Raw genomic sequence first — 61546 nt, forward strand, 5'->3', positions numbered from 1 at the left:
CAGTTCTTAATGATTCAACTGTAATGTTTCCAAACATTATTATTTCCAAGCTATTATTATTTCTTCTGGAAGGAAAAATATAATTGCTGTAATATTCAAGTGTTTTTAAAATATCAATATTTTTGGGGGTGCCTGGATGACTTAGTCAGTTGAACGTTTAACTTCGGCTCAGGTCATGATCTCATGGCTCATGGGTTCAAGCCCTGAGTTAGGCTCTGTGCTGGCAGCTAAGAGCCTGGAGCCTGCTTTGGATTCTGTCTCCGTCTCTCTCTGCCCCTCCCCTGCTCACACTCTACTTCTCTCTCAAAAATAAACATTAAAAAAATTTTTAAATATCAGTATTTTTTGACTCCTCTAGTTTAAAAACTATCACTACTCTTCCTCATGATAACACCAACCCTTTACTAAATACTTACAAGGTGCCACATAGTATTAAGTGATTTTCATACATTACCTATATAACCTTTACAAACTGGTAAATACTATTATCACTATTCCATAAATGAGAGAACTGAGATTTGAAGGGAAACAGTGATTCACCCAAGGTCAAGAGACAGTAAGTGACAGAGCTTGGAAGCCTGTGCTCTATGTGGTAGCTAGTCTCCCAAGATGGCTCCCCAATGAACGCTCCTTTGTGCCCTCATGTAGTCCCATCCCACTGTTAATCTAAACTGGCCCTGTGAAGCCAACAGAACATGATGTAAGTGATGCCGTGTTCTAAGGCTTCTGAGGCTAACTCCTAAAATACCTTGTACTTTCCACCTGGATCTTTTGGAATGTTAACTTTGGGGAAGCAAGCCACCATGTAAACAGTCTACCCTAGGAATACTATGCTAAAAGGAAGCCCCAGTTAGCCATGGAAAGATACCTGACTAGCCCCCAAGCAGTTCCAACTATCCCAACTAAAGTGCCAGTCAATGAGTGAAAATGTCATCTTGGATGTCCAGCTCAGTGAAACCTTCAGAATGACTCCAGCCCCAGGCATCATGCAACTCCATGAGTTCCCCTCTCCCCAGTGAGAACTGCCTAACTGAGCCCAGCCAATCCACAAAATCACAAGATAATAATTTACTGTTTTAACTATGTTTGGGGATGATTTGTTATGCAATAAACCAAAAATACAAGCTAATCAAATACACATAAAGTAATACATATTCGGTGTTTATTCCTTTTCTTTCTTTTGGTAAGCTTGCTCATTAAGACTGTAACTCAGACATTTGGGGCAACAGATTTTATGATATTCCTAGAATGTGCTGCTGTGCAGTAAACTGGTACAATTAAAATTTTCATCTTTTTGTTTGTTTTTAATTTTTATTTATTTTGAGAGAAAGCCTGTGAGCAAGAGCAGAGAAGGGGCAGAGAGAGGGAGAGAGAGTCTCTCAAGCAGGCCCTGTGCTGTTAACTCAGGGCCCAACATGGGGCTCGATCTCAAGAACCTTGAGATCATGACCTGAGCCAAAATCAAGAGTCTAATGTTCAACTGATTGAGCCACCCAGGTGCCCTTATCATCTTTTTTCTTTGAAGTTTATTTATTTATTTACAGAGAGAGTGTATGTGGAGGAGGGACCGCGGGGGGGGGGGGGGGGCGCGGGCGGGGGGGTTGGGTGGGAGGGTGGAGGGAGTGGCAAAGAGAGGGAGAAAGAGAGAACCCCAAGCAGGCTCTGCACTGTCAGCACGGAGCCTGATGTGGGGCTCAAACCCACAAACCGTGAGATCATGACCTAAGCCAAAGTCAGTTGCTTAACTGACTGAGCCACCCAGGCGCCCCTAAAATTATCATCTTAATAAAAATATTCTGGGCAACTGACGATCTTTGTGTTTATACCAATTCTCCAATTACTACATTTACAGACAAAATTCAAGTCATTAGCATACTTTTTATGGCTTTCTCATTCCACTAAATTAAACTCATTCTGAGTCTTAGAAGTAAACTATGGAAACTGACAGAAAAAAATAGTTTTATTCTATATGCATTCAACCAACATTCCCTTGTAATAGTTTAGAATCAAACACCATCTGCAAATACTTAAAACACAAATGGTATTTCCTCACTGAGATGAACTAGGTGTAAATTGTTTACGATGTAGAATTCAAGCACCACTACTGTAAACACCCAAGAAACTTCAAGAATTAATTTAATTTAAGTATTTATTCAAGACTTTATTGTAGAAGATAATGCGACTGCTATTCTTACCTGGATATCTACCATGTTGTTTATGAAATCTATCAATAGCCCGTAACATTAAGTATAATACTATCTCATTATCGGGATTGTCCATGCTAGAAACTGAAAGGAAAAAGAAAATTTCAGTATAGTGTGGATAATTCATTACATAAAAACAATGCAGAACTGCATTTACTATATGCTCAAGTTTCAGGATACAAGGCAATTCTATTACAAAATTTAAATATTTTGTGACAATAAAATAGAAAATGATAAATAACAGTAAAACAAAGGCAGATATGTTAAAATGAAACCCAATGGTCTTATGGACGATCAATTATAGTCACATAATCTATTAATGTAGTAACGTTCTGACTTTAGCTCATCTTCGTATCACATGACTTATTCAGCAACCTAAACATGATTTTATGTACATATTAAGTTTCATAATTTGCAATTATAACTACTTAGAAGTAGGACTACTTCTTGGTTTATAGAATAAAATTTAGAGTATAATATTTATATTATCCTGTATATTATCACCATATACTCACTATTATATACAAAATATTTGTATCTCTAAAATTAATTAAAATTAATAACCTAGCATCGAAAGGTTATTACACTTACTTATTTCATCCTTGTTAATTGTATCCAAGCCATATTCTTCAGCTAAGGATCGACATCTTACCACTCGAAGAAATGCAGAATTGGTGCCTGAACACAAGGAAGACATTATGGAAGTAAACAGGTGAGACATTTGAATATTCCAAATCACAAGTCACTTTAAGAACAGGAAATTTTGTGCATACTCTTTACAGACATGGAAATGTGAAGAAATGTCTCTTCAGTTCTAATGGTTAGCAGACAAGTCATCTGAAATTCACATCCTTGGCACTACAACCAGCTCAGCACTGAGTAAGAAGGTGATGGCACCTCTCTGAGCTTGTTTTCATTTGTAAAACAGGGATAATATTACCTATGAAAGTTGTTCTGTGGATCAAATGTGCAAGTGTATGAAGTGCATACTTAGCACAATGCCTGATAGGACTCAGTGAACAGTAGTGTTTACCATATTATGGATAAGTAGTCATAAAGGAGAGCATTATATATGTTGTGTTCTTGGCATATGTAAGACTTTCTAAAACAACAACTTTGTATTAGGGAAATTTTCAAACATACCCCTAAGTAGAGAAAACAGAATAAACTCTCAAATACCCAACACCCAGCTTCTAATCTGGGATCATATAATCTAGTAGAACAAACACAAATGCAAAAACAAGATGCAAGATTGGTGGTAGCAGAAAACATTAAAACTTGGCCTAAACAAGCACTATGGTAGAGCCATTAAAGGGAGAACATGGATAAATGTATTTTAAGGATGGAGACATACAGAATATAGATTTTTGCAGAAGCTTATGGCAATAGCTACAGGGAAAAATCCTCAGCATGTAGAACAAATTTTATTATTCTTAAACAAATTCTTAAATAAAAGAAAATGCTTTGGGTCTCCTGAGGAGTTATCAAGAAGACCCCAGGAGCCGACCTACTCTGAAACTAGATGACAAAATTCTTAATTCCATCACAGTCATTTAACACAGATCAAAGTAAGTATTTAAACCAATACTATCAATGTACATGTGACTCAAGACTTCACATCCAAAGTCTTCAGATAAAACTTTTCCAAATTATTTAATAGTAGTAAGCTGAAAATAATTCTGTATCAATGACAATTTTCAATTAATTGACCTTCATGTCTTTTTAGCACTGCCATACATAGATATACTCTATCTCTGACCCAGTTGTTTTGTTTTTTTTTTAAGTTTATTTATTTTGAGAGAGAGAGAGTGTGCACAAGTTGGGGAGGGGCAGAGAGAGAAGAGGAGAGAGAATCCCAAGCAGGCTCCGTGCTGTCAGCACAGAGCGCAACACAGGGCTAGGTCTCATGAACCACGGTATCATGACCTGAGCCAAGATCAAGAGTTGGATGTTTAACCAACTGAGCCACCCAGACACACCTGACCCAGTCTTAAAATACCTTCTCTATTTATTACAAGAGAAAAAAAAAAAAAAGCAGCTTACTCAGTAATTATATATACCACTGAGACCATGGAAAATTTTAAATTTTAAACATTTAAAATTTCTGCAAACATTTTGTGGCACATTTTTATCAAGCAAAATGAGGAAATTAATTCAAGGGGACTTACAGAGTAATTTTAATTCTTTCTCTGAAATGGACTCTGGTGCCTGTAAAGAGATAAATGCAGGTTTCACTCCAGTGTAAAAAAGAAGATGAAGAGAGGTGCAGCACAAACCCAATCACTGTGAGATGGGGAGGCTTTCCCCAAGCTCTGGAAGAGGACTATAAAAACACCTTGTTTGCTTAGTGAAGGTCTTTCTCATTAGGCAGGTAAGTGAGTGATCCCTCCAAAGAAGCCCAGAACCAGTACCACACCCTCTATCTCTAAACTTTTTTAGCTCCCAACTTACACGATCAAGCTAAATGGAGCTGTACCATCCATTACAGGCACAGTGCACTCAGTTCAGCAGCTTACCTGGCCGATAGACTGCAACAATTTGGCAACATGATTACCCACAGCAGCAGCATCTTTCTTTGCTTTTTCACGGTAACTGGAAAAGAACAATAAAAGGCTATTTTTAACAAATTTTAAAATTAGCAAAATTAAAATTTTTTTAATGTTTATTTATTTTTGAGAGAGAGACAGAGCACGAGTGGAGGAAGGGCAGAGAGAGAGGGAGACACAAAATGTGAAGCAGGCTCCAGGCTCTGAGCTGTCAGCACAGAGCCTGATGTGGGGCTGAAACTCACAAACCGTGAGATCATGACCTGAGCTGAAGTCAGAAGCTTAACCGACTGAGCCACCCAGACGCCCTTAAAATTAGCAAAATTTAAATATCACCATGAAGTAAACAAAATCTCTTTCCTTTTCATGAAAAAATACTGGTCTGGTAACATACAGAATGTGAAAATGCCATGGAAACCCTACCAGCAAGAGCTGTTAGTGGCTGGAAATCTTCCCAGTGTTGGTGATGGACTCTTGCAATCTACTAATAACTGGGCTCCCTCTGTAATTAATAGCAACTTAAAAACTACCCTCCTAGAGGGATCCATGATCCATGCTTCTGAGAGGGCCTGACAAAATACATTACTGAAGAACATGACTTATCTCCTTAAAGTCCAAGGAAAGTTAAACACTTCAAAATTGTCCATCTACAAATTCATGTAAAAACTTTAAGTCTATTTATATTTTCACCCTCTTGTAGATGATCAGATGGTACTATCTCCAGTGTGAAGTCATAGTTCTGTCTATCTTCAGTTGTCTTTTCCCAAGTTTTAAGTAGTTCAACTTTTAGGCTAAGACAACAAAGATGTAGCAGACGTGAAGAGTGTAAGATGTCTAGAGAACAGAGATCTTCTGTGTGACATCATTTGGTTCTTGAGGAGCCCAAGTCAGCAGCCCTGGATTCATGAGCAACGTGCTAAACTACATAAGGGTAATATACAGTGAGACCCATACTTATGACAGTCTATCTGGGTTCAGGCTAGTGATACCTAGAGAGCTGGTGTCTATCTAGTCACAAACTCTTTAAATTATGAAACATTATGATTAAAAATTAATCAAACTAAAGACTTTAAAGTTTTAAGTTACAGATAAAAGATCCTATAGCACCATGGTTAAAAGTATGGAGCTGAGTTGCATGGGTTCAAATCCTGGTTCTGCCATTTACCAGCTATCTGGCTCTGAATAAATTACCTCTTCTATGTTTCAGTTTCCACATCTATAAAACTGGGACAGTAATAGTATCTCTCTCATGGGGTTGTTGTAAATATTACATTAGTTAATACACAGAACAGTTCATTGCAGAGTGAAGTGCTCAAATATTAGGTTTTTGTCACGAAATATGAAAGAAAAAGTCTGCCCCCTAGAGAGTATATATGGGAACCATCTGTACTTTCTGCTCAGTTTTGCTAAAAACCTAAAACTATTCTTTTTTTTTCCTTTTTTTTTTAATGTTTATTTTGGGGAGACAGAGAGACAGAGTGGGGGAGGGGCAGAGAGACAGGGAGACAGAGAATCCGAAGCAGGCTCCAGGCTCCAAACCATCAGCAAAGAGCCCGATGTGAGGCTCGAACTGAAGCCGGATGCTCAACCGACTGAGCCACCTAGGTGCCCCAACCTAAAACTATTCTAAAAATAGAATCTATTTTTAAAAATCTGCCCCTAAGTTTTTAAGCTTATTTTCAGACAAATTACAACAGACTTTCATTTGATTTCTGATAGAGTGGTAAAATATATTCATCTGTACTATAAACAGATTTTCTGTTACATAGTTTGAAAACAGTGACTTACACATTTTGCAGCTTTATATATTTGCTTGAATCTGCGATCATATCAGGAATTGTGCCTCGAACAGGTAAATTTCCTTGACCCTCTTTGGCCACAAATTCCTTTAAGGCGCGAGCTAAAATCCAAAATGATGGAGTCTAAAAGAAAAAAAATTAGCATTAAGCAGTATCTGAATTTGACTCAAAGGTTAAGACAGCACTATTTACTTTATGTTGTTACCTGTTTGGTGATATTTATGCAGCGATCATCATTAAATATATCTTCAATACTGCTTGGGATCTAACAAAGGAACATGATACATTTACTAAGAACATGTCCATCTGTATTTTCACTATTTCCCCAAACAAGTTCTTAGAATTTCCACATAGTAATCAAATACAAACTTCTGATGTGCTTATTAGACTTTTATTAAGAATCAGTACCAGACGGGAGATTTGATGAGGAAAAAGAACGGAAGAAAGTCCCCCTCTGCCCACTGGTGTCAGCATTAAAGACTGACCATTCTCTTCCATCATGATTAGAGTACAAAAGGAGCCAAAATAAACCTGTTTATTATAGTTACATTTGAAGATATAACAAAGATTTCAGACATCACTACCAAGCTAGGTTTGTAGTGATGTCCTTCATGTGTTTCCATCTTGTCAAAAATTTGAAACCCTTACACTCTAAGTTAGTTATTATTAGAAGAGACAACAACTCTGACAAAAACTACATAGTAAATTAAGTACTCGTAATGCTGGCAAGATCATCATACATTAATGAAAACTACCGAAATTGTAGGCTTGGACTCTTACAGCTGTGTGGAAAAAAGAAATCTCTTACCAAAACCCTCCTAACTGGTCTGCTTCTGTTCTCCTTACAAGAGCCGGAATTATTTTTCAGAAACATAAATCAGGTCACTCCACTCCCCACTTAAAACACTTCGATGCCCCCCACCTGATCCTAGAACTCCTCATCCTTTTGTTCTACTCGAATTTTGTTAATAGCACCTGGTGCATTATCTGTTTGCTTAGTTCACTGTCCCCCAACTATAAGAACCTTGTTCTTTTTTTTAACTGGAGTAAATTTTACATTCAGTGAAATGAATTTTAAATGTACAGTTTGATGCATGTCTTTTTAATCACCTCAATTAAGACACAACATTTTCATCACCCTAGAAAATTGATTGACAAAGCACATATTTTTAATTACTCAGCAACACGATCTCATTGTCTCCAAAAAGTTTGTAATGACAGCTAAGTGCTTTCCTAATATGAAAGGCAGCATTTTTTGCCGTTTTAAATTATAAGAAAATTCTATCTTAAAGTAACAGCTGTGTTATTCCAAATTTTCCAAGAACCTCACTGGCAAGACTTTAACAACAAAACAAAGGGCATATAAACCGAGTTATCTTACAAATAATGTTTTACAGTGTCATTAAGAACATCTTCCATTATATCCAAACAACTACTATCAAAAGCAAATGCAGGATAAGATTTAACTTTTGAGCAACCTATTTCGTACCAGCAAAATATCACCCTCGTTATAAAATTCCTACACCCAAACTGTTACTATTCACAAATCATGTACTTCAAATAATTTATATGAATCATTGTATCACTACTCTATGATGAAGCACTGATACCCATTTTAACAAGGATGATATAAAATCTTATTAAAGAAGATTCAATCGATATGATAGATATTAATTTCTAATTATGAAACAGTTGTCTATGAAACAACTATTTCATATGAGGACTTCCGAAAACACCTTTCTTGTATGAATGGCTCAGCAAAACTTTTTTTTTTTTAAGTAGGCTTCACGCCCAGTGCGGAACCCAACATGGAGCCCAAACTCACGACCCTGAGATCAAGACCTGAACTGAGATCAAGAGTCTGACGATCAACCAAATGAGCCACCCAGGCACCCCTCCTCAGCAACACATTTAATACCTGAGTTGTATTTAGTGCTGTGTTCACATTTTTAATAGCTTCTTCAAAATTCTCTTCATCTTCCGGAGTCCCATTTTCATTCTTTAGAATTCCTAGAAAAATAGAAATTGGCTAGCAAAATAGCCCTTTTCTTCTCACCCCTTTTCTCTACCTAACATTATGGAAATAACTTCATCAGATCTTTCTTTTGAGAGAGGAGTGCACTAGGGGAAGGGGCAGAGGGAGAGGCAATCTTTTTTGTTGTTGTTGTTTTTTAATGTTTTTAATTTGCATCCAAAGTAGTTAGCATATAGTGCAATAATGATTTCAGCAGATTCCTTAATGCCCCTTACCCATTTAGCTCATCCCCCCTCCCACAACCCCTCCAATAACCCTGTTTGTTCTCCATATTTAAGAGTCTCTTATGTTTTGTCCCCCTCCCTGTTTTTATATTATTTATGCTTCCCTTCCCCTATGTTCATCTGTTTTGTATCTTAAAGTCTTCATATGAGTTAAGTCATATGATATTTGTCTTTCTCTAATTTCGCTTGGCATAATACTCTCTAGTTCCATCCAGGTAGTTGCAAATGGCAAGATTTCATTCTTTTCGATTGCTCAGTAATACTCCATTGTATTATATACCCCACCTTTATTCATTCATCTGTCAATGGACATTTGGACTTTTTCCATACTTTGGCTATTGTGGATAGTGCTGCTACAAATGTTGCAGTGCATGTGCCCCTTCGAAACAGCACACCTGTATCCCTTGGATAAATACTAGTAGTGCAATTGCTGGGTCGTAGGGTAGTTCTATTTTTAAACAGGGAGAGGCAATCTTAAGCAGGCTCCACGCCCAGCACAGAGCCCAGCTGGGGGCTCTATCCCAGACCCGGGGATCGTGACCTGAACCAAAATCAAGAGTCGGATGCTCAGCCGACTGAGCTACCCAGGCACTCCAAACCTTATCAGATCTTAAAAGAAGGATTGGATATTGAAACTTAAGAACAAACAGGCTTATTGTTACTCAAATTATTTTTAGTAATATTAGTAGCTAACCTTTATTTTTTACTCTGTATCAGACATGGTTAAATGTACTTCAGATTTTACTGTATGAATGAATCCTCACAACAACTCTATGAGCAGCCCCCAATTCCTCCTCTACTGATGAGGAAACTATCATTAGTCATTTTAAAAACTATACAAGGAGTGGCTCCAAACCTCCTCTGAGGAAAAATAAAATAAAAACTCATGATGCCATCAGTCTGACAAAGCTGCTGACAGAAATCCAATAAACAACTTCAATCAATTTGTTTTTCAAACTTTATACAACATTCAGTTATATCCCATCATATTACCTTGTCTAATCAAATCTCTGAAGTCTTCTTTTTCCTTATACGTTTTAGGTATTCGTCCATTTGTCTAAATTGGTTAAAAATTTTAAATTCTAGTTATAAAAAACCAAAACATGGAAATTGAGAGTCCAAACTTCTCCCCATTCTCCCATCCACATGAGATTTCATCAGCAAATACATACCTCAGTGAAATCAGAGGCTGACTTGAAAAAAAACAAAAACTGCGAGCCATTTTTCTACATTCCCCACTGCCAGTTTCAGAATGACATTTATTGATATTTGATTTCGCTAGTAAAAGTATCAGTATCAAAAGAGGAACTGCCAGATTTAAACAGAAAAGCACCCACCTGCCCAATTACCACATAAGGAAAAAAGTTAATCTCCTACTCTCCTTCACTGAAATCCTTTATAATAAATTGAAAATACAGTCACATATGGAATTTGTTTTTAAAAAAAGACATACTTCACTATACCACTGTGCTAAATATTTAGCTACGATCACAATCCATGGAGTATGGCTGTGGTCCTAAAAATGAAAGAAATATCGAAGAAAATGTATTAGTTAACATTAATTAATTTACAGTTATTCTTCATTAAACCATCTCATTTTCAACAAATCCAATAATATATATGATCATCTTCCAGTATATGTAGTATAATGAATGAAGGAAAATGAATTGGGTTAATGAAATTGCTTTATAAGCTTTTTTATAAGCAGTGTCCAATTTAATCCTGAACTGGCAGGCTTGTACAATGATTAAGTTTTTCTAAGTTTATTTATTTTTGAGAAAGACAGAGTGTGAGTCGGGGAGAGGCAGAGAGAAAGGGAGACACAGAATCCAAAGCAGGCTCCGGGTTCCAGGCTGACAGCACAGACCCTGACACTGGGCTCTAACTCACAAACCGTGAGATCATGACCTGAAGCGAAGTTAGATGCTTAACCGATTGAGCCACCCAGGCGCCCCAGGTTTGTACTATGTGGGTCCCCATTTTCCCATCAAGAAAACAGTCTCAGCGACTGCCACCCAAAAAGAAAACTCAAATCTCTTGATTTCAGAAACCAATCCTAGACTGAGAAAACTGTCTCTTGTGATGAAACAAATAACCAAATACCCACATTTTAATTAATACATGGGTAGGAAAAAACACATACTCCTTTAATTATATAGTCTGTTATAAATATCATTATTTCTATAATGAAATATGAGTTGCCTTGGTAACTCTTCAAACATTAAAAATAAGTTTCAAAAGCAATCAATTTCAACAAACACCCACCTCAAATTCATACTATTTTAAAAAGTACATCTAATTGTTTAGAAACGGGCCATGAAGAGGTCTGCTGGGATATGTTAATGTCTAATTTCTTGACCTGGGTGTTGATTACACAGATATAGTCAGCTAATGAACTTCTCTTCAATAAAAAAGCTTTTTAAATTTTGGTCAAAAACAAATTTATTTCAAAACAATTAAGTACAATGTTGTTACTACATAATCTGGATGACATGAATATGGATGTTTATAGTATTTTCTCACTTTGGTGTAATTCAAAAACCTTAGGTTAAAAAAAATCTTTTAATCTATCTATAAATTGAAGGTTATATATACTACCAACCTTTTTTTCCATATGATCCAAATCATATGACTGAAAATGTTCTCTCAGTTCAGGAAATGGTTTATCCAGTCGTAGATCCTCTAATGCATTATCTGGATGAGATTCTATTACTGTGAAACAAATAATCCCAAAAGATAAACTTCTTTAGTGATACTTCTGGAATATACTACATTATAGAAATTTAAGAAATCTAGTTTCTAAATGGGCATAGGGCCTACAGGTTTTTTTCTGTTCATTTTTTTTTTTAACCAAGAAACTGATTTTATTTATTTATTTATTTTTATTTTATTTTATTTTTAATCTTTATTTATTTTTGAGAGAGAGAGAGACAGGGAGTGCAAGCGGAGGAGGAACAGAGAGAGGGAGACACAGAATCCGAAGCAGGCTGCACAGAGCCCGATGCGGGGCTCGAACCCACAAACTGTGAGATCATGACCTGAGCTGAAGTCAGATGCCCAACCGACTGAGACACCCAGGCGCCCCATGATTTTATTTATTTTTTTAAGTAAGTTCCACACCCAACGTGGGGCTCATAGTCACAACCCCGAGATCAAGAGTTGCATGCTCCACCAACTGAGCCAGCCAGGTGAGATAAATTTACATACAGATATATAATCATATTTTACTAAATGCACAAATCATAAGTTGACTATAGTTTTAATAAAAGTAAAATAGAACTGAATTATCTTGCCATTATAATCGAAAAAGATCAAAATTGATAAAATGTGTGTTCAGATAGCATTTAACAATCCACCCTTCCCTTCCTGTGGCCTTCAATAGACATCATCACCATCTTCCTAGACCTTTTCTCTAGAAAGCTGATGGTTATCCTTGACTTTTTTTTTTAAGACTTTAGTTTTAAGTAACCTCCACACCCAAAGTGGGGCTCAAACTTACAACCCCAAGATCAAGAGTCGCATGCTCTTCTGACTGAGCCAGCCAGGTGCCTCTATCCTTGACTTCTTTCTTCCTTGGCCCAGCATCAGTCACACCACATGTCCTGGTATCACTTCATACACAGTTCCCCACATGAGGGGAGTACAGGAACATGTAATTTCAGTGAGTGGTTAGGGCTAGGCCTAGTTCTGTTACTTGCTAGCTGTGTGACCTTGGGCAAATAACTTAATCTCTCTGTGCCTCAGCATCCTCATCTGCAAAAAGCAGATGTGTAATAGTATCTACCTTATAAGAATTTTAGAAAGATTATATGAAATAATCCACATTAAGACAGGCACACAGCTAGCAATATTAACCCTCATTACTATCTACCTCCTCTTCCCTATCCTTATAATATCTGCCTTAAGGCAGAGGCTCAGGGGGCCCCAGGGTGGCTCAGTTGGATAAGCTTCTGACTTCAGCTCAGATCATGATCTCACACTCCGTGGGTTCGAGCCCCGCATCGGGCTCTGTGCTGACAGCTCAGAGCCTGGAACCTGCTTCCGACTCTATGTCTCCCTCTCTCTCTGCCCCTCCCCCACTCACGCTCTGTCTGTTTCTCAAAAATGAACAAATGTTAAAAAAAAAAAAAAAAAGCCCCACAGGGGCTTAGTCTCTGTCTCTCTCAACTAGCTACACCACCAGAAATTTCCTAACAGCAGCACTTGCCTCTAATTTTCACCTCTTCAAATCCATTCATTTTCTACCCCACTTTAGGGTGACATATTTGAAATAAATTTTTCACCCTGTCACTCTCCCACTTACAACTCTTAAAGAGCCTACCACCACCTGCCAGAAGTTTATCCCACAAGCCACTCCCAAACTACCAAGCAGATACTACTCCCCAGTGATACTACCAACACCAGTGGCTATCAACTGCTCTAGCAGAGTACCTGCCTCAGAGCAATGCAGAATACTGAATGAAAACTGTCCAATAATTTAAGATCAAACAGTTGTAAGTAAAAGGCTAATATCATTCTTGAGCTCATGCCAACCTGCCTATGAATGACCTCAATCTCCTAGAACACTGTTTCCTTGGAACAATAAGGTAAATGCTTTGCTTATTATGTAGAACTGTTCCTGAACTGGGGGAGCCTATTGTCAATATGAGAATGGAATGAAAGATTGGAGAAAAAGTGGTATGACATCTATCTATGTGTCACTGTGGCCCACACACCATGGCTCTCACCTATAGCAGCCCTATGTGCCCTATGCGGGTTAGGAGGCAAAAAAAAAAAAAAAAAAAAGCAAAAGCTAGGGACTTGCATAGCTGGTGGGCCTCCTAATAAGATGAAAAAGCTGTATCTGTTGTATTTCCTGCTTTGCATCCTTCTATAGTGCTAAGTAAAGGAAATATTAGATTAACGTCTGTTGATTTTGATTGCCACTCTGAACCTGTAACCATAGTCGTGCTGTTACAAATTTACTTTGTAATTTAAAACGGACTTCCTAAATTGTCAAGTTTCTAAAACTGTAGCGAAAGCAACCAATGGCAAGCACCATATGTGCAACAGTTTTACCTGGATGTTCTTTTATAATGATCCTCATATAACCAACTAGTCCATATGTCCTACAGATCAAAAGAGGGATTTGGGAATTCCAGAGGACATCTGCTAAACGTAGTAATGTACTGTAAAAGGAAAGCACAATAAGTAAGACCATAAGCAAATGTATATATGCCAAACATGAAAGCACATTAAAATAAAGGAATTTTCTTACTAATTAATGCAAAGATAGATCTATTACATTTACATATGCAGGTCATGGATACACTGAAAAACAAGCAATTCCAGAAGGCTGCAGTCTCACAGAAAGTGTATTTTTTGGACTAGAGGGATATGAAAGCCTCTTTTTTGTATTAGGGACAATGTTCTTGAAAGACACTTCCTGACATTTCCATAACAAAGAGGAAAATATGTATTTAAAACTCTAGTATACATCAAGCACACTATAATTCTAACTAGGTTTTTTTCACTAAAAAAATAACCAAGGTTTAATTTAACTGCTCTAAATATGTATTAAGAAAAGTTTCACATCTCAGTACTTTTCTCTTTCCTATCTTTTCGATGTTGGAGATTTATAAGTACTTCCAATTAAAGGTTTCTGTGGAGTTTAAGAATTTTAAAAACTATAGACTCTGCAGAGAAAACAAAAACTATTCAAATCTAATAAGACACTAAGATAAAAACAAATTATCATAAAAATTTACCTTTCAGGAAGCTGAGTTGCAACCACAATGGTAAACCTACAGAAAAATGAAGGATCATTGTCTAGAAGGTTTTCTGGACTCTAAATAGGACACAGGAAAAGAATTCAACAATTTCACAATCACATTAAACATGTCAGAAACAGTTAAGGTATTTAAGAACAAATGAGGCAACATGCTAGACTCCAATTTTCAGTAATTCAACTCTCAATTAAACATAAATATACAAAAGGTTCAAAATTCTAAATTCTGTGGTGCCTGGCTGGCTCAGTCAGAAGAGCATGTGACTCTTGATCTCAGGGTCAGAAGTTCGAGGCCCATGCTGGTTGTAGAGATTATTAAAATAAATAAACTCAAAATTCTAAATTCTTAGGGCTTTGAATTATTAAAAAGTTACATTTCTACACAGAAATAATAATGTGTATACAAATATACCTCTTCCACAAAACTCCCAGAGACGTCGTTATTTAATTCTTGTAAGAATTCCATGGCAGCTTGAGCTCGGTTCTTTTTAAAAACAAAGCATTTGACTCGAATTAGAAAAAATTTGGTTAAAATGTAACCCCTCAATTTACAGATCAAGCAAACATACTATAAAACTACCCAAATTTCATGCATAGATATGACAGTTCTGCTTTTCATAGTATTTAAACTGAGGCCAAACCAGAGTATTATTTAAACGACTAAATTATTTGCACCCTACTTTTCTGATTAGGCAAATGACCAGAAAACCTTGGGTAGCAGGCAGAGATATTCTGGACCAAGTCTAGGTTCACTCTAAGCTCCTACATTTACAATCCTATATAAGAGAAAACAATCAAAGAAACAGTCATTTCCATTGAGAATATTGTACTAAGTTGACTATTATACCTTTTAAGATTTTTAATATGGAATACACAAAAATAAAAGATATGCTAACTTTTAGTTAAAAATTTTGTTAAATAGAATATTCCATCCTCTAAACATTAACATCACTCAAGGTTTAGCTTTAATACAAGTTACATCATAAAAACAGTACTTTTAAGTTCTTAAACTACCAAGCATATAAAGAGTTGCAAGATATTAAAAAAAAGAGCTAATTTAACTTTTTTCTCAGAGAAATAATAAGCTCTTTCAAAGTCAAAGCTCTTCAAGCAATCAAAACATAGTGGCATCATGAGATGCTTAACACAACTATAGTCTGTAATAAATTGATGTTTACCTTGCCGATGCTGCTTCTTTGAAGGAAAAAACTAAAATAGAATTAAAAAAAATTAAGGGCTTCTTTGACTCTAAAGGAAAGGTTATATTTCATTCATACTATGAAACAAACTATATTTTGATTACAGGTTATAACAACCTTGCTGGAGAAAGATAACGAGATGAAACTTCTAATCAAAGACCAGGCTAACATATCAATGTTTCCAAAGTGTGTACCACAGCATATGAATTTCATAAGATGCTATGAGAGAAAAAAAGTTCCCTGGTTTTACAAAGTTTAGGAAACACAATATGTTCTATTTCCCCCTTGGAAATTCATAATATGTATAATACACATGACATTAAAATCTTATAGAAATGCTTAACTTCATTTGGCCCATTTCCCAAACTTATTGGACCATGAAATACTTTTACCCATTTAGCACCTATTAACATCCCCCAGAGCCAGTGTTCCACAGACCACACGGGAAATGCTATATTGAACTGCTTGTTTTTGTAGGTAACTCTAATTGACTTATTCAAGCTTCTTCCCACACATACCCTTTTCACGTGTCAAGGTCCAGATCTGAGGCTGGGTACCATTTTGTAGCACAAAATTCGTGGCTCCATAAAAAAAGAAATCTTATTCTTATCACACACTGCTCTAACCAACCAAGTAAGCAAAGATAATGGGACTTTTTCTTTAGAGATACCAATAAAAGGACGCTGTTGTGGATATACTATAGCCCAATATCAAAGTTCAATATGAACTAAATTCTGACTTTCCTTGAGTGTACTCATTGTTGTCACATACTAACAAATATAATGAGAGATTCCAGCCTCCAAGTCCCTGAAAAGAGCTTGAAATCCAAATCTGGGAATGCGTTGGAAGCTAAATTACGATCATCTTTTAAAAAATGATACACAGGCCATCTTTAAAATAGCACTTTTACAGAGACAGTGGAGTGTACAGAGAGATATACCTGGACTAAGCTCACAAGAAATACAAATAAAAGGTAGTTTTTATTATTCTTATAATCCAAAAAATACAATTAATTATAAAAAAATTATATATATATATATACACACACACACACACATATATATATATATATATACACATGTGTGTGTGTATATATATACATAAATAATAAACACCTTCCCTAACAGGCATGTGTTTGAAAAGAATAGAACATACTTATTTCCAGCATCTTCTCCGCTGACCTGATTTCCATCAATAATTGTAAATGAACCAATACCTGGAAGACAAAACAGAGTCAGCCAAGAATACATATTTCTAGTTCAAAACCATAAGGGGTAAATTTACAACCGCAAAACTACATTACCTGGTAGTACCAAGTTTTTTAGAATTTCAGTTCCTGTGGCTGTTGCATTTATTAGGCAAACGTGAGCAGATTCTAAAGCCTCTTGCCCATGATCACCCCACAACCTATAAAACAAGACACAAATTCAACATTTTTAAAACTTTCATACAAATGCAACTTTCTTAATTGGATGCTGACCTGTGATCTTCAAAGTGTTCTTGCATAGAATGGCTGCTGTGATGACCACAGCACACATGTGAGACAGGAACAGCAGCAGGTGTTATGGGGATTATATAGCTAAGTAACCTGAAACTCAGGTTGATGCCTGGCATGCATGATTACAAGGAGGTCAAATCAGTACTAAAAACCTTGCCTTCCAGCTCCTTGTCCACTACCCTTTTCAAGTCAGATAACTTACAGAACAGAGTCTTTAGATATATTCATTAACATTATAGAAGTACCTTAAAACCTATTCTGTTCTCTATTTCATTTCTCCTTAAATTATATAGACTAGTATATTTAAGATCTTGACATAGAATTTACCACTGTGACATCTGCAAGAGTGAGAAAAGGTTTACCAAGAAAACTGAATTATTGTCATCTGAAAGGCCTCACATTGACTTCTACAGGAGTGCTTTAAAATATAATACCAGGGACACCTGGGTGGCTTAGTCAGTTGAGTGTCCGACTCTTGATTTCAGCTCAGCTCATGGGATCGAGCCTCGCATGGGGCTCCATGCTGGGTGTGGAGCCTGCTTGAGATCCTCAAGCCCCACCCCCACTCTCTCTCCTGCCCTTTTCCCCTGCTCGCTCTCTCTAAAAAAAATAAAATAAAAAAATATAATACCCAATGCTCACTTTAGTAGCATGATTAATAAATGCATAAAATGCATACATTAACAAACACAAAGATATAATAAGGATTAGACATATATTTTATAACCTGATTCACACTGGCATATCATTAACGGGGCAAGGTACATGATCACACACGCACCATGGCATCTGGGCCAACCTGGTTACCTTCACCCAGAAAGCCCATTATCTTTTCTTGTCAGTATGGAAAGTATAGGGGGAGCCCAAACCCTTAGAAAAATGCTACAGTGTGGAGGACTGATAGGCTTTAATGGGCTTTCCCTGTCACCTAATCTAAAGCAGATTCCCTGTTATTGTGTAGCCAGTATGTCCTCCAGAGCATATCACAACTGTTTTTTATTTGCTGAACATCCATCTTTCTATTCCACTCTAAGCTCCATGAGGGCCCAGATGACTCCCTATATGCACTGCTGGAGACCCAATGCCTGGCACACTGCCTTGCCCAGGGTAAGTGATCACTGAACAGCTGTCAAATGAAAGGAGGAATAGCACAGAAGAACCAGACAGACTGGAAACATCTGGGGTTTTTTTCTATGAAAGTAGGGCACACAGAAGACACCTGACATATTTGGTTGATGTCTACTTGGGTAGTCAGTGAGCCTAAGAGAACGCTGATGCATCTCTAGGTAACATGTTTCAAGAAAGAGGCCACACAAGAAATCAATCCTCTTTGCTCCCTTGCTGGCTTAGCTATGGAACACAAGGCCTTGTTGATTGTTGCCCAGCTGCACAACTTTGCTTCTAGCTGCCTCACTCTGACATTTTAAAACCAATAGCCAAGTCTCATCATGAAAAGTAAAATTTGGTCCTTAACTGGACTGGACTCAGCAAAAACTCTCTCTTGTTAAAGTTTCTTAGTAACGTAAAAATACCTTCTCAGCTCTGTCTTGTGTGGTTATAACTGAACATTCAAAACACAAGCAATGTTGGGGTGCGTGGGTGACTCAGTCAGTTAAGCATCCGACTTCAGCTCAGGTCATGATCTCACGGTTCATGGGTTCGAGCCCCATGTTGGGCTCTGTGCTGAGAGCTCAGAGCCTGGAGCCTGCTTTGGATTCTGTGTCTCCCTGTCTTTCTGCCCCTCTCCTGCTCACATTCTCACTCTGCCTCTTTCTCAAAAATAAACATTAAAAAATTAAACAAAACAAAACAAAACACAAGCAATGCTAAAAATTTATAAGAGAACACAAGCTGGTTATAAGGGCTCTGTCACCTTGCTACCTTTCCCAGAAGCTTGGGAGCAGAGTGATGTGAATGAGTAACAGGCTCTGAAAAAGCCAGAAGGGCCTGTTTGTTTGTTTGAATTTTTTATTTTTTTTTAATGTTTATTTGTTTTTGAGAGAGAAATAGAAAGAGAGAGCCAGGTAGGGGCAGATAGAGAGGGAGACAGAATCTGAAGCAGGTTCCAGGCTCTGTCTGAGCTGTCAGCACAGAGCCTGATGCAGGGCTCAAACCCACAAGCCGTGAGGTCATGACCTGAGCTGAAGTTGGATGCTTAACCGACTGAGCTACCCAGGTGCCCCTAAATTTTTTTTAATGTTTATTTATTTTTGAGAGAGAGAAAGAGAGAGACAGAATCTGAAGTAGGCTCCAGGCAGTGAGCTGTTAGCACAGAGCTGGACGCGGGGCTCAAACTCACATACCCAAGATCATGATCTGAGCCAAAGTCAAACACTTAACCAACTGAGCCACACAGGAGCTCCAGAAGGGCCTATGTTTAATTTACATCCTAGCTCAAATATATGGAAGACTTCAGACGAGTTATCTAACTTCTCCAAGACTGTTTCCCCATCTATAAAGCCAAGAGAATGTCTGCCTTCAAAGCTGCTCTCAGAATTAAGTGACTAAAGCCTCTTAATACAGCAGTAGACTGGAGGTACAAATGGGAGTTCAAGGGGACATAGGGACATACTGTAACTTCTCCCGGCCTGGGGTCTCCAAAAGAGGATGGGGACCAAGCATTTGTGTTACTTCCACTGCCTTAACATACAGAAAATGCTCAATAAATAAGGAATGGGGAATGTAAAGAGAAAAAGCAAGGCAGAAGAATTAGCCAAGGACCTGCCTGATGGCTTAGACCTTCAGTGTCTATTAAGGTAGCCTGTAGCCACGTTTGGCTACTGAGCACTAAAAATGAGGCTAGTCGGAACTAAGATGTGCTTACAGATATAAAATGCCAGGTTTCGAAGACAATATGGAAAAAAAAAAAAAGTAAAGTATCCCTAACAAATTTGTATATTGATTGTTAAAATGGTGTATTTTAGGCATAGTGGGTTTAAATAAACTGTATTTTCCACCTGTTTGTCTTTTTTAATGTGGCTGCTAGCAAATGTGTAATTACATATGCAGCTCACACAATACTGGCATTATATTCCTACTGGACAGCGCTGGCTGTCCCTAACACTCGGCGCCGCTCTCAGCAGACAGGACGGGGTACTCGCGATTCCCCAATTCTGCTAAATGAGGAGTGAGAGCGCAGCGAGGCGGGGCCGACTGCCGCCCTGGTGACCGGGCCGACGCTGGGACCGCGCACCTCGAACTGCACACCTCGTGGCGGACGGGCGCGCCCCCTGGAGAAGGGGAGTCCCGACCCTCAAAGGGTATCTCAGGGGCCCCCAGTCTGGGAAGCCCCCAGAGCCGGCTCCCCAACGCCAGGACTGCCCGCCCTGGCCTAGAGGGAGGCCTGTAAGAGGCCCGCCCGCGCCGCCCGCTGGCTTAGGCCCGGCCGGGACGTAGAGGAGCCCGCCGGCCGGCCCGCCCGACTCGGTGAGCCCTGGCTCACCTCAGCTGCCGGTCGTACTTCTGCTCCTTGAGCAGCTTCCCCGGTTGCGCCATGGCCGCACCCGCCGCGCGAACAGCCGAGCCCCTACCGAACACCGCCACCACTTCCACGAGTGCGCAGGCGCATTGAGCGCCCCTTCGTCGCCGCTGCCTCCCGCGCGCCGCCCGCAGGGGGCGCCACTACCTCACTGCGCACGCGTCGCCAGTACACCTGGGGCGTATGCGGGCACAGCCGGAACCCAGAGTAGTGTCTTTTCCCGAGGCTCCAGCCCAGCTAGGCTGCCAGTCCGTGACTTTGTACGTGCAGTAACTGTGGGGGATTCTGGCTTTGGAATCAGGCAGATTTGGTCTTTAACCACGTACTAGTTGTGAAATATGCTCTTTACCTCTCAAATCCTCTGTTTGCTCATCTGTGCATTGGGGATAAATGGGTCTCCATCACCGGGTCTTAAATGAGATTTTGAATACACAGAGCCAAACTCACAAAAAATCCTGAATGGATAATAACTTTCATTATTATGATCATTATTGTTCACTCATTTCTTCCATCCTCTCCATGCAACAAGCCCACACAAGGGCCTGTTTCAAACCACAAAGTTAGCTGCTCCCAACTGCAGATATAAAGACAAAGAAGTCCGAGATCCTGTTCTTGAGAAGTTCACGGTCTTGAGAAGGGAGAGAGACAATAAATAAGTACTTACTAGACAATGTGGCCCTCCTATAACTCGAGGGAAGCTGGGGTGCTGGAAGGTGCACAGAGGAACTCCACCCACTCCCCCCTCCTCTCTCCAGGAATGTTTCACGTGGTGTCGGCAAGGAAGAACTTTTAAAGCAGAAGGAATAGCAGGTGTCATTCTTGGGAGGCAGAGAAGGCATGGCAGGATGGAGGCTTTAAAGGAAATTTGGTGTAGTGGGGAGTTAGACAAAGAGTAGGAAGAGGTCAGGGGAGGCTTGATAGACAGCAGGGGCCAGGTTGTGAGGCCGTGAACATAAAAGCGAGAAGGAATTTAAAGCCCTCTACTTCCTGAAAAGAGCCATTTTTGGGGGGAAGAGGATGGCTGCCCTGTGAGGATGGGTGCCAAGGAAGAGGGTTGCTCCAAGAGGAAGAGGGAGAGGAGACTGGAAGCCAATCAAACAGCAGGGAGGAAGGTGAGGATTCTTTCCCCCTCTATCTTCCAGATCCTACAGGCACCTTCAGGTTAATAATTGCCTGAAACAAGGTGAAAATGAGCACAGATCCCCATCCCAACCCACCATGGGATGGCGACAAGGGAGGAGGCACAGTTTGACGGTAATAATGCAGTGATAATAGATGCAATTCCCCTGAGTGCTGTCTCCAGGATCAGTGTGGGGCACACCCTCCTATGACTTCCCAGGCACCCATGGAATACAACTGATGGGAAACAAAGGCATGAGGCTCTCCCAGCTCATCATGTACTTATGCTGTCACATTTCCTTCTCCAGTTGGACAGGTGAAATATAAGGGATAATAAAATACACCCAGGAATGTGAGAAGCTCAAAAGGCAACAGGTGAAAGTTCGCTGCTTAGCTTCTCATGTTCTGTGTAGTCATGGACTGCATGGACTACATCCCCAAATTTGGTAGTAGAAGTCATAATACCTATGAAGAAATGCATGGTTTTGACAAAGTTTCACGTTGGTGGTGTCTGTAAAAGGATACTTCACAGTATTAGTTTCCTACAACTGCTGTAACAAAGTACCACAAACTTAGTGGCTTAAAACTACAGAAATGTAGGGACTCCTGGCTGGTTCAGTCATTAGAGCATGTGACCCTTGATCTCGGGGTTGTAAGTTCGAGATCCAAGTTGGGTATATTACTTAAAAATAAAATCTTTGGGACGCCTGGGTGGCGCAGTCGGTTAAGCGTCCGACTTCAGCCAGGTCACGATCTCGCGGTCCGTGAGTTCGAGCCCCGCGTCAGGCTCCGGGCTGATGGCTCGGAGCCTGGAGCCTGTTTCCGATTCTGTGTCTCCCTCTCTCTCTGACCCTCCCCCGTTCATGCTCTGTCTCTCTCTGTCCCAAAAAAAATAAATAAAAAACGTTGAAAAAAAATTTTTAAAAAAATAAAATAAAATAAAATCTTTAAGAAAAAAAATCTTAAATTAAAAAAAACTACAGAAATGTATAGTCTCACAGTAAAGCTAGAAGTCTGAAATCAAAGTGTGGGCAGTTTGTTCCCTCTGAAGCCTGAAGGAGAAAATTCTTCTTGGCCTTCCTAACTTCTAGTGGTTGGCTGTCAATCCTCGGCTTACAGCCACAACACTTCAATCTCCACCTCCATCATCACATGGCATTCTCCTCTCATGTCTCTGTCTGGATCCCTTCTCATAAGGACATCAGTCACACTGGATCAGGGCTCTCCCTAAAATTACCTCATCTTAACTTGATTACATCTGCAAAACCACTATTTCCAAATAATATCACATTCATAGGTGCTGGCAACTTTTTGTGGGGAGGGAGGATGGCCAGCGGTGGGGTGGGGTGGGGAATGACCCAATTCAACCAGTAATAGCATATAAAGGTCCTTGTGCTGGATCCATGGAGGTTGACTTGATCAGACACAAACCTTGCCATCTGAGAACTCAGGGCCCACTGATGACTTTTTCCTATTGTGGAGGACAGAGAATCAAACTAGGTCTCAAACTAGGAAACCATGGCCTCATGCATTTAAGCCGTTGGTTTTCAAAGTGTGGTCCTGGACCACCAGAAACAGCAGCACTTTGGAACTCATTAGAAACGCAAATTCTCAGGCCCCATCCCAGACCAGCTGAATCAGAAACTCTGGGATAGGGTAAGGCCCAGGGAATCATTTTAACAAGCGCTCCGGGTGGTTCTGAGACACACTCAAGTTTGATAACCACTGACCTAGCCCAACTTCCCACTGAACAAACAAGTGGGAAAACTGAGCCCCATAACTACAATAGTACCCCCATTTATCAAGCACTGATACTATATGCCAGGCAGGCCCTTGCCATGCATCATTTTGTGCTCATCCAAAGCAACAGATATCACCCCATTTCATAGATGAGAGCAGAGGCTTGAAGAGGTGAGTAAAATTCCAAAGCCTCACAGATATTAAAAGGTGGTGCAAGAATTAGAAACAAACACCCCAACAGATCTGGCCAGACACCAGATCAGGTCGATTATTTTACCCATGTTGGTTGGCCTTAGCTGGGGGAGCCTGGATCCTTAGTTTCCCAAGCAGTCTGGGGCTAGCTCTGCCCTGGAAGAGCTTACAATCCATGAGAAACCAGGCAGAAAGAGTAAGTCACAACCCAGGACACCTTCCCAGGCCTCTGCCACGATCTTTCCTGTCCTTGCCTATCCTAGCCCTTCTCATCCTGGTGTTCCTTAGCCAATCTCTCGCCTTTCACCCCCACTCCTCCCCGAGGCAGGTGTGGGTCTGTAATGTTCACAGTTGTATCTCCCATGCCTGGCCCGGAATGTGGCATTAGTAAGTCTTCGATCAATGCATATCGTGTGAGTGAGTTGGGGAGGAGCAGAGAGAGCAGGAGATACAGAATCTGGAACAGGCTCCAGGCTCCGAGCTGTCATCACAGAGCCTGATGCGGGGCTTAAACCCACAAACCGCCAAATCATGACCTGAGCTGCAGTCGGACACTTAACTGACTGAGCCACCCAGGTGCCCCAAAAGAATAAATTTCTGAAACTACTTCCACCATACTTTCTCACTCTAAAATGCCTTACTGGCAATATGTATATCATCCGATTTGGTAATTCCACGTGTAGCAATCTGTCCCAAGGAAATTATCAGACACACACACACACACACACACACACACACACACAAAGATGTATAAATAAGAATGTTCACTGTAGTGCTATTTACAATAGTGAAAACCAGAAATAATCTATACACTAGAGATTATTAAGTGTTGAGCTCTCAAAGGCAGGGAAATGCTTACCATAGGGCATTAGATGAAAAAAAAAAAAAGGTCACAAAGCTATATATATGATTCTCATTATCTTTTCAGTACTACTCAGACATACCTAAAAAGCCTGGCAGGATAGTCACTAAAATGTTAATAGTGATGATTCTTGGGTAATAACACAACCAGTGGTTTTAACTTTCTTCTCTGTGTTTTTCTGATTCTTCCAAGTTTCCTACAATGAATAGATGTAATTAGAAATGGGATGTTTGGGGATGTGAGGGCGATCTGGCTGCGACATCTGTCACCCCATTGATCGCCAGAGTTGATTCGGCTGATCTGGCTGGCTAGGCGGGTGTCCCCTTCCTCCCTCACCGCTCCATGTGCGTCCCTCCCAAAGCTGCGCGCTCGGTCGAAGAGGACGACCTTCCCCGATAGAGGAGGACCGTTCTTCGGTCAAGGGTATACGAGTAGCTGCGCTCCCCTGCTAGAACCTCCAAACAAGCTCTCAAGAAATGGGATGTTTGGGGTTCTAAATGTGCCCAGCAAACTAAGGAAAAGGGGCAACAATAGACATTCTAGGGTCCGAGGAGTACATCCTTGATACCAGGAGTCTCACAGACATCATGTCACCTGACCATCCTATTAGCCTTCTAGACTCTCTATTTCTGTTTTATAGATGAGAAGACAGGTTCAGAGAGGTAAAGTAACTTGCTCCAAGTCACACAGCCAGGTATGCTTGGAGCCATGCATGAGATCATTCCATCTGACTGTATGCACACATAAACATACGTACTTTGAGTGGAAATGTTTTTTAAAAAATATGACAAACTGTAATTTTGATTTTAGAGTCTCCAGGCCACAGGGATTCTGGCCTGGCCTGTTGGCCCTGTGCATTAGGTACAATGAGAAGTACACCTGACTTTACTTGTTGCTAGGGCATTGGGCAGCTATTGTCTCAACCAATGCTCACAGGGATCCCCATGAGGAAGGCTGGGCAGGGACAATCCCTTCAGTTATCTTGTAGAGCAAAGACATTGTACCTTCCAGAGAGGAAGTGAAATCTGGTCAAGATCACTTGATGAATGAGATATGACTGTGTAAACTGTCCCTGCCCTCCTCCTCCAGCCCTCCATCATAGCCCTCATACCCACTCACCCCCTCCTCATGTTCCCCTTCCCCATCAACAGTGAACCACTAATGCAGTGAGACCAAAGAGTAAATTTTGGGGCAGTGAAATCAATTCATCTGTAAAGACAACACAGAATAGAAATGGGAGGTGCCTGAATGGGGGCCTAGGCTTTCCCAAGTTGACCTGAGTGGGCTGCTGGGGCAACTGGGCTTCACTTGAAAGGGGCAGAGTGCATCGGCTCCTTCACCTGCCTGAGTGCCCAGCACTCCAGAACCTGGAGTAAACTGCTGAAGATAGGCTGCGGGAAGGAAACAAACCAGATCAACTTTTATTTTGTTGTTAAAGAGGTAATAGTTTCTTTCAGAAGGTACAAAGGAGTAAGCAGTAGTGTCCCTCCTACCCCCTTTCAGCACCCTCCCCCACCCTCCCTGTCTCCCAGTCTCCTTCCTGGAGGCACTCTCCCAAGCTTTCTTAAGTCCTTCCAGAGAAAGTCTTGCATATATGCAAATGACAATCAAATTTAAAATCCATTTCCTCCCCCTCTCTGTGCTTTTAGACGTGTTGAATAAGGGACTCAACAGCTCTGGATTTTTATCTTTGCTCTGTCACTGTGTTCCCTAACTCTTCCCTAACTCAACTTCTCTAAGCCTTCCTTTCCTCATCTGTAAAACGGGACAAAAATCCACCTACGGTTGCTGTGATTGGATGCAAGCTGTATGAATAATTCCAACTTTATTTTTTTAATACTATAAATAACTATGGAAAAGGCCTGGGTCACTCTAAAGGAGAAGCAGATCAATAAAGTAGATATATTTGGGCCTCCTCCCCAGGCCCTGAGAGTGTTGCGACTCCCCCAGGAGAAGGGTGGCTGCCTCCTCTGGGATGGAGCAAGCATGTCTTCTTGGTCTGAGGATGACAGTTCTGGCTTAGACCTGGAGCCTTGACAGTGTTGTATTCTCTGTCACACGCTGCCCTTGGGGGCCCCATCCCCTGAATCTCTATCACAAGTCCCCTGCCGCTGCCTGATGGCCATATTTGTAGCAAAAACCCCTTCCAGCTCCTGGGTCAGAGAAAGGTAGCTAGGCAGGCTGGGAAGTCAGTGACTGACGTTGGCCCAGCCAAGGAGTTATCAATTAATCTCTGCAACTCTAGCTTGTGGAACTGAGGTTCAGGGCCTAGAAGAGGGAAACTGAGATAGCCACAGAGATGCAGGGGAGCCAGCAGACAAGATGGCAGACTCCTTCCCAAGGTCAGCCAAGAGCAGGGCCTGAAATAGTCTCCTCTGGTCAAGGTCAAATGGCCCTTCACCTCCTGTTGGGTACAGGACCCTGGGTGGGATCATTGGTCTGTCCTTCCATCCACCCATCTGTGTGTCTTCCCAAAACTGCCTGCTGAGGCCTAGTCAGAGACAAGACCTATCCTTGGCACAAGGCCACATCCTAGGATGAATCAGATTGGGCCGCCTGAAGCCAGTGGGTGGAAGACAGAGGAGGGCACAGCAAGGATCAAGGCTTGTGGGCGGGAAAATGTTGGGCCAAGGCAGGCAGTGAGATTGAGTGCAGGGTGGAGGGCCTGAGCTCCCAGTTGGTGTGCCAAAGGTCATGAGGAGGCAAGGAGAGGAAGGACAAATAGCAGGTTGTAGAGGGACAGGCAAAGAGTCCTGGAGGGAAGGAGGAAGCAATGGAGAGAATAAGAGGGTGGGAACCTCGTCTTGGTTCTATGAGGGAGCCAGCTCTTGACTGTCTGTCCTCTTGCCGGCGGGTTGATGCTACTTCCTTCCCATTCTCCCTTTGAGGCTCTGGTTCCACCAGGGCCAGGGGTTTGGATTGCCAGTCCTGTCCCCTCTCCTACCCAAAGCTCCTAGATCCCCCATAACCACAGGACCCCTGCCCCAGCACCAAAGGGAAGTGGTAAAGAGCAAAGTCTGGAGTGAGACAAACTGGGAGTGAATCCCTTGCACGCTGTGCAGGTCATTTTACCTCTCTAGGCCTCAGCCCTCTCTCTGTGAAAGAGGGCTCATGGAAGTACCACTCAATGTCGTAGGGTAGATACGAGAGGTAGATGACAGAAAGCTTGGCCTGGCGCCTGCCCTAGTGTCTGGCAAACAGGGGAAGCTCCACTTCTGGTGACTTGATGGTCAAGGCACTTTGCATATTAGAGGGGACTTTCTAATCCCAGAGGACTCAGGGCCCAGAGTCCAGGTCCCTGGGAATTGGATTTACGGCTCAGGGACAAGCCCAGGGATGGGGTAGGATGTGGGGAAACCTGGGCAGTCCTCAGCACAGGACAGTCCGGAGCCCGTACACGTGAAAAGGGAGAGTCGTCCAGCCAGGGAGGGGGGATGGGGAGTAGGGAGAGAGGTTTACGTCCCCTGACCTCCCCCATCTCGACTCAACTCTGGGGTTCAACTGGCCAGCCGGCGGGCGGGCGGGGGCGGGGCACCGCCGGCCTCTTTCGCCCTGCCGGGGGTTGGGGGGGCGGGTCCCCCGGGAACTGCTCCTCCTGCGCGCCGCAGCTTTAAGAGGCTGCTCGGCGGTAGCGAGCGGGGCTGGAGCCGCAGCCGGAACTGAGAGGAAGGAGCAGGCAGGTGCACGGCTGCGGGGACGACAGCGGCATGACCGGCCACCACGGCTGGGGCTACGGCCAGAACGACGGTAGGCGCAGACCCTGGCCAGCCCCGACCCGCTGGATCTAACCCACGAGCCCAGCCGGATTTCCCGGACTTCAAGCCCCCCACCGTCAGGGAGGAACCGGGACCCCCCTCTGGCCCAGCCCCCCGAATCCAGCCCACCCGCCCGGCGCAAGCTCTGGCTCCCCCACTCCTGGCCCAAAGTCCGCGCTGCGATCCGGCCTGCCCCGCCGCCAGCTAGCCACCCCCTGGCTGAGCGCGCGTCCTGCCGCCTCCTCCGCGCAGCCCCTGACTGCTGTGCTCGCCCGGACCTGGGCCCCAACACTCACTCACCCGCCGCAGGCACAGGGGGCGGAGGTGGCCCTGGGCAGCTGGGGGCGGTCCGGGCGGAGCGCTGTGCGCGGGTGTCTATGGCGGGGAGCGCGCACGGCGTGTGTGCGGGGACCTCCCGGGAGCCGGGCTCTGCTGGACAAGGGCGCGATGTCCCCGGGAGAGTTTCCCCGGGGAAGTGTCCGGGCTCTCCTGCTGGCAGGTACGTGCGGGAAGGGGGCATTTGTGGGCGCGCGCGTGTGTCTAGGTGTCTACATCGAGCAGAGTGTCTGAGCACGTCCTGGTGTGAAGCGTGGGAGCCCGTGGCCCACACGAGCCTCCTGGTTTGATTGGGAAAATAGCACCCGATCCTGCCTCAGTTTCCTTAGGATGCAGAGGAAGGGAAAAGAGGCAGAGGGAGAGCCAGATGGCTTGAATGTGAGTCTGGGACAGGTCAGTTACCCTTCGGGCTATTTCTTACCAAGTGGGTATAGGGGTGTGGGGTAAGTGTTTCCCCCTTTCCCTCTGGTGAACAGCGAGGACTCAAAACCTACCCTGCCAGGAGAAAATGCTAGGCAGGGCAGGTGGATGTGGGGAGAAATGAAGGTGCTGGTGACAGGAACACTCCTCGCCTTCCCTCTCTGGAGAGAGACAGTCACTCTTTGTGGGAGGATGGGGGTCCTGGGCTAATTGGGAGGAGGTTGGGAGGGGGTTGGGAGGTTGCAGTGGGTCAGAAGGAGTTAGGGAGGGGCTGTTGTGTGTCTGGCTCCCTCTGGGATCCAGGGACACAAGAGCATATTTTGGAGGGGAGACCCCCAGAGCTGGGCATGCCAAAGCTAGAGACATTCAGAAAAAGGCAACAGAGACCAGCAAAGTGGGAGAGAGAGGCAGAGAAGGGGCAGGTTGACAGAACCCATAGATCATCTTCCTTCCAGCACCCGCTCTGAGACAGTTTCTGGGTGTTTCCTCCAGAGTCAGAGTCCCCTGACTGTATCCATCTGCTAGTCTTGCCCACCAGCTCTGAGCACCCAGTATCCTATAGGGCCTGCCCCATGGGCCTACCACCCTCAGGCCACTGCCCCTCACCCAGCCAGACCTGGGTCATTCAGGTTAGGGGCAATGAAAGAGGGAAGGACAGAGAATAGAGGTGCCGGCATGCGGCATGCTCACAGGACTTCAAAAATAACCCAGTGGGTCTGGGCCACGATTCTGACTCATCCATTGGGGACACAGCTCTGTCGGCACCTGCTGCTGTTTTCTCAGGAAAACTTAAGAAGCCAAAAACGGGGAGAAGCACCAGCCGGCAATAGCTCTAAAAATAGGTTGCATCTCAGGATGTTCCCCAGGGAGATGCCGAGCCTCTAGGCTGCAGATGGAGCCTCTGGGAGGCAGGTGGTGGGCGCTCGTGGGTGTGCACGCAGGTGTATGTGTATGTGCTTGCACGAGCACGTATTTTGCTGTAGTCTTTTATTGCAGACCTGGGTTTGCAACAGGGAGTGTTTGTGTGTGACGGTGTACATGCGTGTGTCAGGTGTAGGTGGCAGCGCTGTGTGTGTTTATACACACGTATGTTGCTGGCCCTGGCCACTCTGGGCCCGATGAACCCAGGTCACTGTGCATACACGTATGTACCCATGAAAATCTCTATAGTCTGTAGGCATGTGCCAGACATGCACGTGCTGTGTGTTTATATCGGTACCGAAGTGTGTGTGCGAAGTGTGGGTGAATTGCCCTCAGTTCTTTCATCTATGAAATGGGGATCATGCTGGTATCTGCTTCACAATGTGATTGTGAGGAACGAACACATGTCTCAGAGCCAAGGCTAGGTCGATGTTAGCTTATGTTATTATTTTCACAAACACCAACACGAACATGCTCAAGGTGCAGGAAGAGGCCAGATACGTGTTACGGTCAGGTCAGGGACTTCAGATGCCTGGGGCCCTCTGTGAGCACTATTGGGAATTGGGGAGGAGTCGCTGCCTAGAACCGCCCCTTGGCTTGTGACTATATTGGCTCCCTTCCATAAATTACCTCACAGGGCCTCTTATCAGCTCTGGGAGATGAGTTTTAGTAAGGCCATTTTGCAGACAAGGAAATGGAGGCGGAGAGGGGAAGTGGCAGAGCTGGGACAAGAGCTCCAAAGCAGGGGCTAACCTCTGAAGGGATACCAGGGAGACCATCCCCCACAGGTGTCCTCAGCCCATGGCCCAGAGATCCAGGCTAGCCTGAGTCCTTGCCCTCTCCCCATCTGCAGGCCCCTCACAGTGGCACAAGCTGTATCCCATTGCCCAGGGAGACCGCCAGTCACCAATCAACATCGTGTCCAGCCAGGCTGTGTACTCGCCCAGCCTGAAGCCACTGGAGCTTTCCTACGAGGCCTGCATATCCCTCAGCATCACCAACAATGGCCACTCTGTCCAAGTGGACTTCAATGACAGCGACGACCGAACTGGTGAGTGGCCCTTGGCGGAGGCTGGCCCCCTCCCCCTGGGCTCCTCACCCTGTGTTGGACAGGCTTAGGAAGGCTGGCGTGCTGTGGCAGGGAAGGAAGGCTCCACCTCTCACCAGCTCTGAAGGCTTAGGCTGAGCCTCAGTCAACTTATGCACAAAACAGGATGCTCTTTTCCTCTCTAGGGTCATAGGGAGGAAAAATGAAAAACGGAAGTGATGTTTGTAGTGCTGGCATATAGCAAATGCTCAAGAAATGTGAATTCCCTTCCTTCTCTTCCATTTACTGCTTTAGGTCAGGTTTGTTTTCACTCTGGGCCCTGTGAGTCACCTGCTGTGTGGCCTAAGGCCAAACCCTCCTCCCTGTGTGATCTGGCCAAGCCCAGCAGAGACAGAAAGGAGCTAATGTGTTCTGTGTGCCAGGCCCTTTGCTAAGGTCTTAGGCAGTTCTTTTATTCTCTCAAGAACCCACCTCTAAAACGGGCAAATAGAGACTCAATGGGGAGTTTGCCCCATTGGTGGGGAGTTCCAAACAAGCCTGGTCCAACTCCAAAGGTCTTCTCTCCAACTCACCCACGAGCTCAAGATTCCAACTAGCCTGCACCAGAGAGCGGCCAGCGGGAACGTATGGCATCTCTTTACCCTGGGATGAGAGTCCAGGTTCTTTCCTAATCAATTCCTAGGTGGAGGCCTCAGGAGTGCTCCTCAGTGAAGAGATTTTATCCTTATAAACAGGCCTGTGAAAGGTAGAGTGGGGCAAGGAGGGAACCTGCTAGAGTTTTTTGTGTAAGGGAGTAACTGGTACTCTGCCTCTCCGTCTCCACCTCTCATCCTGCATACAATGAAAGCACACAAAGGAAATTAAGTTTCAAGTAAAAAATCAAAAAGCAGAGAAGAGGAAGGAAACCACAGAGGAGTGATCTTAGTTGCTTAGCCCTGAGTTCCCTGGTAGGTTAGGAAAAAAGGGAAAGAGGGTCAGCTATAGTTCTTGTAGAGGGGAGGAAATCCAGCGGATTCTCAGAAGAAAGACATTTCCTGGAACTGAATTTTTAGAAAAGCGTCTCACCCAGAGCTTTGGGGCTCTTGATGACCCTAAATGACAGTTTGTGATGGAGCAGTTTTCATATGACTGTACCTCCTAACAGCTTGCAGAGGGCATTAAGGGTTCAATTCAGACATCTGTAGCTTCGTGAAGGCCACTGTTGTTGGGAAGGGAGAAAGGGAGCCAAGGGGGCATGCCTCTGGACCAGTGATCCAGCGGCTTACTTTCAAGCCTGGATGGAGCTCCCTCCCTACCAGAATACCCAAGCCTGAGGGGACAGGGAACCAGCAGAAAGAGAGTAGGCTTGGGAGTGAGACATTTGGGGCTCTGCCACTCACCAGCTGTGTGACTTTGGGGAGGACACCTGCTTTTCCAAGTCTCAGTCATACATCTGTCCAATAAGGGATAACAATGTGTTCCTCTCAAGGACACTATGGGGGTTGATGCCAGCAGAGTGCTGAACACATGGTGAGTGCACAGTGAACAGTAGTGTGTTCTGTAGTTAGGACAGGGAGAGGAGGAGAAGGGAGCCAAGCTCAAGGGGTTTACTCCCCGAGAGGCCACACTGCAGCATCCCAGGTGGGGCATGCTCAGAGGGGTGGGCCCCCACAGGTCATATCAGACCCTGCTGCTCCTGCCTCTCCCGGATGGAGCAGCCTGATTGGGCCCCTGCCACGGCCATACCCCCACCTCCCGCCCCAGACTTCTTTTGTCCACCAGCCGGCAATGCTTATGGACAGGCCCTGCTTCTCAGATAGGGCAAGGTAGCAAAGAATGGCCTTTGGACTGTTCAGTCATCCTCCTCCTCACGGGGCCCCCAGGGGACAAGGCCCTGCCCTGGTCACCCATCCTGGAGGGGCCTAGTAGAACTCTGAGCCTGGGGCAGTCACCTGATCCAGCGACTCACATTCAAGCCTCGCTGGGGCTCCCTCGACTGCCTGATCCCTTTCACCTGGAAATTCAATCAGTCCCAGGAGGCCTTGTGCCTGGCTCTAGCTCAGCAGGTATCAGGGTGAGAAAGTCACAAAGCCAGCACAAGTAGGGACCTCCAAAGAGACCACAGGGAATGGCCCGGGCCCGGCCATTAGAGTGGGAACCGTCAGGAGCTGGCCTTTGGACAACACCAGGTCCTGGGAAGGCTGAAGGTTCTAGGGAGACAGTGTGGCCTGATGATTAGGGGATTGGGCTCTGGACTTATGAAGGAGATACAGGCTTATATCCTAACTTAGTGCCTTGCTGAATGATCTTGACAAAATGCCTTGCCCTCTCTGTGCCTCATTTTCCTCCAATGTAAGATAGAGAAAACACAAGGTTCTGTCTCTTATGACTTCTATAAGGCTTCTAGAAGGATTAAACAAAAGAATCCCCCTAATCTAACCCTGGGTCCAGGGTCCAGGGGATCCAGACATGAAAGGCCTATTGTTAGCGATAACGGGGGCTTGGGAGACAAGGGCCCAGCTTCCGTGCAAAAGTGGGCAGAAACGGGGAGGGTGGCCAAGTGGAGTGGTGCACTCTGTCACTACCGGACTCCTCTTCCACCTGCAGGCTGCCTGGATTCCTGCCCTGGCCCCGCAAAGGGCCCACGGCACTGGGTGAAGACTGACCCGAGCCCACTTAGCCCAACAAATTTTCCGAGTGAAAACTTTATCCCTCTCCTGGGCACTGGCCTGGTCCTGGCACTACCAGCTGCCGGGCCGTGTGGACTCTCTCACATAAATTACTACACTTCTTCTTGCAGTGGTGACTGGGGGGCCCTTGGACGGGCCATACCGACTCAAACAGTTCCATTTCCACTGGGGCAAGAAACACAGTGTGGGCTCAGAGCACACGGTGGATGGCAAGTCGTTCCCCAGCGAGGTAAAGGCCCTCTACCTGAGCCCTCCCTTTATTATTTGGAGAAGGCCAGGATGGTCACGCGCCCGGTGTGGGGGTCGAGAGAGGGTGAGGAGGAACAGCCAGAGGTTTGGGAGAGACCACCCCTAGCACAGGGTATTCCACCAGAACTCTGCCCCCTGGTCTGTGACTCGAGAAGCAGTTTTCTGAAGGATAAGTCCAGTCCTACCACACCCTGCTGACAACCCTTCAAGGACTGAGCCTGGTGTTCAAGGCCCTGCAGAAAGTGGCTTTATCTGGCCTCATCTTTTCCTGACCTCCCCCCACATTGACCAGCATGTGAAGAATCTCCTGTCCACACTTGGCTCTCTCAAACCTCCCAGCCTTTTTGCCTATGCTGTTCTCTCTACCTGGGGTATCTTTCCCCAGGGTTCTGTCTGATAACCCCTTACTTATTCTTTGGACTCAGCTGCAGGCACCATCTTCTCGCATGGATGGCCATTATCTATTTCGCAGTTCACCCAGGGCAGGGCCTGAGCCAGATTTCTCTTTGGGTCACCTGGGGCTCAGGAAAGGGTTGGGCCCAGAGCAGTGTGGATGTTATCTGTGGCCCCTGGGGGCTTCCTACCCCTCTTGCAGAGGGAAGCCCGGCTTTGAGCTCCCACGGCCCCTCGGAGGCGCTAAGCACTGGCCTGGCCTGGCCTGTTGTTGCCCCTATAGCTGCACCTCGTTCACTGGAACGCCAAGAAGTATAGCACCTTTGGGGAGGCAGCCTCAGCGCCCGATGGCCTGGCTGTGGTCGGTGTCTTCTTGGAGGTAAGGGGTGGTTATCGGGGCCAAGAGGGGCACGGGGAGGCCGGCATTGCCCCTAGTTTCCAGACATGCTGGGTGCTGGGCTCACACTACCGTTTCCCTGACAGACAGGGGATGAGCACCCCAGCATGAACCGTCTGACAGACGCGCTCTACATGGTTCGGTTTAAGGTGAGACCAGGGGTCCATGGTCTTGACCCAGAGCAGCCTGGTGGGAGGAAGAGGCTGGAGCACAGAGTGGGCCCATCCACTGCAGCCTGACCGCAAACTCTCGCTGAGATGAAGAGTACAGGTTAGCAGCTGCAGTGCCCTGCAAATGACTCCTCTTCATTGGAGTCAGTGGCCTCGCTCAGTGCCCAGGTGACAACCTGGTTGGTATAGGATTGATAAGATGGCTTGTTGTGTTAATGGGCATCCTACAGCCAGCTCCGCTAAGGGTCGTTGAAGGAAAAGGCAGAGAGAGAACATGGTGCCCAGAGAGCCCTAGGTGCCACAGCTTTTACATACCAGCAAACAGGTGGACAGGGCCGGGTCCAGGGTGGGGGTGGCATCTGGTATCACAGACCTATGCCCACAATTTGCATCATTGGGCCAAGGAGAAGACTAAATCTTGCCGACAGGAAAGAGTGGGGAGGATGCTGGTCTGGTCCCGGCGGCGGGTCTATGCTGATTCCTGGGTTTGCCTGCTCTGCCCCAGGGAACCAAGGCCCAGTTCAGCTGCTTCAACCCCAAGTGCCTCCTGCCTGCCAGCCGGCACTACTGGACCTACCCGGGCTCCCTGACAACGCCCCCGCTGAGCGAGAGTGTCACCTGGATCGTGCTCCGGGAACCTATCAGCATCTCTGAGAGGCAGGTGAGTTCTCCCAGAGTACCAAGCGGAGGGCTGGGGCACTCTCAACCAGCAAGCTACAGCTTATAGTCCCACCATCAAGTCTCCCATCTTTTGCTAATAAACATTTAGATTCTTGTTTGGGAGTTCGCTTGATTATTAGTCATTAGGACCTCACCACAGGCTGAGAGGGGAGACCCCTGCATCCTGGGACCACCCTTGCTGTGTTAGAATCTGAAGCCTGCATTTGTTGACAAGTCTTAGCTACATGGAGTTGGAACTAGAGCCGGGTGGAGCAGGGTCCAGGTTCAGAGGCCCTTTTGTGGGTAACTGACATCAGGATCCCAAAGAAAGAGAACGAGTGGGTAGCAAGAGGAGAGAGGGGTAGAGCTGGCTGGCAAGGTATGTCAGATGAGGTGTCGGGGATCAAAGAGAACGACAGCACCCCTGCTCTGCCCTGAGTATCTCTTCTGTCTTCTCAAGATGGAGAAGTTCCGGAGCCTGCTTTTCACCTCAGAGGATGATGAGAGGATTCACATGGTAAACAACTTCCGGCCGCCACAGCCACTGAAGGGCCGTGTGGTCAAGGCCTCTTTCCAGGCCTGAACCGCCTACCTGCCCAGCTGGCCACTAGAGCACCATTTTCCCAAGGGCTTCCACGTCAGCAGACACCAAACCATCTGAGGCTCCCTGCCTGGGGGGTGCTGTGGACCCCCCTCCCATTCAGCTGGCTTGCTCCTTGGCCACCCTGGAGGATTCTTAATGGGACCCTCAAGTCAAGGGACACCCTTCGGCTGGGGACAGGAAGGACAGAAGCTGAGCATGGTCCAAGCCTGAGGCTGCCTCTGCTCTCCAAGACCCAAAGGTCCCTGGGAATCTCCTCCCGTCTTCCCCACTGGCAGTGACAGCAGCCCCACCCTGAGCTCACACTGTGATGGACGAGACCGAGCTCCCTGGGGCAGGCAGCTGACATTGCCAGAAAGACTCAAGCAATAATTAGAGGTGGGCAGAGCTGCCCTCTCGGCGTTACCTCTTCTGCAGGCCTCCGCCATGCACGAACCTCACTGCCGGGCCATTAAAATCAGCACCCAGCCTGCTGGAGATGACATGGCCTTTTCCCTCCAGCCACCTGCTGCCATGGGCAGACACTGGCTATGGCTTAGGTAGTTTCTTCCCTCATCCCCTCCCAGCCACCAAAGCCACCTACATGACAATCCATCCATGCAATGATTAATAAACTCATTTATTCCTGCAACAAATACCCACTGAGTACCTGTGCTATGTCAAGTACTGTTGTAGACATTGGGAGGAATTGATGGTGATAAGTCAAGCACAGTATGTGGGGAGGGACATCAGCATGAGCAGGCGAGGGTTATATAGAGGGCCCAGAAAAGGGGGGGGGTACCTCATCTGGTGAAGAAATTAAATTCCAGCCAGTATTCCAAGGCAGATATAAAGGATCAGTAAGTTGGAAGCCAAGGGGAGAATAGGTGTGCAAACTCAAAGATGAAAGAGAGCCCAGAGTGTAAAAGTGAAAAGGACCAGGGGGGCTAGAGGCCTGGGGGAGAGCCTGGGCCCCTCCCAAGGCTAATGGAAGTCATAAAGAGTCTTGGATATAGGCTGGGAAGAGCCAGAAGGGCAAAGGGGGAAGATCCCTGAAGAGTGTAGATGAGCAGGCAGAAGTAGCAGCAGGGAGAAGGTGGTGGCCAGTAGCCAGGAAAGAGGAGACGGGGTGGCACAGGTGGGGAGCGGTGGGGCTGGATGAGACAAGTTTAAGAAGTGAAGCACAAAGAAAGAGGAGACGGGGTGGCAGAGGTGGGGAGCGGTGGGGCTGGATGAGACAAGTTTAGGAGGTGAAGCACAAAGACAGGGTTTGGCTATCAGAGAGGAAGAGGGGGTCCAAGGGCAGGACCTCCACATGGGCTGGGGAGCCTGGGCAGGAGCTGACCCGGGTGGACATAGGATTCACAGGGCCCTAGCTGAGGAATGCTAGGAACTGGTGGGATGTTGGGGTGTTAGCCAGGAGAGAGGTAGAGAGTCAGGCTGCTTTGAAATGTCCTAAGGTGCTGGAGGGGAGGGGGCCCAGGATGGCCAGAGGAGGAACAGCACGAACCCCTGAGGAGGAGCTGCTGAGAGGTAGGAGAAAAGTCACAGAGTAGGGCCCAACACATCTAGGGGAAAGGGGCATGCTGGGGACTGCTGAGGAATCTGAGGCAGGGCTGGGGCGAGGATGAGGCTAGGGAGCAAAGTTAAAGAGGCATGCACCCTCAGGTTCAATCCTGCATTTATAAGATGCCCCCGAGAGTGGGCATCTTCTGAAATTTGTACCCTAACGGCCTCCTCGCCTCACCCTAGTCCAGCCCAAATCTGGAGGGCTCCCTAAGGAAAGTGCCCAGGTGGATTTAGAGACCCAGTCATCACTGCAACCCAGACAGACGGGCAGGGAAGGCAGCAGGCAGCCTGGAGGCTGAGGAGTGAGGGAGGACAGCAAACAGGAAGCAGAGAGATATACTGCTGAGGGGGCACTGGTTCGGGGCCTTTGGAGAGACAGCTGAGGACCCGTATGAACAACCTTGGGAAGAAGGCTGAGCTGCTGAGATTGGAGAGGCTGGTGACACATCTGTCTGCTCACTTCACCACAGCTCCTGTCATTGTCACTATTACCAGAAGGGCCCTCCTGGGTTATGAGGTACTTCTGGACTTTGGGTGAGGCCACAAGGAGAGGAAGAAACTGGGTCTTAGACTTTTAGCTTCCAGCCAGGGATGCAGGGAAGGGAGAGGCTTGTTCTGTTGACCCTTCTCACTCCCACGCTCAGGACAAATCTGTCTCCAGACTGGATTGAAGTTGAAGAACAGAAGGGACAGAGCCCTTTGATGGGAGGCCAGGCACAGCTTTGCCCTTGCAGGCACCCCTGGCCCGATCTAAGGACCATTTTCTCCCTCTAGGTTTCTGGAGACGTTAAGAAGGGTGGCGTCTGGAGGACGGTGTTTGCTCAGCTTGGGGGCAGGCAGCAGCAGAAAAGCAATGCTAGTGGGGTGCCTGGTGGCTCAGTGGGTTGAGCATCTGACTTTGGCTCAGGCCATGATCTCACGGCTGGTGAGTTCGAACCTCACTGTCAGCCTGGCAGTATGTCAGCGTAGAGCCTACTTGGGATCCTCTGTCTCCCTCTCTCTCTCCCCCTCCCCTGCTCTCTGTCTCTAAAAATAAATAAAACATTAAGAAAAAAAGAAAATTAAAGCTAGTAAAGCTTCCTCTTAAGACAGGCCAAGGGCCAGGGGCAGATGACTGACTCTCTCCCTAGGATACAAGAACTGTCTTCACCCCCCGTTTTACGGACAGTGATGATGTGCCTGGGGGAGGGTTAACTAGGCAAGTGGCAGAGTGGGATTTGAATCTGAATCTGTCCCACAACTCTCCTGCTCTGTGCCACAGCAACTGGGCTCACCCACGGGAGGGAGGGATGGGCACGGTGGCAGCCACGTGGAGTTGAAACAACAGGACTGACGCTGCTGGCAATGCCAGGGACCTCGGCCAGCCCCTCGCGGGCATGGTGGCAAGACAGGCCTGGCACCAAAGAGGACTTGAGATATGGGAGCTGGCTTTATAGTAATTATCCCAAGGCTGCCAAGAATCCTCACTCCTTAAATCTTTCCCCTTAATTTGTTTTTTAATTTAAAACTATTTTAAAATCAAAAGTGGCCTCCTTATGATCACAGCCCAAGATTTGACCCTTTTACATCCAAATGGGATGCCCCAGCTGAATCCCAAATGCCTCCAGCAAACCTGGCCTCAAGGGACCCAGGACTGTGTCCTGAATCCTCACCCGGGACAAGATTGCCTCCTGAAGCTGATGCAGGGCACATTCAGAGCACTCAAGACAAGATAGGCTCTGCTCGCTCCCAGGTTCCCAGACAGCCCTCCCTGGTATCCAGGGTAGCCCACGCCAGTGGCCACAGCATAGACTTTGTGCCCAGGCTAGGGGCATAGACTTCCCTCCAAAGCTGGAGGATGCAGGCCCTGGGTCTCCCTTCTCCGGGCCTCAGGAGATGGGGTGGCTGTAAAGACCCAGCCCCCTGGAGCTCTGTCTGCAGAAACCCTGCTCCCAATCCCAGTTACCTCTAGAGCTGCTATTGCTGCAGGGGTCTGAGAGGTCCCCATAGGGCTGGCTGGGGACACTATCTGCCCAAGGGCTCATCTGTGGGGACAGTGATCTGTGGTGTGAGCAAAGGTTGGGGATATGGACAGAAACGGGTCTGAGGTGAAGGCTGCAAGGTAAGCTGACAGCATTGTTGTCAGAGCTGATGTCTGGTGGGGGTGGGGGCTCATGTCCCCTTGGACTCATGTCCAAGCTAAGGGGGCCTGGAGCAGGATGTAGGCCTTGGCTGCAGCCAGAACTGACCTAAGGATGGAAGGAAGGTGAGATAACAGTATCTGCCCATCCTGGATACCTTGGGCATGTGTCCCCCCATGTCCATGTGTCACAACATCAACTCTGATCTCACCCTCAAGGGCAAAATGAACTGCTGGTTGGTCAAGACTCTGAGGGGAAGGGAGAATGTGATTCTGTGAGCACGGATGGTATCTGGCCTGCAGCCAGAGGCAGGGGCTGGGGAATGCATCCCTTTTGGAGGCTTTTCTGCTCACAAACTTAGGGCAGATGCACCGGCCTTTGCACCATACGTCACTCAAGCCCTCAAAAGTTTGTGTCCTCCTCTATAAAACAGACATGATATAATGTGAGCCACATATGTAATTTAAAATTTTCTAGTAGCTCTGTTTTAAAAGGTAAAAAGAAACAAGTGTATTTAATTTGAACAATATATCTTATTTAACTTAATTATGTCCGAAGTATATTATCATTTCAACATGTCATCCATATAAAAAAATTAATGAGATATTTTACATTATTTTTTGTGCTAAGTTTTTGAAATCCAGTGTGTATTTTACACTCATAGCATATCTTGATTCAGAGTAGCTACATTTCAAGTGCCTAAGAGCACATGTGGCCAGTGGCTACCATATTGGATAGCCTAGCCGAAAACAGATGTTTCCCTCTGCAGGGCCATCTGCTAGCACGGTATCCAAACAGGCCCTCTGGCAGGGCCTGTGGCCAGGCAAGGTGGTGGCCGGAATGAGTCAGATCTGCTCCGAGCCTGTGTCCTCCACAAGGGCAGTTTCAGAACATTTGATGCCAAATTGGCTCCCTCTATTGGGGCCTTCCACCTCCAGGAAACCTCCAGCCTGGCTGGCCCTGCCCCAGGTCACCCTGCAGGACCTTCGCTGTTCCTCTGAGGGAAAGGCCAAGACCTTCAGCAAGGAACTGACTACAAAAGACCGTCAAGAGTAGGGGAAGGTGGTAGTGTCTCTGGGAAGAGTCCTGGCTTGGTCGAGGAGACTTGGCTAGTTTGAGAGGGCTTCCTGGAAGAGGGGTCCAAAGCCAAAGTATCACAGCAGAGGCACAGAAGCCTCAGCAGCAGTGAACATTTACCAGAGAGAAGAAGGCCTGGCTATCACCCAGCAGGTATCAACAAAGAGGGGATGTATGGCTGGAGACACAGGGCTTCCCAGGCTCTGAAGGCCTCAAATGCCAGGGAGAAGTTTACCTTTATATCCGGGTGCCATGAGGAGCTACTGGAGGTCTAGAGCAGGAGCTGAGGGCCTCCTGGATTGGAGGAAGAGGATTCTCTCTGAGGCTCAGAAAGCACTAGGCATCATTTGGCCTGAATCCACCTTCCAACACAGGCTCAAATGCAAATTCTGACAGGTACAATTCATTACCTCCTCCAGCTGCCCTCCTTGGCCCTGCAGAAGGGACTCATTCCTGGACCCTGGTCGTTCTTGGCTTGGCCATCTGTGAGTCTAATCTAAATCCCTCCAGTTGCAACTCAAATGTTTTCATCTGCAGAAGCGTGGGAGGGTGAGCAGGTGACTCTTTAGACCCAATGAGTTACTCTCTCGGGATAGGCACTGCAGGAAAGGCATAGGGACACAGAGGCTCCAGGGTGACCTGGGCTCCCAGGGATCCCTCAGGTTTTCAGGAACGAGCTCCCCCTCCTCCTCCTCTTCTCTCAAGTCCTGCTGTGAGTGACAAGTCCTTGGTTGCTCTGGGCATGGGTATCTCCTGAGGGCACACAGTCCTATCTCTCCAGCTACCCAGGCCTCCCTGGGGAACTGGGAACTGGGTCCTTGCTGCCACTGCTACTGTTCCTGAGTGTTCAGGAGTAGAGTTTAGAAGGTATGACTTTTTCAATCAGAGGAAGCCATGGTAAGGATCAGTAAGCTGCCCAGGGAATCCCAGAGTATCCACACCAAAAGAATTCCTGTTCTGATCTCCCTATACAGATAGAACAACTGAGGCCCAAAGAAGGAACAGAATCTGCCTAAGTAAGTTGGTGGGAGAGCAAGGATTTATGACTCCTGGTCCAGTGCTCATCAGGAGAGCCTTACTTCGCAGAAAGGTCCCCACACAGAATAACTCTGTGCTTACCTGTTGCGGAGTCTGAAATCTTGCCAGTTGAGCTTCAGTGCTCAGTTGACATGGTCCCCTGATGAAATGCCTCCCTTGGGAGGCAGTAACCTTATGGGGGAATGATCTTATCACCTCCTTTTCAGTCTTCCGTGTGACCTCTTCTCCACCTCAGTTCCCCATCTGTAAAATGTGTCAGTGGGAGGACTTGAGGGAGGAGAGAAAGCAGATTTCCCAGAAGTAGAGCCAAGCCATGGCCAAGCTGGGGGGCAGACAGCTCTGGATCCCAGGATGTGGGTCACCCCATGTGCCCCCTAAATTGCAAGGGGCGTGATGCTGGGCCCAAACCGGCAGGGACAGATGACTGGAAGAATCTCCCAAGACCCCCAGACCTTTGCCCATCAGTGTGACAGGAGAATACCTGGGCTGAATTTCCAGCCAGCCCGATGTAATGGGGGCTCAGAGCTGGATTGAAATGATTTATAGAAAATAAGTAATTCCATGTGTTTCACATACCCAATTCCGTGAACTATGACCCATAGGACAAAGGGTCATTGTCTGCACTGCACTTTAGAAGTCAGTGCTTGGAAATGATTTCTCTCCTAGGAGGGCAGAGCTCTAATGGCATAATTTGAGGCAGAGGCAGGTGAGCTGAAAAGGTATTTTGGGGGCAGCCAAGCCTTTGAAGCCCCAGCCCCAGCACTAAATCTGGAAGCCTGTGGTTTCTGGGGGCAGGCAAAGGGACCTGGAAGGGAGCTCCTCACTCCTGTGCAGCTCAGGTCTACTAGGTGCAGAGCTGATCACATGGGCCCCATGACCCCAGGTTGGGGGTGGAGGACTCTGTGCCAATCTGGCTGCTTTAGCTCGTGCCAGTGGTGGCTCCAGCCACTCCCGGGGGCTCAGATCAGGGCAGCAGCAGCCAGCTCTACAGCCGTGGGGGGCGCCTCCCTCAATCCCAGGGCTCCCTGAGGTCAGAGGTCATGCTGAGGAAAGAAAGCCAGGTGTGTGGCTGCAGGCAAGAGCTTGATCAACCTCAGCCAAATTTACTAAGCCCTTGCTGTAAAGCTGAGGCCTCTAGAGATGGACCCTCAGTGCCCGTGGCATACAGGACTTAGCCATGTCAGGAAATGTCAGGCTTCGGAATTTTCTTTTTCTGCCCCTTTTCACACTGACACCCGGGAAAACTGGGGTTGCTGCCATGGGAACAGGAATAGCCAATGTTTAGGGTTTCCACTAGCAGACTCAGAACCCCCACCCCAAAACCTTTTTGCTTTAGCATAATTTCAGACTTAAGAAAAGTTTAAAAAATAATACAGTGAATATACTATAGACTGGTACTGGACTCCACATTTTATCACATTTGCTTTCTCTCTCTCCCTCTCTCTCTCCATATGTATACATTTTTTTTTCCAGTGGCTTTCCTAAAAATGAGGACATTCTCTTATATAACCACAGTATAAGAATCAAAAGCAGGAAATTAACATTATTATGTTATCATTTTTTTAAATTTTTTAAAAAAATTTTGGAAAAAATTGTTTAATGTTTATTTATTTTTGAGAGAGAGAGAGACAGAGCGCAAGGTGGGGAGGGGCAGAGAGACACAGAATCCAAAGCAGGCTGACAGTGCCTGACACGGGGCTCGAAACCACGAACCCTGAGATTGTGATCCGAGCTGAAGTCAGATGTGCAACTGACTGAGCCACCCAGGCGCCCCAATATTGTTATGTTACTATTATCCAATCAACGTACCTTATTCATACTGTGCTAATTGTCCCAATAATGTCTTTTGTAACAATAACAACAAAAAATCCCAGATCATATCTTGCATTCAGTTGTCCAGTCCATTTAGTGTCCTTTTCTTTGGTCAGTTCCTCTGTCTTTGTCTTTCACAACATTGGTATGATCAGAGGGTACAGGCCAGTTAGTAGTAGGATGTCCCTCAGCTGGGTTTGTCGGGTGTTTCTTCATGAGGAGACTCGGGTTATTTGGTTTTCATAGGAATATCACAAGAAAGGATCCCACGTTGTTCTTAGGTAGATGATGCTGATTTGTCTCATTACTGGTGATGTAACTTTTTGTTTTTGTTTTAATTGAAGCACAACATATATACAGAGAAGTACATATGCTTGATGAACTTTCACAGTCTGAACACACCTATGGAACCAGCACTTAGGTCAGCAATAGCACATCTCCAGCACCCCCACCCCCACCCCTACATCTTCATCAAGTTCCTACCTCCCAAAAGTACTCACCATCCTGACTCCTAATAGCATAAATTACATTTGTCTGGTTTTGAACTTCAAATAAATGAAATCATTCATTCCAGAAACCTCTTTAGTTTCTGGATTTTTGGCTCATATTATGTCTACAAGATTCTCAGAGCCTACTTTTTTTTTTCCAGAGCCTACTTTTTATAATAATAAATGCACTACCTCCTACTATGAGCCTTCAGTGAAAATCAAAGAAAATACAATTTATCTACACACTTGATTCCAAAAAATTACTTTAATGCCTTAGTTGTAATATAAAGGACAGCCCTTTATAATACATGTTTATATACACAAAAAGCATAATTTTCAATAAAATAATAGGTGTTTCAGAACATAAATGCTAGCTCACAAGGTTGTGATGAGGTCTTCTGAGGCTTGTACCTATATTCAGAAGCCTGAGAACATGGCAACTACAAATTCATTCCAGCCCGAGGGACATGAGTATTGCTGCCTTCAGGATATGATTTTCCCAGACAGTGAACTCCTCTATTTTTTAGAACAGACATGAAAATATCCCATCTACTCACTGAATTTGAAAAATTTGTGTATTCATTGTACAATATTTTATAAGTCATCACATTCTAAAATGTTTTAATGTTTATTTATTTTTGAGAGAGAGAGAGAGAGTGAGCAGGGGAGGGGCAGAGAGAGAGGGAGACAGAATCCGAAGCAGGCCCGGCTCTGTCACCACAAAGTCTGATGTGGGGCTCAAACTCATGAACCGCAAGATCATGACCTGAGCCAAAGTCAGACACTCAACCAACTGAGCCACCCAGGTGCCCCTAAGTCATCATATTTTAACTCATAGGAGGTGACATTTTGTCTCTTAAGATTATGAGTGGAACAATGCTCAAATTAGGCATGAGTGGTAAAATTCCAGGCAACATAAAGTACAATAATTCACTATATATTAAAACTGTGCAAGCATTACTCTGTGTTTCCAAATAAAATGGAACAAAGCTGCATAGAATGAATAAGTCACAGGGATAAAACACAGAGCATAGGGAATATAGTCAATGGTATTGTAATAGTGTACTATGATGATAGATGGTTCTAAGCTTGTGGTGAGCATAACGGAATGTACAGATTTGTTCACCATGTTGCACAAATGAAACATTGTAAATCAACTATACTTCAGTTTAAAAAAAGAATTAAAAAATATTTTTTAATGTTTCTTTATTTTTGAGAGAGAGTGTGTGAGAGAGAGACAGGGTGTGGGTGGGGGAGGGGCAGAGGACAAAGGAGACCTAGAATGCGAAGCAGTCTCCAGGCTCTGAGCTGTCAGCACAAAGCCTGACACAGGGCTCGAACCCAGGAACTGTGAGATCATGACCTGAGCCAAAGTCAGACACTTAGCCAACTGAGCTATTCAGGTGCCCCTAAAAAAAGAATTTTAAAAAAGGAACAATGTTGCAGGCTTAGATGAAGATAAACAGATTCTTCACCTGTTTGAATATCCAGGTGAGATGTTGGAAGGTAGGGCAGGTCTCAGATAATCCTTTGTTATGCGAAACTGTCCTGTAGGACTTCTAGCACCCCTGACAACCCCAAATGCCAGGGTTCTCCCCAACCGTGTGACAACTGTCCCCTAGATGCCCTACATGCTCTCTGGGGTGTACCACAAGTCTAGGGGACAAAAGAGGAGGCCATCTGGAGGTCAAAGAACCACAGGGAGGGGCACCTGAGTAGGGCACAGGGTCGAGGATTGGCAGAGCCTGAAGGAAGTAAGGGCCCAGGTGACAGAACTAACGGGGGACTATAAGGTAGATCCTCTCCGTAGGCAGCTCCTGAGGGAGTAGGTCGGTCCTAAAGATGGAGGGTTGCAGATCCTGTGTGGACTTTGCTACCTATCACTGAGTCTTCCTTCGTAGGAGGCCACAGGACCTACACTTTCCTGGGCCCTGCATGGATACCTGCTCAACTACTCTGAGCCCCCTCAGGAACTGCACCTCCTAACAGACATAAGGGACCCCATCAGCTGCAGCCCCGATGGGGGCCTCCATGAGCTGAAAACCCATCTGAGCCACACACTGAAAGGATTATGGGGCCTTCACATATGTAATTAAATATAAGAACAGTACAAGATGATACTAAACTGATAGGTAACTATAAGGAAGGTAAACATAATTCTGATTTCTCTCATCACACTTTTATTTTAATAAAATATGAACTAACCTATTATTTTAAGGCACCTTCCTTTGGACTCCCTGAGAACATGCTCCATGTTCCTGTGGCATGACCCACCGGTGAACACAATCCGTGAATTGTCTTTTTTTTTTTTTTTTTTTCATGAATTGACTCACTTAATTAACTCATTTCCTGAATTGACCCAAGACCTTTTGAAGTGGGTACCATTCTTACTCCCATTTTGCCGATGAGATACTGAGGATCAGATTGAGATACTTGCTCCAGGTCACATAGTTGGAGCTGGGGCTGGATTGGCCTACCTTGGAACCAAGTCTATGCCACCACTCTCCGGGCTCCTTGAAAGGCATTAGTCGGTCTCCCCACTAATGACAGTATCACAATAAGCATTGTGGAATGATGCATACAAGTGTGCGCACACACACACACACACACACTCCCTCCACCAGCTCTAGGCAGTGAGATGCTCAGGCGCTTCCTGCAGTGTATTTACGCCCCCTTGTGGCCACGTGTGAGCCTGTAGCTTGGTCTCTGGTCCATCTTCGTATTCACTAGCAAGAGCCCAGCCTAGCCATGCTAGGAAAGAACCCTTGCCCAGCCGGTTACCACTTGTCAAAATATTTAAAATATTTTTGCTGCTGTTTGTGCTCCTGCTTTGCTTGACACCCTAAGCTCTTGCTTCTTCTGCTGTCCAGGGCCTCCAGTGCTGGGTGAAGCACGCAACTTGTCAGTGCCACTGAGCACCACTGGGCTCTTGGGGAAAGGGCATGTGGAGGCCTGAGGTAATGGCCCCACTGTTTGCCAAAGGTATGGAGGATGGGGAGGGCACTCCGGGGAGGGGGGGAACAGCAGGGGCTTTGCCCTGGGAATCGACGGTAAGTGTGAAAATAAAAGGCTGAATTAAATTTGACCCAGTCTCCAGCATAGCCTGGGGATGGGGGTGCCCTGATTACATTGACAGGTCCTAGTTCTTCAGACAGAAATAGCTTCAGAGCCAAGAAAGGAGGACAGCTCTGCTTCAGCACCCTCACATACTCCTTTCTGCCCCCATTCTGTAGTCACTATACAGCTAGGAGGAGGGATATGCCCCCACAACATACATGGGAATGGCTGCCCCCATTCAGCAGATGGAGATACAGAGGCTCTAAATTTGACTGAGGTCCGTTGCCCAAGTCATGCATCCGGTTAATGACAGCACTGGGGTTCTCATGTCTGCCTGACCCGCAGTCCAGCCTCTGAAACCACCACATTACATGGGGTGCTTTGTGCTAGAGGAGGCTCTTGTCTTTTGGAAAAGCAGGTGTAAAAAAATGCTCAAGAGGGGCCTGGATGGCTCAGTTTGTTAAGCATCTGGCTTCGGCTCAGGTCATGATCTCACAGTTCAGGATTTCAAGCTCCAAGTCAGATTCTGCACTGACAGCTCAGAGCCTGGAGCCTGCTTTGGATTTTGTGTCTCCCTCTCTTTTTCTCTCTCTCTGCCCCTCCCCCACTTGTGTGTATGCTCTCTCTCTCTCTCTCTCTCTCAAAAACAAATAAGTAAATTAGAAAAATTAAAAAAATTAAAATAAAAAGATGGCTAAACAAAAATACAGTATGCTGAGAGGGTAACTGTCTTCCCTCAGGAGAACTCTTCCTCTGGCTTCAGAGAAGCTCAAATTGGCCCCTCAGGCTATTAAATGTGGAAAGTTTCTAGAAGAGTGGCTTGGATGTGAGTCCAGAGAGTAGGACCCAGATTCTTCTTAGCCACAACCTTAAAGTGGGACCCCCAGGAACCTGGTGAAGTCAGTTCAGGTTTCTGGACTTTATTTTGTGCTTCGGATATATGGGCATCTCATGAAGTACATGGGTTCTGTTAGATGGGATTTAGCAAAATGGAGGTTCATGGGGAAATGTTTGGAATTGCTGCAATAAAGTTGGATGAATTCCTTTTACTGCACCATTTCTCAGGGCCTTAACTAAGTTGTTCATTGTGAAGCTCTTCCAGGGGTGGATAGTAGAGACATGGTTCTTTTCTCTCAAAACATTTTCTGGGATGGTGCTCCATGGAGCACACTTTCAGAAGGCGTGGGTGAGATGATCTCAAGTTCTTTCCAGCTCTGGCCCAAGGGTTGGAGATGGGGCAGGCAGCCCTGGCCATAAAATTCAAGCCCTTCCCTTGGTTCACAAGGTGAAGACCTTTGTCCTTACCGTTCTCTCTCCATGGAATGCTCTTTCCCAGATAGGCCAGGCTCACTCTCTAACTTCCTTCAGATCTCTCTCCAAAGCCTATCTTATCAGAGGAACCTTCCCTGATTTCCAGACATAAAATAGCCCTCTGGTCCCCACCCCTCTCCCTAGCTGCCTCCCTTGCCCCAGAACAGCCCACTCTGCCTTCTTCTCTCCCACTCTTAGGTGTAAGTGTGTGGGACAGACATTATTGGGGGTTTTCCTGATTATTAAATACATGCTGCATGTTAAAAAAGAAAAAAAAGCATATAAAGAAATACATGGAAAAGGAAAGAATGTGAAAGTTTCATGACCCAGAGATAAGCATTGTTAACTGTCGGCATGTGTCCTGCTAGATTTTTCTTTGCACGCAGAGAGGCATGCACAAAGGAAAAAAGAGGAGAAGAAATGCATACATGAAATATCGTTATTATCAAAACCAAACTCTCTGTTGTAACCTGGTTTTTCATTTGATGATCTGTCCTGTCCTAATAGCTCCTTCCTGGCCTTTCCAACCCCACATTTGGCATCTTGTTGGATGCTGGGGACAATTGCTCAGGTGACACTGCACCCCCCACCCCTGAACCTAGCTCACTGTGTTCTCTGGTCCCTCAAGGAGTTGCCCCTGGGCCTGAAAAGGGTGCTCCAGGTACCGGGGGTGGGGCCTCCGCAGGGATGGCACACAGCAGCGGCTGGGCACCCTCAGTTTCTTGGACAATGTCACAGGGTAGCACAAGCCACGCCACAGGCCCACTGCTTGCTGACTGAACCTATTCCATACCCTGCAGCTTCAAGAGAAAGCAGGAAAACCATGCGCCTCCAGGGGCTCCAGGGCTGTCTTCCAACTTCCTCTTGCCTCCTCTTACCCACACCAGACCCCTCGAGCTGTTCTTCTGCTCCATTCCCAATTTACTTTCAAGAAAGAATATGAGTCATAGGCAACTTGGAGTGCTAGTGACAAGTACAAGGCCCACAAAATTGCCCCTTCCAAGCGAGGAGCTCTACAGAGGCCCAGAGAGAGGAAGTAAGTGACTGGGCCAGGATCACACAGCAAATAAATGCCAGAACTGGGTCTTAGGCTTGGGACTTGAGGACGATGGAAAATTCTGGGCGTGTCAGTGGTTAAGTCTGAGTAGAGACAGCTGTGGGATGATGGTGGAAAAGGGAATGATTATTTTGGGGTCACAGGGGAAGACCTCTGGCCTACATCATCAGAGCCTTGGGTGCAGCTGATCTGTCAAACAGGTGAAAGACATTGATCTGCGTTTGGAGAAGCGTTAAAGAGACAGAAACACAGGTTGTATTTCCCCCAAAGGGTCTGCCCATCCTCCTCTAGTGAAGGGAAATCTTTAGCTTTGGCTCTATGAGCTAGGAGCTTAACACAACCACTTTGAGGCTTCCTAATTGCCGCAAGCTCTGGTGCTTCAGAGCAGGTTTGAGAGGAGGGCTGAGACAAGATTTGTGTTTTTTAAAAATTCCCATGGGGCGCCTGGGTGGTTCAGTCGGTTAAGCTCAGGTCATGATCTTGTAGTTCATGAGTTCGAGCCCCGAGTCAGGTTCTGTGCTGACAGCTCAGAGCCTGGAGCCTGCTTCCTATTCTGTGTCTCGCTCTCTCTCTGCCCCTTCCCTGCTCACACTCTGTCTCTTTCTGTCTCTTAAAAATAAATACAACATTAAAAAAAAAATTCCCAAGCCTTTGTCACTATCATCCTCAAGACTTGTGAAATATGTCCTTGAGGTTGCTGCTCTGCAGGGAATGGTTACCGTTACCATTACCTCTGAAGGAAAAGGGGCCCTGGGGAGGCGGGGGGGGGGGTGCGTACACACACGTGTGTCCATGTGCGTGGTCAATGTGGGAGGAGACAGTGCGAGGAAAAGTCACCTGTTTGGCCAGAGGTGGTGAAGTTGAATTACTTGATTTAGGATGACACTGGTCTGTGAGGCGACTGTCGGAGGGCACAGATGTGCTCAGATCAGCAGGAAGGCTTTTCTGGGTTTATTCAGTTGCACTGGGGAGCACTAAGGTCACAGAACTGCTCCAAGGGGAAGCACGTCTGCTCGGCCACAAAGAAAGATATCTGGGGTTTTTACAAACTCTTACAGATATCAGGCCTAGATGTATAGTTTTGACAGTTGGACAAAAAGCTATCTGCTACTCTCTCAGTTCCTCCTGACACAAGATAATCTCAGATCCAGCTTTCCTAACATTCCATGGAAGCCCCTATTTGTATGGCTATAAAATCAGGGAATTTTGCCAGAATCATCTAAGGGATCTAACTCCCTACTCCGGTTAGGCCTGTGGTTGTTTTTTAAAATATAGTTTTGCTGCTGCTGCTGCTGCTGCTGCTGCTGCTTCTCTCCCTCCTCCTCCTCTTTCTTCTTCTTGATTATACAAGAAATGCCAGATGGAGTAATATATGTGTATGTTTACTGTAGAAAATTTCTCTTTCTCTCTCTCTCTCTCTGCCCCTCACTCATTTGTGCCCTCTTTCTCTCTCAAAAGAAAAGAAAAAGAAAATTTCTAATGTTTACCTTTGACTGCCTATTTAGGGTAAATTAAAATAAGTAGAATTGGAGCACCTGGGTGGTTGTGTCAGTTAAGCTGTCTAACTTCAGCTCAGGTCATGATCTCAAGGTTTATGGGTTTGAACGCCGAGTAGGGCTCTGTGCTGACAGCTCAGACCCTGAGCTTGCTTCAGATTCTATGTCTCCCTCTCTCTCTGTTCCTCCCCCGCTAATGCTCTGTCTCTGTCTCAAAAATAAGTAAAACACATTTAAAAAAAAGAAGTCGAATTAGTGGATCAAAAATCTGTCCATTGGGTAGCCTCAGTTTACACTCCTACCTGCCCAGAAGGCAATGCCTACTCACCAACATGAAGTACTAATCTGTTTTAATGATTGTCAGGTTGTTTGACAAAAACCAGTATCTTGTTTTAATTCTTATTTGCTTGGTTTTGACTGAGGCTGAATCTTTTTAAATTTCCTCAGAAAATGACAGCTGATCTGCTGCTTTTCCTTTCTTGAGGAGAGATCAGACCTTTTCCTTCATTTTTCTTCTTTTAAGACCTTGAGACAAGAAGCACTGGGAGACTGGCTGGGGTTCTTGGGCTAGCCATCATATGTTGGTGACGGAGCTAGCTACAGCCTCTAAACGAAAGCTCCAGTGCACACAAAATCTTCAAAGATACATTTTTACTTTGGAATTGTTGTGTGTGGTAACTTAAAAAAAACTCTGCGGTTTCAGACTTAGCAGAGTGATGTAATTTCTCTCAGGAAAGTGTGGTGGGGGCAGCCATCTGTGTGCCTCCAGTAGTCACCTCAGGCACCCATAAATGCCTGCAGATGAACTGATTAAACTGTGCTGACTCTGTCCTTAAGGATGACCCTTTGTCACCCCAAATGAACTATCTATACAAAACCTAAAAATAAAACTTACGCCCATTTATTTACAATGCCTTAGAGTTATCTTTACTTTCAGTCTGAAACAGCCTTCTCAATATCCAGGAAGAGAGATATTGCAAATTCTGACTTACCAGAAAACTTCCTGAAAGGGCCAAGGGTGAGTGGCAGTATAAACGTCAAACCAGATGCAAGTCTGACAGGAGCGGTATTATGGCAGGCATGTCCTCGGGTCCAGGTGGGCTGGCCAGGCTCTCCAGGTAAACCAGTGTGTCTCGCTTCCAGAAGACTACATTCTCAGGGCTCCAAGTGGCATTTCTGGTCTCTGCCTCCAGGGAAGGACTGTACTTGCCTTACGATAATAAGGAAGCAGGGGATAACTGGAATCCCACAATACGAGGGACTGAGGGGTTATCTGGTGTCTTGGTTCTCAGTCTTTCTCAACCTACCAACCACTAACCATTTCTAGTAACTGTCAGTGGTCAGATCAATATAAATGTCTTTTGAAGGCCCAACGGCCCCTGGGAACCAATGAAAACTTTAGAGCAGGAGTTTGAGTTCTAGAAGGGTCACTGCCTGTTCCGTACAGGAAGAGCAGCGGAGTCGTAAAGTGAACGTAGGGAGACCAGATGAGAGGATTGGAATAGGGTAGCTGGAGGCAAATGTGTGGATTGCAGAGATACTCGGGAGATAAGATTAGCAGGATTAGATAACAGGAGAGGGGCTGGAAAGAGGGAGCAGTTAAGACTCCCAGGATTCTGGTTGAGGCTATCTGGGAAGATGGTGGGGCCATTATTGGGTTAGAGTAGGAAAGGAAGGGCGAGTTTGGTAGGAAGGTGAGTTCTGAGCGAGATGTGTTCGAGGCGTACATAGGGCCTCCAAAGGAAGGCGTCCAAATGGTTGAACACAAGGCTGTGACGCTTGGGAGAGAGGTCTGGATTTGGTGGGCAAAGCAAAGGAGAGGAAACCGTGCGGCATTACTAACAGTAAAGAATTGGAGAGGATGCTGGGTTCGGGGTGTGCAGAGTGTGGGCCATCAGGTGGCGGGGTAGCTCGGTCCCTGATTGCCTGGTCGCGTAGCCGGGAACTCTGCTCACCCACGGTCGGAGCCCAGAAGGGTGCGGATGGGTGGGGAGGAACTGGATTTAGCTCCTCCCGCCCTGCCTGCCCTGTCGCCCTCCTCAGCCATTGGGTAATTCTTCTGTCCGTCAAAGGCCCGCCTCCGCAGGTGAACCAATAAGAGCTGGAGAGAGGATGCTTCCTTCTCCCTCTGGATCTGCACAAGGGGTCGCTTCAAGGAGGTGAGGCGGGAGTGGCGGCAGCCGCAGCACTGTGCGCAGGCGTGGAACTGACGGGACGGACCCAGTGGCAGTGGCGCAAGCTGGTGAGTGGGGAGCGAGGGTCCGAGGTAGGGAAGGGGGCGATCGCAGGATGGGGACCCCTCCAGCCCCGCCGGGCGTCCCCGGAGCCCAGCCCTCTGCGGCCGTCAGAATCGGTTCAGATGATGAGGTGGAAAGCGGAGGTGAGGTGAAATGAGGTGAGGGGGCGGGCCCGCAGTCACGGTCACCCCACCGCGCGCACGCGCCACGTGGGCTCTCGGACTCGCCGAGGACCCTTGGCTTCGGACCCCGGCACACGCACTAGCTGCGTTAGCCCTTGGAGCACCTCTGTGAGTTCGGCGCCTCGACTGAATTTCTCTATTTTACAGGCTGGGAAGCTGGAGCTCAGGGATGTGGCCGCGCCGGGGTACGGGCGCGATCGGGCTTGATAGACTCCAGAGATCGCACTCTTATCTATGAGGCTGTGGGGCAGAGACTTGAACTTGGGACCTGTGTTTTCTTCAGGGACGTGAAATTGTTTGGGTCCCGGCTGCGGCGGACCAACTTGCGTCCGGCGCTGCTCCCTGATTTCTCTGCAGGGCCCTGGAAGGGTGGGAGGTGCCAGGCGGCCTCTGTGGGCGTTGACCTACCGCTCCTGCCCCAAGTTCAGCGGGGTGGGCTGGCGGGGAGGAGGACGGTCCTCAGTTCTGAGAGTTCCCAGTGCCCCAACAGACAAACTGGCAGAGGGCAGGTCTCCTGAACGAAATCCGAAAACACGTGGGAAACGCTCCTCTTAGGTCACCCGGGAAAATAGAAAATAGAGCAGGTTTTTTTGTTTGTTTTGCTTTGCTTTTTGTCTAAGAAGAGGTATCCTCAGCGTCTGTTGAAGGTGGTAGGAAACTGTTCCCTTCATGTCCTTGTGGAGGCAGATGTGAACATTTTGGAGATCAGTTTGGCATTATGAGTCTACACCCTTTGACCTACTGATTCCTCCTTTGGGAAATAAGTAGATTAAAACCTAAGTAGGGAAAAGGTTGGTGCATAAGGCAGTGCAATTTGGTGTTTTATCCATAGCCAGTAGAAACGACTTCTAAATCTACAACAATAGAGAACAGTTAAGGAAATTGAGATTGTTTATGCCAAAATAGGGTAGTACACATCCCTGAAATGTCTTTATCATGAATAAAATGCTTAAAAGGAAAAAAAAAAAATAGATTGTAAGTTGTGGTTTCAGTTGTATAAAAATGTATACAGAGTGACCAGAGGAGTCACTTAATGAGAAAAGTATAACCACCTTTTTGGAGCAGAAGGATCATATTTCATTGAATCCTCACAAAACCTTATAAGATGGGTATTCCCATCCCCCTGACAGACAGCTGGAGCTCAGGCAAGTGAAGCAGTGTGTCTGATGTTAGACAGCTGGTGTCACACCTGGTGTGCTGTTGGGCCTTTGGAAATGCTGCGTGTAGCCAGTATTTGAGGACCTGTTGTGTGTTGCATGGGGCTGGAGAGCCACTGGTGAGTAAGGGTTCCTGAATTCATGGAGCGTATAGACTAGTGGAGAAGCAGATAGATATTTAAATAAACACTTACAGTCTGTTGGGGAAAGTGAACCTGGGAGCTAGACACTGGGCTCTGGCAAGGGAAATATTTGGGAAGGAAAATATAAAGGGGCCCCTGGGTCAGCTGTGAGCAATGAGTGAGTTCTGTGGGGAAGCCTTCAGTGGCTCTGTATGAATGGAGAGCATATAAAAATCCCGTCTTTCTCATTTTCTGAAATGTTATTTATGCGTTGTAATGGGAGGTAGGGAGACTTGCTTAAGTATTTTGAATTTAGTCAACTGTTTTACTATTTTTTAAAATTTTGTTTTTTGAGAGAGAGAGCTCAAAGAGAGAGAGAGAGCACAAGCAGGGGAGGGGCAGAAAGAGAGCAGGGGGATGAAGGATCCAAAGCAGGCTCCTCATTGACAGCAGAGAACCCGAAATCAGGAATTCAGGGTCAGGAACCATAAGATCACGACCTAAGCCGAAGCCGGTCACTTAACCCACAGAACCACCCAACTCTTTTAAAGTTTATCTTAAAACACTTTTGTTCAGAATGGTAGCAAAATAAATGTTTTCAGAAGTCTGTTTTTAAGAAATTAAATTTGAATTTTCTTCAACTCTTTAATTTTCAGGTTTAAAGAAAGCCCCTTTTGCGGAAGGAACACATTTGCCGGTATCGCTGCAAAATGTCAAGTACTTTGCCCTTCTGGATCTTAAATTCTGCAAGGAACAGCATTGCCACGTTACAAGGGGGCAGACGTTTGTATTCAAGGTGTGCCTCAAATAGAAATAAATCAAGATGGAGACTCTTTTCCCAGGGACCAGGCACCCTGAAGAGCAGTGCCCCGTGCAGTGGCTTTGCCCTGCAGAAAGCCTACAGACACACGTCAACAGAGGAAGACGATTTCCACTTGCAACTCAGCCCTGAGCAGGTAAATGAAGTGCTGCGAGCCGGTGAGTCGGCTCACAAGATCCTCGACCTCGTCAGTGGAGCCCCAAATTCAGTGTTACGGTTTGAGAGCAACCAACTGGCTGCCAATTCCCCAGTGGAGGACCGGCGAGGTGTGGCTTCCTGCCTGCAGACCAGCGGGCTGATGTTTGGCATCTTCGATGGACATGGTGGCCATGCATGTGCTCAAGCAGTGAGCGAGAGGCTCTTCTACTATGTGGCGGTGTCGCTGATGTCCCAGCAGACCCTGGAGCGGATGGAGGGAGCCATGGAAAGCATGAAGCCCCTGATGCCCATCCTGCAATGGCTCAAGCACCCAGGGGACAGTATCTACAAGGATGTCACGTCAGTGCACCTTGATCACCTCCGTGTCTACTGGCAGGAACTGCTTGACCTGCACATGGAAATGGGACTCAACATTAAGGAAGCATTAATGTATTCCTTCCAGAGACTGGATTCTGACATCTCGCTGGAAGTCCAGGCCCCCCTGGAAGATGAGATGACGAGGAACCTTTCACTCCAGGTGGCCTTCTCTGGGGCTACAGCTTGCATGGCCCATGTTGATGGAGTTCACTTGCATGTGGCAAACGCTGGTGACTGTCGGGCCATCCTTGGGGTCCAGGAGGACAATGGCATGTGGTCTTGTCTGCCCCTCACACGCGACCACAATGCCTGGAACCAAGCTGAGCTGTCACGGCTAAAGAGGGAGCACCCTGAATCAGAGGACAGGACAGTCATTGTGGACAACAGGCTGCTGGGCGTGCTCATGCCCTGCAGGGCCTTCGGGGATGTCCAGCTGAAGTGGAGTAAAGAGCTGCAGCGCAGTGTCCTGGAGAGGGGCTTTGACACCGAGGCCCTCAACATTTACCAGTTCACCCCCCCACACTACCACACTCCACCCTACCTGACTGCTGAGCCTGAGGTCACCTACCACCGGCTGAGGCCCCAGGATAAGTTCCTTGTGTTGGCCTCAGATGGCCTGTGGGACGTGCTGGACAATGAGGATGTGGTGAGGCTGGTGGTGGAGCACCTGGCAGAAGCAAGTCGGCACAAGCCGGACCTGGCCCAGAGACCCGCCAACCTAGGACTCATGCAGAGCCTGCTGCAGCAGAGGAGAGCCCAGGGGCTGTGCGCGGCCGACCAAAATGCAGCCACGCGTCTGATCAGACACGCCATAGGGAGCAATGAGTATGGGGAGATGGAACCGGAGCGGCTAACAGCGATGCTGACTTTGCCAGAGGACTTGGCGAGGATGTACAGGGATGACATCACTGTCACCGTGGTGTATTTTAACTCAGACTCAATTGACGCATATTACAAAGGGGGTTAAGAGTGTCCCGTATTGCCAAGGTTAACTTAAATGCTTTTCTAAGACATTTTCATTTACTCTTAAACTGGCTATTCAGACCTTACTGTTAAAAAGGCAGGCCGAGGTAGCTGGGCTTAATAATAGACTGACGTGAGGAAAAGCCAGGCTCGGTTTAAAAACAGTAGCAGTGATTTCATGCCACAGTGTGTTTTGGTCACCGCTTCTGCATAGAGAGGGCAGAGCATTGAGACCATAGAATTGGCTTGGGCCCATAGCCAAAGTCCTTTTATAAAGACGTTGTTGTCGTTAAGCCATCATCAGCCTGAGCCTTCAAAGGGTAAATGTAATCATCGTCCTAAGACTATGAAGAACTTCGGGATTTCCTGATGTTGTGCAGAATCTGCAAACTTGGTAGTTTTCCTCAATTTACAATCGCGGACTTATTTTTAAATGACTAAGACCTAGGTTTACAGAGAATACTCTTTTCTATGCAATATTCTAACTTTTTGTGTGATTATACTTGTGAAAACATTTTGTGATGCTGCATCCTGGTGTGTTTTTGTTTATGTTAAAACAGTCCTCAAACTTGCAAACAGGCCTGCTGTAAGCATGCTTGGGATGATTTGTCTTGGTTTTCAGCTGAGAGTGAGAGGGGCGAGGCCTCTGGACCAGCTGATGAATTGACTCGTGCCACTTGTGATACCTTCCACTGTGTCCCACCCCTTGAACCTTGAGCCATACTAGAAGGTAACTTCTATCTAAGCCTTAACTCCTCGCCTTCCCGGCATTAATAAAATATGCTCCAGGGCTTAGCCTCTGTGGGGCTATTTATAGCACTTAGCCTTTCTGATTATACCTCTCAAACGTTCTTCTGTTCATTCCACCTAATATTCCTACCTCTGCTCTGCCAAACTCCTTCACTCCACTGCTACTGACTATATGCACGCAATATTGTCCGGAAAGAAGGCTCCCTCTTCAAATGGTTATAGGGGAGGAAAAAATGCGATCGTGTAATATGGTAGTTGTGACAGATGTGCAGGCAGGACTGGCTTATGCAGTGGATTATGGACCTAAGATTCAGCCCAAATCTGGACAGGTGAAAACGTGAAGAGCTTGAGAAGTCACTAACCAGGGCTGCCTGTCTGTGTCCCGAGAGGCAGTGGGGAAGAAGGAGGGAGATTTGTCGGACGGGATGCTTGCCCTAAGACTGTGGGATAAACCGCCATGGCTTCTCCTCAGGAGCCAGACCATATTTAGTATAGGAGTTGGGGCAAAAATAAAACTGCAACCTGTAATGGCTTCTGTGGGCAGCACAGTCTTTGTGTTTATTTCAAATTAAACCACGTGGGTCCTTTTTGGGGGAAAGAATTTCGTGTTCTCGTGAAATGCTGCGGCATTCACACAACAGGAAATGTGTCCCTAAATGGAAACACAAATATAATCCCACAAAGCTGACAGTTCTGTCTTCCTGCACTACGTTAGTTGATCCCTCTCCTCATCGTCCACCTTGTACCATCCACTGAAAGAAACAAGCAAGTTTGACTTTTCACGTCCCAGTGATACTCATTCAAGTCTTGGAGTGCTTTTAACTTGGGGACATTTCCCTGTTTTCCAGTGCAGCTGTTCAGTGATTGGGCTTCAGCTCCAGTCAGTGCTTAAGCCTTGGTCCTTTTATTCTGAAATCATTAGTGTTCCTTTCGACCTCCTGGATCATAACTGAGAAATAAAACATGAATGACTGCCATTGTGCTTGCATGAAGGTTTGTTGCTAAAGTTGAAGACTGCTTGTCTGCCATCCTTTGTTCTTTATGTCAGCTAAACCCTGGCACACCGTCGGAGCATTTACAGGGATTACAGAGTGTATGAATCCCGTTTTGGAGCCTAGCAAAGGTCATAAAATGCATCTGACTCAGTAACTTGCGGGACAGCTGAAAGAATACAGACTTCCCACCTGCTTCTCCAAGCTTATCTGTGTTTTTTCTCTGCCTAATATATTTCCCGCTTTCTAATTGTAGTATATCGAGATGGAAGAAAGGCCAGTTTATTGTCTGCCCTTTTCTACTGTGAACTCTGTCAGCTCTTTCCATGAATGCTCCAAGGAGAGTCTCCTGGTTAACACCCAGCATGTCTGTCTCCTTGACCACAATTCTGGTGTCTGTGGCCTCTCTGAGACATGGGCTACTGTCAGAGGACACTGGAATTTGAGAGGGGGATGGTGGTACTTGTCAGTCTTCTAAAGCATATTATTCCTTTTAGTAAAGATTTCCATATTGAGACATCTAAAATCAACTAAAAAATAAGATTGAACATTTAATATTTTGTATATACCTTGAATAAAGTATGCTTTGGTTCTTTAAATTGCATATAATTTTAGGGAAGAAACTTTGTAATATTGGCATAATTTAGATATTGTTTTATGTATAAATATCACAGCTCCGCTAACTGGGAATTGGTCAAAATGGTTGAGAAGATTGTATTAGTTTTAAATGCAGGTTAGTAGCCTCAGTCAAGTTACTTAGATTGGGTTTTCTGAAATATTATTTGTAACATTAAAGCTAATTTGTTATATATTTAAAAAAGCTAATGTGTTATAATGAAAATGTGAACTTTGAGGTATGTTAATATATAAACACAGTTTTCCAGAAGTATGATTGGCCTAAAAGGTCTTTAGTATTGGGCACACTGGGTAAAAGTTCAGGCTAAACACAACTGAGCTGGCACCCTTTTGGGCATAAGAGAAATATAAACAGCTTGAACTTGAGTCAGTTAAAGAAGAAAATAATGGATTGTATGGAATAAGAATATGTGTTCAGAATGAATCTGGCTTGACTCTTTCGTCCATCGGTCCCTGGTAACCTATCTTCATTTGACAGTTCTTGGGAGGCCTTGCCTTCCCAGATTAAACCAGAGTATCTTGGAACTGAGCCATCCTAGTTTCATCTTAAAGTGGTGCATTTGTCTCTGAACATGACTCCTTCCCCTGGTGGAAAAAGCCCAAGTAGGTTTGGAGCTGGGGTCTAAAGCCTGGTGGTACAGCTGTCATGCAAGCAGCCTCGTGCATCGCCGAGGGGGAAAGGACTGCTGTGCAACCATTTCCCGAGCAGCCTGGAGCTCCGTCCCTTATACTTTGGGCACCTGATGTTGAACTTGCTTCCTGGAAAATAATTTGTTATCAAACATTTACTTGGACAAATTACTAACCATGTTCTTTAATATTTACTGACATTTGTATTTTAAGCTGTACTCCCATGATCTTATTTGACATTGATTTTCTGACTATTAGAGATATTTAAATGAAACTCGTAAATAAAAGGCAAAATGAGATTTGGTTTCTTTTGGTTTGATATTAATTTCTTTAGGTCTGTAGGGTGCTAGATTACACCAGCCCTTGTTTCACCACCTTTATCTGGCCATGGAAGATTTTAGTCTGTAAGAATCCACCCCGACAAAGGAGAGGTCTTCTCTGCAAATTTGTGATGGCTGCTGACCACACGGGAAGTGCTCACTGAGTGTTAACTATGTGTGTGAGCACCTGAAATGAAGAAAAAGGAAATTAAGGCTTTTGTTCTAAGAGTCTCCCCACACTCAGTGCCAAGGCCTGCTGGGATTTCATATTTAACTGAGCTTGTGAAACCAGCTTTTGTTAAATGCAGAGCCAGCTTTGGGGAAACGTTCCAGACAGCTACTTCCATAGTGTTGGAGACCCTCTCCACCTCTTCCCACCACCCTCCCCCGCCCCCGCACCTGAGCTGTATCTCCCTGCTGCTGGAGAGATAAAGTTCCTAAGGACGGCCTCTATGGATGCTTCTTAAAATGCAATCCAACTATTAAGTTATTAACACTTTAGGGTGGACTTGAAGAAGAGCAGATTTGAGGGAGGGAAAAGTGGAAAAGGGGGTGTCTGGGGTTTGATGAGGATAACAGGAAGAGCTATTTCCCTCTTTTTAATGACATAAAACAAGCCCAGAGACTGAAAAACTTGCCCCTGACATCATGGTAGGGCCAGGATTTGAACCGAGTCCACAGACCATCCACTTGTCCCTATACTGGCCCCTTTAGAAAGGGAACGTGATGCATGAAAAATCTTTTCATTGCACAGTTTTGGCCCAGGGTGGGTGGGGATGGGATAGAGAAGTAGGTGGTGCTGAAAACAAGCTAGATATACTTAACATATGTGTTCCAATATCCCATCATTTCGGAACACGATAAAAATATAAGGGAAAAAATACAAGGGAAACAGAATTAAATTTTAAAAATTGAGTTCTTTGGGCTCTTTCCAG

The 61546-nt window shown here is 45.9% G+C and overlaps 3 protein-coding genes and 1 long non-coding RNA gene across 6 annotated transcripts in view; 2 read left to right on the top strand and 2 right to left on the bottom strand.

The window, feature by feature from the left end:
- Positions 1 to 20812, bottom strand: part of NAE1 (NEDD8 activating enzyme E1 subunit 1) — a 24456-nt gene extending 3644 nt beyond the window's left edge. Inside the window, exons 1-17 of the mRNA XM_042969500.1 lie at positions 20715 to 20812; positions 17078 to 17181; positions 16930 to 16990; positions 15754 to 15784; positions 14988 to 15059; positions 14556 to 14635; positions 13867 to 13976; positions 11411 to 11520; positions 10262 to 10324; positions 9802 to 9865; positions 8468 to 8559; positions 6755 to 6814; positions 6539 to 6672; positions 4721 to 4796; positions 4373 to 4412; positions 2796 to 2882; positions 2196 to 2288 (exon numbers count right to left, since the gene is read on the bottom strand). Coding sequence (XP_042825434.1) covers positions 2196 to 2288; positions 2796 to 2882; positions 4373 to 4412; positions 4721 to 4796; positions 6539 to 6672; positions 6755 to 6814; positions 8468 to 8559; positions 9802 to 9865; positions 10262 to 10324; positions 11411 to 11520; positions 13867 to 13976; positions 14556 to 14635; positions 14988 to 15059; positions 15754 to 15784; positions 16930 to 16990; positions 17078 to 17181; positions 20715 to 20767 — 1330 coding nt within the window. The 5' untranslated portion in view covers positions 20768 to 20812. The remainder of the gene's footprint in view (positions 1 to 2195; positions 2289 to 2795; positions 2883 to 4372; positions 4413 to 4720; positions 4797 to 6538; positions 6673 to 6754; positions 6815 to 8467; positions 8560 to 9801; positions 9866 to 10261; positions 10325 to 11410; positions 11521 to 13866; positions 13977 to 14555; positions 14636 to 14987; positions 15060 to 15753; positions 15785 to 16929; positions 16991 to 17077; positions 17182 to 20714) is intronic.
- A 3951-nt stretch (positions 20813 to 24763) lies between these two features.
- Positions 24764 to 52924, bottom strand: LOC122234142. Its single transcript, XR_006211894.1, has 4 exons — positions 52279 to 52924; positions 43875 to 44279; positions 42147 to 42308; positions 24764 to 24859 (listed from the first exon to the last, which is right to left on the bottom strand). It is a non-coding gene; the product is annotated as an uncharacterized LOC122234142 (long non-coding RNA).
- On the top strand, positions 28305 to 36342 carry CA7 (carbonic anhydrase 7). 2 transcript variants are annotated; one of them, XM_042969458.1, is made up of 7 exons: positions 28305 to 28410; positions 30949 to 31146; positions 33923 to 34041; positions 34738 to 34833; positions 34938 to 35000; positions 35527 to 35682; positions 36142 to 36342. In XM_042969458.1, the coding sequence occupies exons 1-7, from the start codon at positions 28371 to 28373 to the stop codon at positions 36262 to 36264; spliced, it is 795 nt and encodes a 264-aa protein (XP_042825392.1). In that variant the 5' UTR covers positions 28305 to 28370; the 3' UTR covers positions 36265 to 36342. The 2 variants fall into 2 exon arrangements, with proteins under 2 accessions (XP_042825392.1, XP_007090452.1); XM_007090390.3 differs by lacking the exon at positions 28305 to 28410 and adding an exon at positions 28866 to 28917.
- A 534-nt stretch (positions 52925 to 53458) lies between the features above and the next one.
- Positions 53459 to 60575, top strand: PDP2 (pyruvate dehyrogenase phosphatase catalytic subunit 2). Of its 2 annotated transcripts, none has more exons than XM_007090245.2 (2): positions 53459 to 53528; positions 55641 to 60575. In XM_007090245.2, exon 2 carries the CDS (start codon positions 55695 to 55697, stop codon positions 57285 to 57287), a length of 1593 nt encoding a protein of 530 aa, XP_007090307.1. In that variant the 5' UTR covers positions 53459 to 53528; positions 55641 to 55694; the 3' UTR covers positions 57288 to 60575. The 2 variants fall into 2 exon arrangements, with proteins under 2 accessions (XP_007090307.1, XP_007090308.1); XM_007090246.3 differs by lacking the exon at positions 53459 to 53528 and adding an exon at positions 53649 to 53813.
- Positions 60576 to 61546: the final 971 nt, after the last annotated feature.

Source organism: Panthera tigris, chromosome E2, assembly GCF_018350195.1.
Source record: "Panthera tigris isolate Pti1 chromosome E2, P.tigris_Pti1_mat1.1, whole genome shotgun sequence".
Classification (NCBI taxonomy): domain Eukaryota; kingdom Metazoa; phylum Chordata; class Mammalia; order Carnivora; family Felidae; genus Panthera; species Panthera tigris.

Bases quoted from the DNA above. Each gene is read 5' to 3' on its own strand.
- PDP2 (XM_007090245.2), top strand. From the start codon at position 55,695: ATGTCAAGTACTTTGCCCTTCTGGATCTTAAATTCTGCAAGGAACAGC.
- CA7 (XM_007090390.3), top strand. From the start codon at position 28,866: ATGTCCCCGGGAGAGTTTCCCCGGGGAAGTGTCCGGGCTCTCCTGCTG. The intron at 34,042-34,737 runs GTAAAGGCCCTC...TTGCCCCTATAG, and splicing joins GCAAGTCGTTCCCCAGCGAG to CTGCACCTCGTTCACTGGAA. The intron at 35,001-35,526 runs GTGAGACCAGGG...GCTCTGCCCCAG, and splicing joins TCTACATGGTTCGGTTTAAG to GGAACCAAGGCCCAGTTCAG.